General features: G+C 54.1%; 2 protein-coding genes and 1 pseudogene across 2 annotated transcripts; 1 reads left to right on the forward strand and 2 right to left on the reverse strand.

The window, feature by feature from the left end:
- Positions 1-22,807: 22,807 nt before the first annotated feature.
- LOC136117903 (deoxyuridine 5'-triphosphate nucleotidohydrolase pseudogene) lies at positions 22,808-38,845 on the reverse strand (annotated as a pseudogene).
- Positions 38,844-53,198, forward strand: TMEM179 (transmembrane protein 179). The gene is made up of 4 exons (XM_065872864.1): positions 38,844-39,148; positions 49,673-49,810; positions 51,538-51,616; positions 53,019-53,198. The coding sequence occupies exons 1-4, from the start codon at positions 38,844-38,846 to the stop codon at positions 53,196-53,198; spliced, it is 702 nt and encodes a 233-aa protein (XP_065728936.1).
- Positions 53,199-56,911: 3,713 nt separating this feature from the next.
- On the reverse strand, positions 56,912-60,999 carry C2H14orf180 (chromosome 2 C14orf180 homolog). Its single transcript, XM_065872911.1, has 4 exons — positions 60,889-60,999; positions 59,201-59,327; positions 57,568-57,603; positions 56,912-57,117 (listed from the first exon to the last, which is right to left on the reverse strand). Exons 1-4 carry the CDS (start codon positions 60,997-60,999, stop codon positions 56,912-56,914), a joined length of 480 nt encoding a protein of 159 aa, XP_065728983.1.
- Positions 61,000-69,535: the final 8,536 nt, after the last annotated feature.

Here is a 69,535-nt window from a genome sequence, read left to right on the forward strand (position 1 = left end):
GCATTTAAGCCCTGTCTGGTGTCTTGCTGTGGTCACCTGAGCTAAGACATTACCCTTCATCTGGTTCCCGGGGGCCCTCCATCCTCCTCTCTCCACCCACCCCCTCACCATGTTGGATTGGCCTCCAGGGAACAGTTACCTCTGTCGCATGGAGGACAGGCCACGAACCCCCACACCTCTGCTGGGCATCTGCTGTTCCTCTGACTGAGGCCCCAGTTTCTCCCCCAGGACACAGCCCCCCACCCCGCCTGGGGACCCTGCTCTCCCCCAGGGCACAGCCCTCACCGTCCAGCCTGGGGACCCTGGTCTCCCCCAGGGCACAGCCCTCACCACCCCGCCTGGGGACCCCGTTCTCCCCTAGGGCACAGCATTCACCCCCCCCGCCTGGGGACCCTGTTCTCCCCCAGGGCACAGCCCTCACCCCCCAGCCTGGGGACCCCGGTCTCCCCCAGGGCACAGCCCTCACCCCCCAGCCTGGGAACCTCGGTCTCCCCCAGGGCACAGCCCTCACCCCCCAGCCTGGGGACCCCGGTCTCCCCCAGGGCACAGCCCTCACCCCCCAGCCTGGGAACCTCGGTCTCCCCCAGGGCACAGCCCTCACCCCCCAGCCTGGGGACCCCGTTCTCCCCCAGGGCACAGCCCTCACCCCCCCGCCTGGGGACCCGTTCTCCCCCAGGGCACAGCCCTCACCCCCGAGCCTGGGGACCCTGGTCTCCCCCAGGACACAGCCCTCAACCCCCAGCCTGGGGACCCTGGTCTCCCCCAGGGCACAGTCCTCCCCCCCACTGGGGGGCCCACTCTCCCCCAGTGCACAGCCGTCACCCGGCCCCCCTCCTTCCTAGGCTGTGTGCAGTGTGGGCTCTGGGCTCTGAGGCCCGGGAGCCTCCCGCAGGCTGCCATCAGCTTTCTACCTGCAAAGTCGTCAAGTCTCACCTGCAAAGCAGGGAAATACTAGAGCCTGTGTCCAGGCTGGGAGGGGAGGGAACGTGGAAAGCCCTGGAAAAGCTGCCCCTCCTGTGAGTCCTTGTTGGGTCCGGGACGGTGAGGGAGCCCTGTGCATCGCAGGCCTGGCACCCGGGGCCCTGAGCCCCACCAGCAGGATGGCAGGAAGTGCCTGGTGGAAGCACAGGCGTGCAGAGCGGCTGGCCGCCCTGAGCTGGACCACTGGTGTCTGGGGCTGCCTGGGTGTCCCTGAGCTCTGCCAGGGGCCCAGCACATGGTGGGCGTCAGGGGCAGCTGGGTACCGGAACAGGAACGGGGGAGCGAGGGGTGGGGGAGGGAGGGGAGGGTGGCGGCACTCCACTGGGCCTCTCAGTGTCCTTGCCTCTCTGGACAGGCCCTCTGCCACTGCCTCCTCTTTTCTCAGGAGGCTGTCGCCCGTGGACCCTCTCCAGTGCTGCTTCTCTGAGCGAGAGGGAGGGGCGTCCTACGTGGCAGCTGGCTGTGCGCGCAAGGAGGCGGAATCCCCTGGAACACTAGGCTGGTCGGTTCCCAGGCCCCCGGGCCCAGCAGAGCTGCTGCCCATTGCCGGGGTGGGCGTGAGGACAGGCCACACGGCTAGCCGTGGGTGACGCTGCCCACTGGCTGCTCTCGGGGGGCTCTTCTGGCCAGAGCTGACCCGTAGCTCCACCCCCTCCCTCCAGGGTTTGCTGAAAATCAGGGTTGGGGCCAGCCTGGTTCATTATTCACTGATTTAAATGAGATAGCAAAGGCTTTTTATTGATTTGCATATAAAAGTTACGAAGCCCAATTTATCCCGGACGCGAGCAGATTAGTGGGCCATAAAACCACCGGCGGCCGGCGATCTTCCCGGAGCTTGAGGCCGGCAGCCGGGCTGGGAATAAAGGTCAAAGGGAAAGACGGATGGACGCGGCTGCAGATGCATTGCTCCGAAGGACGGGCGCTTTCCCGCTCCTCGCGGGCATCTGAAACGCGCTCGTGTGTAGATCGCGTTAATTTGGTCGTAAATTAAAGGCAGTAGCTCAGAGAGGAGCCCGTGTGAACCATTAAATTCAAAGCACCGTGTGAAATATCTGCGTCTAGGCCGTCGGGTGGGCGGGGGAGACACTGGGGCGGGGCCTCCCCAAGGGCGTGAGTGTCGGGCGTGGGTTCAGCTCTCCTCCCACCCAGACCATCTGGACCTGGGACCTGCTGCCTCGGCCGTAGGTGCCCCTGGGGGAGAAGCCCCGCCCGCACGCGTCCGGCACCCCTCCTCTCCATCCCTGTGCTACTCCCGCTTGCCCTCCCCGCTGACTTCGGGCTAGAATCCCGGGCTGCTGCAGACGGTGTGCCGGGCTCCCTTGGGAGCAAGCTGGCCCGGGTGGGTCTGCTCACCTGGTGGGAAGTGCCTCGTCCTGCTTTCCGGCCAGCGGGTGCTGGGTGGCCGAGTGCCACCTCCAGGGCCAGGCTGGCGCCACACAGAGGCACTGGGAGACAGGCTGCTGGGACTGAACTGTGTCCCCCCAAGTTCCTATTGGAAGCCTAACCCCCAGTGTGGCTTATTTTTGAAAAATACTTATTTATTTATTTTGGCTGCGCCTGGTCTTAGTTGCGGCATGTGGGATCTAGTTCCCTGACCAGGGATCGGCTCCAAGCCCCCTGCGTGGGGAGCGCAGAGTCTTACCCACTGCGCCACCAGGGAAGTCCCCAGGGTGGCTGTATTTGGAGGCAAAATAATTAAGGTTAAGTGAGGTCCTAAGGATGCTGCCTTGGCCCACTGATGCCTCCTTGGTCCACGGTCAGCGGCTCAGTCAAGGTCTGGGCGGGGCTCGAGAGAACCCAGGGTCCTGGCCAGGGCCGGCGGGATTGTGTGGGACAGAGATGAAGGGAGGGTCCTGCCGCCTGCAGGGCCCAGCTGCTCTCATCCACGTGGCCCTGGGTGGACGTGGCCCCGGTCCTCGCTGCGTGGTCTCTTAGCTGGCCCTGCTCACCTGTCTCCACCGCCTGGCCTGCTGTGGAGACCTCGGGCTGCGGGCGGCCTGGGGCTTGGGGTCTTGGCCAGCAGTCGGACAGCTGGGTCTGCAGCCACCCTGCCGCCCACAGAGCCCAACGGGACAACCAACAGCAGTGATTTTTCATCGGACGGCACATGGGTGTTCTCTGATACAGGTGTTTAATCAATGCCGCTGGGAGGGAAAATGGATTGGGCTGAATTTGTTAAAAACCAGGTGGAGGACTTCAGTGATGGGAGAGTGACAGCAGGTGCACGGCTGGCCACGCCGACGGGGTGAGAGCCAAGGCTGGGGTTCCAGTAAAGTCGGTGTCCGCTGTCCAAGCAGGAGGCCATGTGTAGGAATAAAAGTTGCCAGAGTCCCAGTGCCCCCCCTTGACCATATCCTCGGCTCCCTTTTTCAACTGGGTTATACGTCTTTTTCCTTTTCAAGTCAGTGTTTATAGGAGTTGTTTATACCTTCTGGGGTCTAGTAATTCATTACTCACATGCGTGGCAACAGTTTTCTCCAAGTCTGTCTTTGCTTTTCACTCTGTTTGTGGAATGCTTTTGGCATTCAGAGTTTCACATTCAAGCTGGACAAACTTATTATTGTGTTCTTTATTGTCTGTTCATGTTCTGCCTTGTGTGAGAGATCATTTGCTTCACCAGTATCCTAAGCGTACTCTCTCTGTTTTCCTCTAAAAGTTTTATGATTTGCCTTTTCACATCTCGGTCGGATTTTAATCCCCCTGGAATTCAGTGTGTACATAGTGTAAGACAGACACTGAATTGTACCCTTTCTGTGTGGAAAGTCAATGTTCCTGGTGCCATTTATTTTATTTTTATTTTTTGGCTGTGCCACACGGCATGGGGGATCTTAGCTCCCCGACTAGGGATCGAACCCGTGCCCCCTGCAATGGAAGCGCAGACCCCTAACCACTGGACGGTCAGGGAAGTCCCCCCGTGCCATTTGTGAAGCAAGCCTACCTTTGTGCCAGCACTACCGTGAGGTAGCCCAGTGCCGCACGTACTATTTACATTTAAACTAATTGTCATTAAATAAAATTTAAAATTCAGTTTCTCAGACCCGTTGGTGATATTTCAAATGCTCGATAGTCACACGAACTGACAATTATAAAAATGCATAAGGATAGGAAAGATGTAAAAACACAATTCCGTAGTGTCATCGCATGAACGTACGTGGGCAACTGCACTAATAAGAGGTCATTCTTCTTAAGGATGGAAGATTTACAAAAACTGGCCACATTTCAAAAATACCAACAAGTGGGGCCTGCCGGCCACATTCTCTGCTCAAACAGTAGTGAACTTAGAAATCAGTAGCAAAGGGTATTAGTAAAACCCGCAGTTTCGAAATGAAAAAACACTTCCAAATAATCCGGCTTCAATGAAGAGCTCATAAGGGAAATGGGAACGTGTTTAGATCTCAATGGTAATTACTCGTCAAAACTTGTGGGGCAAAGTGGGGGAGAGGCCATCTGTTTTGTGCATCTTTGGGTAAATCCAGTGTTTAGTTTGTTGTTTCTCTTTACTGATTCTTTGTTCTCTGTTCTATTGATTTCTCTTCCTGCTTTTGTGGTTTCCTTTCTTCTACTTTCTTCAGTTTATTCTATTATTTTTCTACCTCTTGGATTGGATTCTTAACTCATGAACTTGTGTTATTTATTCTATAATAATATTTGTAATCTTAGGTTACAAATTTTCCCTTAATTACTGCTTTGGCTGCACCCCATTAGATTATGCTGCTTAATTGTGCTTGTCACTTCTTTCCTATTCTTACTCGTTTCTATTATTTTTAGTTACTGAGGAGTTATATTAAAATCTCCTACTCTAATTGCCAATTTTCCATTGTACAACTGCAAATTTTTGATTTATACATATTTGAGTCTATGTTCACCATTCTATAGTAATTTTTAAAATCATTACTGATGATTTTTTCCTTAAAATCCGTTTTGTCTGATATTAATGTAGCTCTATAAACTTTAAGGATATAAAGTAGTATTTGCTAAATTTATTTGTTTCTTCCTTTTTGCAATGAAAACTTTCTGTGTTCTTATATTTTATGAGTTTCTCTTAAGACAGTATCGAGCTAGACTTGATTTTTGTCACATCTCCAATTTAACTTGCAAATTCAGTTCATTTATATTTATTTTCATATTTGGATTTATTTCTATAATTTTATTTTGTGATTTCCATTTATCTGTGAATTTTCTTTGTCCTTTCCCTCTCCTTTTCTGCTTTCTACTGGATTAATTTTTCTTTATTATTTTTTCTTCCCTGACATGGTGTGGACTTTTTAGATTCTATTTAGATTCTATTTATAAAAACATGTACACTTGGCTTAACAAAGTCTAAATTCAATCCAAATCTCTACAATCCACTAGAACATTAAAGGGACCTTAGGATGTTTCAATTCCTATTATATGATTCTGTTTTACATGTTATTCTGAACTGGTTTAGTTTCATCTTATTTTTATATCAGAAAATCTTCCATTGTTATTATTTAATAATAATTAATCTTGTTTGGATTTATTTACATATTTTATCTTTTCCCCCCATCATTGTTTCTTAAATCTCACTCCTTCTTCTGGTTTTATTATTTTTTTTCTCTTTGAAGAATATCGTTTAGTAGTTTTTTCAGTGAGGGAATGCAAATGTTAAATTTTTGTTTGCTGAAAGGTTTATCTCTATGGTTCCCAATCCTGACTGGTAATCTAGCTGGGTATAAAATTCTAAGTTGACAGATGTCTTCTTTCAGCATTGTCAAGACATTTTCTGGCTTTCTTCTGGCTGCTGTTGAGAAATAACGTTGTCAGTTTAATTATGGCTTTGTTGTAGGTTATCTGTTGTTAGGAACTGAGTTATGTCCACCCCCGCCGCCCCCCCACCGTCATTCATGTATTGAAGCCCCAATCCTCAGGACCTCAGATTGTAACTGTATTTGGAGATAAGGTCTTTAAAGAGGTGACAAAGTTAAAATGAGCCCATTAGGGTGGGGCCCTAATCCAACATGCCTGGCATCCTTAAAAGAAAAGGAAGAGATACCAGGCATGTGTGTGTGTGTGTGTGTGTGTGCACACATGTGGGGACACAGCAAGAAGGCAGTCACCTTCAAGCCAAGGACAGAGGCCTCAGGAAAAACCATACCTGAGACACCTTGTTCTGGGACTTCCAGCCTCCAGGATTGTGAGAAAATTAATTTCTGTTTTTTAAACATCTTTATTGGAGTATAATTGTTTTACAATGGTGTGTTCGTTTCTGCTTTATAACAAAGTGAATCAGCTATACGTATACATATATCCCCATATCTCCTCCCTCTGGCATCTCCCTCCCACCCTCCCTATCCCACCCCTCTAAGTTTCTGTTTTTTTAAGCTACCTAGTTTGTGATATTTTTTTTTATGACAGCCCTAGCAAACTATAATACCTCTCCTTTCCTCTCTGTTTGCTTTTAATATATTTTCTTTATCATGATGTTTTGCAGTTATACTGTGATACAATTAGGTGTAAAATTAATTTAAAAATTCGGCCTAGAACTTTTGAGTCATGGATCTGAGAATCCATCTTTTATCAATTCTGGAAACTTCTCAGCCACTATCTGTGCAGAAAAGAGTTCACACAGAGGGGCTGAGACTGCTCTCCTTAGAAAGTCCTGCTTGCAAGAAAGACCCTTGGCTGACCTCTGGGAACTTGGATTTCGGGAGGGTTCCCGCCACTTCTAGAAAACATTGGTTGTGCAAACAGTATGGCTTATGCTGAACCACAGATGGGTAGAGGCTGCCCACATGAGCAGCTCCCAATAAAACCCCAGGCCCCGGGGCTCTGATGAGCTTCCCTGGCAGTCATTTCATACATGTCACGATTAGTTGCTGTAAGAATTAAGTGTGTCCTGTGCGACTCCACTGGGAGCGGACTCTTGGGAGCTTGGTCTCCTCAGACGTCACCCTGTGTGCCTCTTCCCTTTGATGCTTTTGCTCTGTGTTCTCTGACTGGAGGACATCGCGGCCGTGAGCACCGTTCCTTTTGAAACTGCCCAGCCCTTCACTGTGTGAGTGCATCATGGTTTAGTCAGCAGCTCTTCTGTGCCTGCAGGTGGGTATTGAGGTTGCTTCTGACATTTTGCAACTACAAACAAGGCTGCAGTAGATAACCTTGTGCCCTTGATTTGCAGGGTGCATCCCTAAAAGTGGACGGCTGCGTCACAAGGTAAGAGCATGTATCGTTTTGTAAGACACTGCCTAATCCTCTCCAAAACGTTTGTTCCAGTTTGCATTCTCATCAGCATGTATCAGGGGGCCTCTTTCTCCACAGCCTCACTGGCAGAATGAGTTGTCTGGTTTCATCAGTGTGAAATTGTATCCCAGTGTAGGTTTTTTCTTATTGTGGTAAAATAAACATTTACAATTGTGACCACTTTTAAGCGTATGGTTCTGTGGCATTGACTACACTCACATCGTTGTGCAACCATCCCCACCATCATCTCCAGAACTTTTCAACTCCCCAGACAGAAACTCCGTCCCCATTAAACACTCCCTCTGCATCCCTTCCCCCAGCCCCTGGCACCCACCATCCTACTTTCTGTCCCTGAATCTGACTATCTAGGGACCTCCTATGAGTGGAATCATACAGATTTGTCCTTTGGTGACTGGTTCATCTCACTCAGTACGACATCCTCAAGGTTCACCCATGTTGTAGCCTGTGTCAGAATTTCATTCATTTTTGAGGCTTGGGGGTCTTAATTTGCATTCTTTAGTTACGTGTGAGGTTGAATATCGTTTCACATGTTTAAGGGCCATTTTTACATCTTATGGGGGAATTTTCTGTTCATGTTTTTTCTCCATTTGTGTCTAGTGGGTTTTTGTTTTTCCCTCCCCCTTCAATATTTAAGAACTTTTTTTAAAAAAAAGTTTATTTTATTTTTGGCTGTTTGTTGCTGTGCGTGGGCTTTCTCTAGCTGTGGCGAGCAGGGGCTACTCTTTGTTGTGGTGCACAGGCTTCTCACTGCAGTGGCTTCTCTTGTTGCAGAGCACGGGATCTAGGTGCGTGGGCTTCAGTAGTTGTGGCACGTGGGCTCAGCAGTTGTGGCTTGCTGGCTCTAGAGCGCAGGCTCAGTAGTTGTGGCGCATGGGCTTAGTTGCTCCGTGGCATGTGGGATCTTCCCGGACCAGGGCTCGAACCCGTGTCCCCTGCATTGGCAGGCGGATTCTTAACCACTGCACCACCAGGGAAGTCCAAGAACTTTTCATATATTAGGAACATTAACCCTTTATCTATGATATGTGCTGTAAATACTTTTTCCTAGTTTGTCAGTTATCCTTTGACTTTGCTTACAACGCTTTCTCTATGCAAAATTTTTGTTTAGTCAAATTCTCCAGTCTTTTCTTTTATTGCCTTTGGACGTTGAGTCATAGTCAGAAGTTGTTTCCCTCTGTCAAAGTTAATGGCATTCACCCTTAGTTCCTTTGGCACTGGTATGGTTGGAGTTTAATGTTGTGTATGGTGTGAGGCATGGATCTAATTTATCTTTTTCCAAGTGGCTACCCTGCTGTCCCAGCACCGTTTGTAAAAAAATAGTTTCTTTTAAAAGAAACTACTAAACGTCCAGAGCGCCTGTACTGTTTTATATTCCCATCAGCAACGTCTGTATGAGTGATCCAGTTTTGCTGTAACATCAGCAGCATTTGGTGTTATCAGGTTTTTTATTTTAGTCGTTTCGATAGGTATGTTTTTTTTTGACATCTTTATTGGAGTATAATTGCTTTACAATGGCGTGTTAGTTTCTGCTTTATAACAAAGTGAATCAGTTATACATACACACATGTTCCCATATCTCTTCCCTCTTGCGTCTCCATCCCTCCCACCCTCCCTATCCCACCCCTCTAGGTGGTCACAAAGCACCGAGCTGATCTCCCTGTGCTATGAGGCTGCTTCCCACTAGCGATCTGTTTTACGTTTGGTAGTGTATATATGTCCATGCCACTCTCTCACTTTGTCACAGCTTACCCTTCCCCCTCCCCATATCCTCCTCAAGTCCATTCTCTAGTAGGTCTGTGTCTTTATTCACGTCTTACCCCTAGGTTCTTCATGACGTTTTTCTTTTCTTAGATTCCATATATATGTGTTGGCATACGGTATTTGTCTTTCTCTTTCTGACTTACTTCACTCTGTATGACAGACTCTAGGTCCATCCACCTCACTACAAATAACTCAATTTTGTTTCTTTTTATGGCTGGGTAATATTCCATTGTACATATTACCACATCTTCTTTATCCATTCATCCGATGATGGACACTTAGGTTGCTTCCATCTCCGGGCTATTGTAAATAGCGCTGCAATGAACATTTTGGTACATGACTCTTTTTGAATTATGGTTTTCTCAGGGTATATGCCCAGTAGTGGGATTGCTGTGTCATATGGTAGTTCTCTTTGTAGTTTTTTAAGGAACCTCCATACTGTTCTCCATAGTGGCTGTACCAATTCACATTCCCACCAGCAGTGCAAAAGTGTTCCCTTTTCTCCACACCCTCTCCAGCATCTATTGTTTCTAGATTTTTTTTTTTTTTTTTGCGGTACGCGGTCCTCTCACTGTTGTGGCCTCTCCCGTTACGGAGCACAGGCTCCGGACGCGCAGGCTCAGCGGCCATGGCTCACGGGCCCAGCCACTCTGTGACATGTGGGATCCTCCCGGACTGGGGCACGAACCCGTGTCCCCTGCATCGGCAGGCGGACTCCCAACCACTGCGCCACCAGGGAAGCCCCTTAGGTAGGTTTATTCCTAGATATTTTATTCTTTTTGTTGCAATGGTAAATGGGAGTGTTTTCTTAATTTCACTTTCAGATTTTTCATCTTTAGTGTATAGGAATGCCAGAGATTTCTGTGCATTAATTTTGTATCCTGCTACTTTACCAAATTCATTGATTAGCTCTAGTAGTTTTCTGGTGGCATCTTTAGGATTCTCTATGTATAGTGTCATGTCATCTGCAGACAGTGACAGCTTTACTTCTTCTTTTCTGATTTGGATTCCTTTTATTTCCTTTTCTTCTCTGATTGCTGTGGCTAAAACTTCCAAAACTATGTTGAATAAGAGTGGTGAGAGTGGGCAACCTTGTCTTGTTCCTGATCTTAGTGAAAATGGTTTCAGTTTTTCACCATTGAGGACGATGCTGGCTGTGGGTTTGTCATATATGGCCTTTATTATGTTGAGGAAAGTTCCCTCTATGCCTACCTTCTGCAGGGTTTTTATCATAAATGTGTGTTGAATTTTGTCGAAAGCTTTCTCTGCATCTGTTGAGATGATCATATGGTTTTTATCCTTCAATTTGTTAATATGGTGTATCACGTTGATTGATTTGCATATATTGAAGAATCCTTGCATTCCTGGAGTAAACCCCACTTAATCATGGTGTACGATCCTTTTAATGTGCTGTTGGATTCTGTTTGCTAGTATTTTGTTGAGGAGTTTTGCATCTCTGTTCATCAGTGATATTGGCCTGTAGTTTTCTTTCTTTGTGACATCCTTCTCTGGTTTTGGTATCAGGGTGATGGTGGCCTCGTAGAATGAGTTTGGGAGTGCTCCTCCCTCTGCTATATTTTGGAAGTTTGAGAAGGAAGTTTGAGTTTGAGAAGGATAGGTGTTAGCTCTTTTCTAAATGTTTGATGGAATTTGCCTGTGAAGCCATCTGGTCCTGGGCTTTTGTTTGTTGGAAGATTTTTAATCACAGTTTCAATTTCAGTGCTTGTGATTGGTCTGTTCATATTTTCTATTTCTTCCTGATTCAGTCTTGGCAGGTTGTGCATTTCTAAGAGCTTGTCCATTTCTTCCAGGTTGTCCATTTTATTGGCATAGAGTTGCTTGTAGTAATCTCTCATGATCTTTTATATTTCTGCAGTGTCAGTTGTTACTTCTCCTTTTTCATTTCTAATTCTATTGATTTGAGTCTTCTCCCTTTTTTTCTTGATGAGTCTGGCTAATGGTTTATCAATTTTGTTTATCTTCTCAAAGAACCAGCTTTTAGTTTTATTGACCTTTGCTATCGTTTCCTTCATTTCTTTTTCATTTATTTCTGACCTGATTTTTATGATTTCTTTCCTTCTGCTAACTTTGAGGTTTTTCTGTTCTTCTTTCTCTAATTTCTTTAGGTGCAAGGTTAGGTTGTTTTCTTGAGATGTTTCCTGTTTCTTTTTTTTTTTTTTTACGGTATGCGGGCCTCTCACTGTTGTGGCCTCTCTCGTTGCAGAGCACAGGCTCCGGACGGCAGGCTCAGCAGCCATGGCTCACGCGCCCAGCCGCTCCGCGGCATGTGGGATCTTCCCGGACCGGGGCACGAACCCGTATCCCCTGCATCGGCAGGCGGACTCCCAACCACTGCGCCATCAGGGAAGCCCTCCTGTTTCTTAAGTAGGATTGTATTGCTGTAAACTTCCCTCTTAGAACTGCTTTGGCTGCATCCCATAGGTCTTGGGTCGTCGTGTCTCCTTTGTCATTTGTTTCTAGGTATTTTTTGATTTCCTCTTTGATTTCTTCAGTGATCACTTCGTTATTAAGTAGTGTATTGTTTAGCCTCCACGTGTTTGTAATTTTTACAGATCTTTTCCTGTAATTGATATCTAGTCTCATAGCGTTGTGGTCGGAAAGGATACTTGATACAATTTCAATTTTCTTAAATTTACCAAGGCTTGATTTGTGACCCAAGATATGATCTATCCTGGAGAATGTTCCATGAGCACTTGAGAAAAATGTGTATTCTGTTGTTTTTGGATGGAATGTCCTATAAATATCAATTAAGTCCATCTTGTCTAATGTGTGATTTAAAGCTTGTGTTTCCTTATTTATTTTCATTTTGGATGATCTGTCCATTGGTGAAAGTGGGGTGTTCAAGTCCCCTACTATGAATGTGTTACTGTCGATTTCCCTTTTTATGACTGTTAGTATTTGCCTTATGTATTGAGGTGCTCCTATGTTGGGTGCATAAATATTTACAATTGTTATATCTTCTTCTTGGATCGATCCCTTGATCATTATGTAGTGTCCTTCTTTGTGTCTTGTAATAGTCTTTATTTTAAAGTCTATTTTGTTTGATATGAGAATTGCTACTCCAGCTTTCTTTTGATTTCCATTTGCATGGAATATCTTTTTCCATCCCCTCACTTTTCAGTCAGGCTTCTCTTATTGTGGAGCATGGGTTCTAGGTGTGCGGGCTTCAGTAGTTGTGGCTCGCAGGCTCAGTAGTTGTGCTTGTAGGCTTTAGAGCACTGGCTCAGTAGTTGTGGCGCATGGGCTTAGTTGCTCCACGGCACGTGAGATCTTCCTGGACCAGGGCTCAAACCCGTGTCCCCTGCATTGGCAGGTGGTTTCCACCACCAGGGAAGCCCTGTGAGTTGATTGTTGATTGCAATATTTCTACTTTATGAAACTTACTGATTTTTTGTGACCTCATCTATCACCAATTTTTGTGACTGTGCCATGAGTTCCTGAGAAGGTGCGTTTGGGGTTCTCCACAGGCTTACTCTATGTGTGTGTGTGTGTGTGTGTGTGTGTGTGTGTGTGTGTGTGTGTGTGTGAATGTAAGATCTATGAGGCCATCTGTAACCTGTGGCCGCATGGAGGTGTGTCCCTCAGGCGTTCCCGCCAGAAAGAACCTGTGGGGAGAGCAGCTGGCAGGCGGCCTCTGGCTCAGACTCGGGGATGGCTGTGTGTCTGAGCCACAGCCACTTCCTGCCCCCGACCCCCTGGGTGTCCCGACAACAGCGGTGCCAAGTGGCGCCCTGGGACCTGCCAGCGCTGCCCCACGTGGGCTCCACTAATATGCAGACTCGGCTTCCAAGTGGCTCAGGGATTGGTGGAATCTCCCAGGTGTGTCTCCCAGTCTGAGTCTCTTCCTGTCTGATTCTGTGGACCACCCCCCTTCATCTTTTCCAAACGCTACCCCTTGACAAGCCTCCTGCGTTCCTGCCTCCCCTCCCGCCTGCTTCCTGGAGGACCTGCGCTGACATCCCTCCTTCTTTCCCTGTCCCCCGGGTCTGTCTTATCCTGAGGGGACGTGGTGAACCCCCAGCTCTTGTGTCTCTACGACTCCTTGAATTCCTGAGCTTTTCCTTCACACAGGTGGCTGCTGTGTTATTTGCTGCATAATTGTTCTGATTTTGTTGGGAATTGTGTCTTTTTGCATTAAAAGTCCTTCTTTGTCATGTTGAATGCTTTCTGTCATGACGTCCACTTTGTCCACCTATTTCCTTACAGCATCTGCGTGCCTACCGCACCTTTTCACGTGTGTCCCTCCTGTAGGGTGTATAGTAGGCTGTAGCTTGTGAGCTAGATTGAATATTTTTCTTTTAATAGCGTGTCAAGTCCATTAACGTTTATTAATATGACTCACAGGTTTGGTGTCAGCTGTTATATTTTATAATTATATGTGCGTTATAATGTTTGCTATGTGATGTGTGTTCTTTGCTCTTTTTGTTGTTGTTTTTGTAAGGGTTTGTATCTTTTTCTCATGATTACCTCTGTACTTGTACTTTTAAAGTGCCCTTTAAGTTTCCTGTTTTCTTATTTACACTCTTGCTGTTGGTTTGTCAGGTTTTTTTTTTTTTGCGGTATGCGGGCCTCTCACTGCTGTGGCCTCTCCCGTGGCGGAGCACAGGCTCCGGACGCGCAGGCTCAGCGGCCATGGCTCACGGGCCCAGCTGCTCCGCGGCATGTGGGATCTTCCCGGACCGGGGCACGAACCCGCGTCCCCTGCATCGGCAGGAGGACTCTTAACCGCTGCGCCACCAGGAAAGCTCCGGTTTGTCAGTTTTTGATGGTAACTCATTTCCCCTTACTGTCCGTGCAACGCTGATGAGTGCATTCTCTCCTCCTCTTTTTCTCTCTCTCCTCCTACTCCGCAAAGGGGCATTATTCCTATTGTGACACAACACACAATATTAGTGAATTAGTTTTCCATCCTCCTCACGCCCCCAACATTAGTCCTTTTGCTGAAGTTTTCTGAGTCATCCTTTGGGTTGGATGAAGTTAATCATCTAGAAGATTCCTCAAGAAGGGCTCCTGGTTCAGAACTTCACAAGTTCTTGTATGTTTAAAACTGTTTTCTATGGCCTTGATACTCGAAGAACACCTTGACTGGATATTGATACAGTTTTGTATCTAAACTCATTTATTTCATCCTGAACGTAGGTAAGCACGAGATCTCTAGGTTAGAGGAAGACCAAGGGTTTGCTTACAGAATATCTCTGCTTCGGTTCCCTGTGAACGGTCCCCACTCCAGGCAGCAGGTGAGAGCAGGATGGACCCTGCTTGTGCAAGAGCTAGTTTTTCCCACTGGAGAGGGACCCAAAATTATGATGAATCTTGCAGCTTGTATAGGAACTGCTATACAGATTACCCCCTCCTCAGCCCAGCACCCACCTCCCTAGGAGCCAGAGAAATGAATCTTCTCTTTCTAACACAGAGAACAGAAGGGAAGGTCCCTAGTTTACTACCCTTTGGGATGTAATGGAATGGCTCTCGGTTTTATCCCATTTTGAAATCTAAAGACACAGCAAAGGGAGATAGACCTGGAATCCTCTCTCCTGGGTATGTCACCATCTGAAACTTCAAGGCTGATCTGCCTTCCAGGCACCCTTTAACCCAAGTTACCAGTACTTCTGGCTCAGAAAGCCACAGCATGTGGAAACGCAAAAATATTTTCTCGCAGATACGAACTCCTCGGTTCAGACTTTCGTTGGTATTTTGGGAAGGTTGGCCCATTGCTGCTTTGCTTCGCTGTTAGCTCTGAAGCCAAGGCAGTTCTTTTGCTCCTGTGAGTTATTTTTGCTTTTTCTTAGAAGCGTAACAGTTCCTCTAGGAAATGTCTCAGAGTTGTTCATTTCCGGTTAATTATCCCAGATATCCACGGAGGTGGGCTTTCACGGTGAGGATTCCAGTCTTCTGTTTCTGGACCATTTTCTTGGGTTGCGGTTGTAAATATTATTCCCACCCACTGTCTCGTTTTCCTCCTTAGGGGCAGCAATTATGCATTAGAGTTCCTTCTTTGCGTCTTTTCCTCATTCATCTCTTTCTCCCCGGTCCCTTTGCACTTCTCTCATTATCTCATTTTCAGGCTGCTGGTTGCCTTCTTCTTTTCCTCTGATGCCTTTGTAAATTCAAATCTATTCTTTCTCGGGCATCTTGAATTTAGTCTTTACTTCGTGGAAGATTTTGCCTCTTCCTTCCTTTTCTTTTCTGATTTCCACCAACCTTTTCATTTCTTCTCGCTTTTGTCCATTTGTGTTCTTAGAGTTTGAATTTCCGACTCAAGGTGAGTTTCCGTATCCCCGAATGCTTTTGCAAGTATATTTAATTCAGTTGGGAGTGTTGCCTCACAGTATTTTAATGCTTCATTTGTTTTTTCCCAGGAAGGGTTTTTTTTTTTGTTATCAGCTGAAGTGTGTCAACGTTCATGCTCTGATTTTTGTAGTAACTTAGAATAGAGGTAATTTTCATCTGTTCGTTTTGTGGATTTTGGTGGTTGACAAGATTCCTGGTTCAATGGCCCCTCTTGCATCCGTGCAGCAAGGAGCGAAGTCCAGGTTCCTTAATGGATTTGTATTTGGTGGTGGTGGGAGTGGGACAAGTTGTGTTTCCTCCAAGGTTTTGTGCGGTCTTTCTAACAGGACCCGAAGTCTCCTTCTTTCACTCCTGTCTGCTTTTGCCACGTGACGCCTAAAGGGCATGTCTCCCTTCTGCTTTGCTTTTTGCTTCTCCTGACACCTTGCCTTTCAAAGGTTTCACTTTAAACGGATGTGCTTTTAAGTCCCGTCTCTGCAGTCAGTGCTCTGGCGTGTCGGATGCGTGCTCAGTGTGTGTACACGTGGGGCCACCTGTGCAGACTGCGGGACCAGCCTCACCTTCACCCCCCCCCCCCGCCAGTCATCCTGGGGGGCCCTCACTCACTGCAAAGGGTGGGAAACTGCCTGCTGGCATCTCTGGTTCTTTCTTCTTCTCTTTTTGCATTTACAGTTGTTTTGGAGTCGGGGCGTCCCTGTCTTCTGGATACGCTGAGGGCGCGGCTTCCGTGTAGATTTATCTGTTCTTGTTCTGCACTGAGTCTGGAGGCTCTACAGGGTAATGCAGACCCAGGCAGCACCTGTGCTCCTTGGTTGCCGCAAGTGCTCTTAGGGTAGCTTTAGTGTACATTTCTTTTTTCGTTTCTTTTTTAAATTTATTTATTAATTTTTGGCTGCGTTGGGTCTTCGTTGCTGCACGCAGCTTTCTCTAGTTGCGGCGAGCGGGGGCTACTCTTCGTTGTGGTGCGCGGGCTTCTCATTGCGGTGGCTTCTCTTGTGGCAGAGCGCAGGCTCTAGGCGTGCGGGCTTCAGTAGTTGTGGCATGCAGGCTCAATAGTTGTGGCACACGGGATTAGTTGCCCCGCAGCATGTGGGATCTTCCCAGACCAGGGCTCGAACCCATGTCCCCTGCATTGGCAGGCAGGTTCCTGACCACTGTGCCACCAGGGAAGCCCTAGTGTACATTTCTTTATGAGAATGATTTAAAGATCCCTCTCATGTGTTTAAGACTCAGTTGATTTTATTTTCTGTAATGATTCCTCTTGCTTGAAAATTTCTTTCTACGGACTTGTGGGCCCTTCTCTTATTGATTTTTAGAAAGTCTTTACGTGTTAGGAAAATTGTGACATGTCTTGCAAAAACTTTTCCCAGGTTCCTAGATTTTCTGCTACTTTTGCTGACGGAGCGATGTTGTCAGCTCCGAGTGCAGGGTGAGCCGTTAGGCCTTTATGTTCACTTGGGGACAGGAGATCTGAGAGCAGGACCTGTATGTGTGGAAGGCAGGATTCAGGGATGGGGAGCCTGGGGCAGAGGCGCTGGGAGGGGGGAAGGAGGCGGCAGAGAGGGGCCCCAGGAGTGCAGAGGAAGAGAGCAGGAGGGTGTGTGGTGGGGGTCCTGCAGCTCCGTGAGAGGAGGGGCGGGTGGTGACAAACAGACATGAGTGCATTAGAGGCACAGCTGCACAGAGTGGGGCACCATTTGCTCAGATCCTGTTTGCAAAAAGCAATTAGTGGCTCATTTACATGCAGCGAAGTAGCAATTTGCACTTTTTTTCAGGAACAATGTCTTTGCCTCTGTGTGCAAATTCAGTGTGTTGCCATCGGCCTCCGATAGTAGGCCATGGCAGTTTTTATTTTTGGTTCTTCTCTTGGTTTCCTGCGCTACAAAAATTTTCTTTTAAAAAAGGAAGTGCCAAATTAAGGGTGGAAGTTCTCCAAACTTGCCCTCCCTGCACTGGTCCCTTTACCCCCTTTCCCCCCCACTGCCCCGCCCCAGCCAGTTTTTCTCCAACTGGAGACTGTTTCCACATTCTGTCTGTGGCCACAGACTTGTAACAATAGCGAGTGGGGACATCTGGCCCGTGGGTGGGAGACCCACCCCACCCCAGGGATCAAACAGGGTCTGCTCCGTGCACGGAAAGGTCCCTCTGTTCCCTGAAGGCTTCCCTCCACCCTGTACAAACCGCTTTCTAGACCTCTTAAAAAAATCGATGTCTGTATGTAAATGCAGCCTTCTCACCTGGGCAGTGATTGACCACACTTGCACCCCCGTCTCCCCACCTTGGGTCAGGCTCAGTGACCAAGGGTCTGCCTAAACCAGGGTCAATGGCTGTGGGATCTTGGTTCAAAGAGACAGGGCATGTCCTGGGGTCCAGTGACCCTGGGAGGGCTGTGGCGCACCCGTGCCCAGTCTGCACCCAATAACCCCAATCAGACATGGCCCGCCCGCCCCACTCTTACTGGAGATTGAAGTTAAGTCTCAGCCAAAGCTTCAGCCTTCTCTTTGTAGAAGAAAAAAAATTGCACTGGACACTTAAAAAAATCACAAGGGAGACTTTATTCAAGACTGTTGCAACAGGAGAGAGACACCGGGCTCAACTCTGAATACACAGGGACAGGTGGGCAGGGTGAGGGAATGGAAAATTACCAAGAGGGACGCAGGAGGTATCAAGGGTGGGGCAAGAGGAGATTGGCTGGGTGTCAGGGATGGGGGATTCTTTTTTTTTTTTTTAAATAAATTTATTTATTTATTTTTATTTTGGGCTGTGTTGGGTTTTCGTTGCTGTGCGGGGGCTTTCTCTAGTTGTGGCGAGCAGGGGCTACTCTTCATCGTGGTGCGCGGCCTTCTCATTGCGGTGGCTTCTCTTGTTGCGGAGCATGGGCTCTAGGCACGCGGGCTTCAGTAGTTGTGGCTCGCGGCCTCTAGAGCGCAGGCTCAGTAGTTGTGGCGCATGGGCTTAGTTGCTCCGCGGTACGTGTGCTCTTCCCAGACCAGGGATCCAACCTGTGTCCCCTGCATTGGCAGGTGGATTCTTAACAACTGTGCCACCAGGGAAGTCCCAGTGGTGAGGGGCTCTTGATCAACTGGACTCAGTAGGCCAAGGACGAGGCTTATTTGCAAAGAGGGTTCAGAGGAGACTGAAGTTTGGTCACGAGGGGCCCTTGTCACCCCCAAGGGTTGTGGCAAACAGTGCAGCAGGTGCATCACGGGGAGGCACCACTGCTAAGGTGAACTCACCATCGGGCATCACCCAGTTTCTGAGAGATGTGAACCTCCACGAGGACAGAGGGCAGCAGAGTTAATGGAGCCAGCAGGGCAGGCCTGAAGCAAGTAGGATTGGGATCCTGAGAAATGAGACAGGCAGGTATTTCAGAGAACATGAGAGCCCTGGGACTTAAAAAGTCATTAGGAGGACGTCCTTGGTGGCGCCGTGGTTAAGAATCCGCCAGCCAATGCAGGAGACACGGGTTCGAGCCCTGGTCCGGGAAGATCCCACATGCCGCGGAGCAACTAAGCTCGCGAGCCACAACTACTGAGCCCGCGCTCTAGTGCCCGTGAGCCACAGCTACTGAGCCCACATGCCACAACTACTGAAGCCTACGCACCTAGAGCCTGTGCTCTGCAAAAAGAGAAGCCACCGCAATGAGAAGCCCACACACTGCAACAAAGAGTAGCCCCCGCTCGCCGCAACTAGAGAAAGCCCGCACGCAGCAGCGAAGACCCAATGCAGCCAATAAATAAATAATTAAATAAAGTCAGTAGGGACAAACCACAGATGTGTCTGTGGGTGAGCTGAGTGGAGACTGGAGGTGCTGTGGCAGAGGCAGTGGGCTGGGAGTGGGGCCGAGGGTTCTGCTAGAATGCGGGCAAAGGGACAGAGTCAGGACACAATCGGACGCACAGGATAAGCTGAGACGTGGAGGGCAGGTCTGGAAGCCCCTGTAGCCATCTGCAAGGATTCCAGGAGACAGTCAGGGGAAGGTGGGGGTGGGCACTTTTCCAGAGGTAAACGGACCTCACCGAAAGAGACCACCAGGTGCTAAGCGGGACAGATACAAACAGAAACCCCCAAACTGGCTTCTGGACACATCAAAGTGCAATGTGGATCGTTGATGAGACAGAGTGAAAATCCTGAAGGCTTCTAGGTTGGGGGTGTGTGTGGAGGAGGAGGTAGGGGACTTTACTGAAAAAGAACAGGGACCAGATTGACACCTGTCTTCTCACTGCTGGAAACAAGACAGCAAAATCTTCCCAGTTCTGAGGCAACCCCCTGGATAATTCATTATTTATGTGTGAATAAAAAAGACATTTAGGGCTTCCCTGGTGGCGCAGTGGTTGGGAGTCTGCCTGCCGATGCAGGGGACACGGGTTCGTGCCCCAGTCCGGGAAGATCCCACATGCCGCGGAGCGGCTGGGCCCGTGAGCCATGGCCGCTGAGTCTGCGCATCCGGAGCCTGTGCTCTGCAACGGGAGCGGCCACAGCAGTGAGAGGCCCGCGTACTGCAAACAAACAAACAAAACAAAACAAAACAAAACAAAAGACATTTAGGGACTTCGCTGGCTGTCCAGTGCTTACAACACTACGCTTCCAATGCAGGGGGTACGGGTTCAATCCCTGGTCGAGGAACCAAGATCCCGCATGCTGTGTGGTACGGCCAAAAAAAACCCATCTAGCTCCCACAGTCCACCACTCTCTGAAAGAATTGCTAGAAGACGTGTTTTAGCAAGAAGGGGACCCAGGTGCTGCTGGCGATGGTTGTTATCGTTAGCTCTCTGCCAAGTGCTGCACGCGGATTACCTAATTTAGTCCTCACAGCAATGCTATGGGTCAGGTGCTACCAGTCACATTTCACAGGTGAGGATGGAGGTGCAAAATGCTAGCACACTGTGAGCTTCAAATAGGTATTGACTGTATAAAAGATGTTAGCTATCTGAAACTAAAAGTCCATGTGGGATCAACAGGGAAGGTTGGGGGTGATGTGAGCCATGGAGAGAAGTAAAATTATGCTATGGGCCTTGTCTTGGTTTGAGGTATCTAGGCTTGGACCACTGCCAGAAAAATGTAAGCCAACATCTATAGGCAATCAAGAGAGGATTGGAAATAGAATGTAAACATTTCAAAGCCAGTTGAGGGAAACATGGAATGAGAGAAGACTTTCCTCTAAAATAAGGTAAGACAGGGGAAAAACAAATAAAATAGAAAATATAAAGTAAGATTTTATTTTACCACAAATCACAAAAAATGTCAATGGGTTAAACAAACGTGTTAAAAGATAGAGACTCTCAGATGGAATAGAAACAAATAAAAAAGGCTGAAAGAAAAACTATCAAAAGTGCCAACAAAAGGTAAGTAATCCTAGCAATACTTACATCATACAAATAAAATGCAGGGCAGAGTACTTAAAAGGTGTGTAGGAGGGCATTTCTAATCGGCAAATAGAAGAACTCATAAAGAACACATGAGCGCCATCAACTGCAACATGATGAAACATAGGCAAAGCAAAAAGGGATTTATAAATCCAGAATCCTGGTGGAAGATCTTGCCCTTCCAGCTCTGTGTCCTCCAGATGTGGTGGTGGTGTCTGATGGGGGTGTGCCTTCCAGAGTCTTCCATTTACAATTCTCCCACTTTAAAGAGCTCTCAGGTGTGCCTTGACCCTGTATGAATTTCTTGACTCTCCCACCCGGGCCCCACCCAGCTCTCCTGGATCTTTCTGGACCCCAGTCAGATCAACGGCTTCCTCTGGCCCAGCATGAACTATGGCTTGGGCACCTATAGTACCTACGCCTCATTTAGTTAGAAGTCTGTTCCCCCCATCCTCTGGGGGCCCTGGAGGGGGGATCAGTGCTTGGCTCAGGGCCGTAATGGAGCAGGTGTGCAGGAATGGTCCACGTAGGGGGAGGGAGGGACCCCTAAGTCAATGTCATCCTGACAACAGCTCTGGGTAGTGGCCCTGCCCCTGCACACACCTGGCCTGGAGTGGGGAGATATTGCCCCAGTTTGCAGATGAAGACGCAAAGGCTGCGGGCCCGGGATGAGGCTGGAGGGAGGCTGGGCTTGCCTTCTCCACGCCACTCTCCTGACCAGAGGCAGTGCATGGGCTCTGCCCTGAGGACGCTGGTGGGAGCTGGCCCCTGTTGTCAGGCCCTGAACGAAGCCACTGCATTTAACCTGGGGTGACTGCCTTGAACTCCCACAGTGTTCCTTTAGTTGCCAGTAGCATGAGATACCTGTGGGCCAAAGCGGGACAGATGGATGTGAACGTGGGCAGCCGGCCGTCTGTGTCCTCCCTGAGGGACGGTGGGTTGGCCAGCAGCCTCTCCCTCTGGGTGCACACATCTCACACATGTATCCAACACATAGCCAGACTTTTTAGGTACAAAAATGCATAAAACTGTACACATTACTTTGCAACTGGTGTTTTTTGTTGTTTTTTTAAAAAAAATTATTATTAAAAACATTATTTATTTTTGGATGCGTTGGGTCTTTGTTGCTGCGTGCAGGCTTTCTCTAGCTGCGGCGAGTGGGGGCTACCCTTCGTTGCGGTGCGTGGGCTTCTCATTGTGGTGGCTTCTCTTGCTGTGGAGCATGGGCTCTAGGCACGCAGGCTTCGGCAGTTGTGGCACGTGGGCTCAGTAGTTGTGGCTCACGGGCTCTAGAGCTCAGGCTCAGTAGTTGTGGCACACGGGCTTAGTTGCTCTGCGGCATGTGAGATCTTCCCAGACCAGGGCTTGAACCCATGTCCCCTGCATTGGCAGGCAGATTCTTAACCACTGCGCCACCAGGGAAGCCCCCTGCAATTGGCTTTTTTTTTTTTTGCAATTTTTAAAAACAATTAACTCTGTGACAGTTAATCCTTCAAGCCGAAGCCCACAGCCCTGACTCCTTCTGTCTCATGGCGTGTCGTTTCCCATCACAGGGAGGCACTGGAATGTGTCCTGCCTCTCCCTGGTTTGCAAACATTCTGCTTGTTTCCGTGTTTGGCCGGCACAGAGCGTTGTAATAAACATTCATGTACATATGTCCTCATAAGAGGAAGAGCCGGGGGCTGGGGCGGGGTGGTGAGAAGACCGCTCAGATGGTGGCTTCTCAGCTTTGCCCCTGGAGACCAGCATCCGCTTCCAGGCTCGGATACGCCAGCATCGCGCACCGCCCCCCCTACCCCCCCCCCCCCCCCCCCCCCCCGCCCAAACCAACGCGACTGACCTTTTACTGCTTTGGTATTTGATTGTTTTTTTCACTTTAAGCAAAGTCTTTATTTTTAAGGAAAAACTACATTTTCTCATTATCTGCCCTTGGCATAAATTTTTTCTTTCTTTTTTTTTTTTTGCGGTACGCGGGCCTCTCACTGTTGTGGCCTCTCCCGTTGCGGAGCACAGGCTCCAGACTGCAGGCCCAGCAGCCATGGCCCACGGGCCCAGCCGCTCCGCGGCATGCGGGACCCTCCGGGACCGGGACACGAACCCGCGTCCCCTGCATCGGCAGGCGGACTCTCAACCACTGCGCCACCAGGGAAGCCCTGGCATAAATTTTAATTATTTCCAGTGGAACCAAAACTTTTCGGTGTCATCTAAAACTTGAACTTTCTCTATTTCTGGGTAAAAAATCCATTCACAAATGAGCTGTGCAATCGGTCCCCCTTTTTGACTCCAGACTCCTCCTTGCCAGAATTATGCTGGTGTGCAACATTTCCTCTATCATCTTCAGCTACGACAGCAGCTCCTACGTCGATGAAGTGTTTTGCGGCCCAACCAGAACGCGGAGCTACCCTCGCACAGCGTCCAGAAGCAAGAGCTATCTGGATGTCGGTTTTCACAGGGGCTTTCTCCATAGGTGGTGCTGGGTAATCACAAGCGCTGTACAGGTCCTATAGCCCGCGGCGCGCGGACCCCGTGGTCGGCAACGTGGCGCGCTCCAAGCGCTGGGCAAAGCGGGGTCGCACGCCGCCCTCCTCCGCAGGCCGGGCCGCTTGCCGGCGGAGATGACTTGTGCCTCTTGAGAGCAGGGCGTGGCAGGGCAGAGCACAGGAGGGGGCGGGGGGAAAAGAGTGGTGTTTGATTTTTGTTTTGATTTGCATCTCCTCACTATTAGAGAGCGCGGGCATCTTTTTGTATCCACGCTTACGTTTCCACTTCTGTGAACCCTCTGCTTATGCCTCATCTCTTCGGTTTGTGGGAGGTCTTGGAACAGGTGCGGAATCAAACCGCCTGTTTACATGGGCGGCACGTGTTTTCTTTTTTTTTTTTTTTTTTTTTAACATCTTTATTGGGGTATAATTGCTTTACAATAGTGTGTTAGTTTCTGATTTATAACAAAGTGAATCAGCTATACATATACATGTGCTCCCATGTGTCTTCCCTCTTGCGTCTCCCAACCACCCACTCTCCCCCTCCCACCCCTCCAGGCTGTCACAAAGCCCCGAACTAATATCCCTGTGCCTTGCGGCTGCTTCCCCCTAGCTATCTACCTTACTACGTTTGTTAGTGTGTATATGTCCATGACTCTTTCTCGCCCTGTCAAAACTCACCCTTCCCCCTCCCCATATCCTCAAGTCCGTTCTCCAGTAGGTCTGCGCCTCTATTCCTGTCTTATCCCTAGGTTCTTCATGACATTTTTTCCCCTTAAATTCCATATATATGTGTTAGCATACGGTATTTGTCTTTGTCTTTCTGACTTACTTCACTCTGTATGACAGACTCTAGGTCTATCCATCTCATTACAAATAACTCAATTTCATTTCTTTTTAAGGCTGAGTAATATTCCATTGTGTATATGTGCCACATCTTCTTTATCCATTCGTCCGATGATGGGCGCTTAGGTTCTTTCCATCTCCGGGCTATTGTAAATAGAGCTGCAATGAACATTTTGGTACATGACTCTTTTTGAATTTTGGTTTTCTCAGGGTATATGCCCAGTAGTGGGATTGCTGGGTCATATGGTAATTCTATTTGTAGTTTTTTAAGGAACCTCCATACTGTTCTCCATAGTGGCTGAACCAATTCACATTCCCACCAGCAGTGCAAGAGTGTCCCCTTTTCTCCACACCCTCTCCAGCATTTATTGTTTCTAGATTTTTTGATGATGGCCATTCTGACTGGTGTGAGATGATATCTCATTGTAGTTTTGATTTGCATTTCTCTAATGATTAATGATGTTGAGCATTCTTTCATGTGTTTGTTGGCATTCTGTATATCTTCTTTGGAGAAATGTCTGTTTAGGTCTTCTGCCCATTTTTGAATTGGGTTGTTTGTTTTTTTGCACGTGTTTTCTGTTGCAATCGGAAAGACAGCTCTGAAAGCTACAGGTCCTGGCGTTTGTCTTTTGACTCAATACTATATATTTAAAATATACGAATGTAATATTTTTCTATTTAATATGTATAGAAAATAGAAAAATATGAAATAGAAATATTAAATATTAAGTAGAAAAATATTTTTAAAATACTAATATGTTTTATTTTGCCATAGAGGATTTAAAATTTCTATATGGTTGAATCTTTCTGTCTTCTCTTTTCTTGTTGTTGGACGTACCTGTCTTGCTTGGAAGTGTCACCCTCACCTGAAATTATGCAAATAGAGGCTTACATTTTTTTTCCTTTCTTTCTTTCTTTCTTTTTTTTTTTTTTTTTTTGGCCATGCGCTATGGCATGTGGGATCTTAGTTTCCCCACCAGGGATTGAGCCGGCGCTCCCTGCATTGGAAGCAGGGAGTCTTAACCACCGGACCACCAGGGAAGTCCCCCGTTTGTTTTCCTACTAGATGTTTCTTCTTTGTTTGCATTTTGGCCCTTTAAAGCATTCTGCGTTTGTTTTCGTATCCGTGTGAGGGAAGGGTTAAGTGCGTTCTCCTTCCTGTGTCTGGTCGGCTGTGACAACATTATTGTGAAGTGAGCCCTCCCCTCTCCCAACCCCAAAGGGACAGAGGCCGCTTTTTCCTCTACCAGGTTCCCATGTACTTGAATTGGTTTCTGGTCCCTCTTGTCCGTTTCCCTGGTTATGTCCTACACAGCACCTGTTTGTCTATAGGCTAGCACAGCTTCATGCAAACCGTAACTCGCTGCAGAAAGTTCTGGCAATCACTGCATATTCATTCTTTATAATTAAACTTCAAAGTAAAAAATAGGAGTTGGGTGGGAGTGACGGTATCTCTGCATGCTTGTCTGGGAAGGACTGGCCTTCAGTTGTGGAAAGACAGCTCATCCAGAAGCTTGGTGTTTCCCTCCGAGCCTCCAGCCTTGTTTTCTGTCCTTTAATGACGTGGATGGCCCTTCCTCTAGACCACGTGCCCCTCTGGTCCAGTCTTCTCTAGGTCAGGGCTTTCGCAACTGGTGTCAGCTGGTCAGTGGTTCCCGGGATGCTGGGATGAGCCACATGGAGGCCCCACAGGACCGGGGTGCCTGCTCCCCCACCAGCTGCCGCCCCCTCGGCCAGTCTGAGGGAAATTGAAGACGGAGGCCACCTCCTCCGAGGTTTCAACGCCTCCTGGGAGGGGCCCATGTCCAGTGACTGGCTGATTTGGGCGTCCAAAGGCCCAGCCCCTGGCCCTGATTTGGGCCACGTCTGGAGGGCCACCGCCGTGGGGCCGGCTAGTTCTCTGTTGCGTCTGTGTCGCCGAGCAACTTCTCCAGGCCCAGTCCTGCTGCACTTGGTCACTCACAGGTGTTTTCCCAGGAGGCCCCTCCCCGGTCCCCCACATCCTCCTGCCTACAGACTGGGCGGCTTGGACATCAGACGTTTATTCTCCCGCAGTTCTGCAGGCTGGGAGTCCGAGGTCAAGGCGCGGGCAGGGCTGGTCCTCCTCAGGCCGTGCGGGAGAATTCACTCCGTGTCTCTCTCCTAGGCCTGGGGTTGCTGCTGTCGCTGGCCTTTAGGGCTTGTAGGAGCGTCCCTCTGACCTCGGCCTCTGTCTTCACAGGTCTCTCCCTGTGTGCGTGTCTGGCTCCAAATGTCCCCTTTTAATAAGGACACAGTCATAGTGGATGAGGGCCACCCTGGTGACCTCATTTTAACTTGATCACCTCTGTAAAGGTCCCATCTCTAAGTAAGGTCGCATTCCGAGGCCCCGGGGGGAGGGTTAGGACCCTGACATGTCTTTCTGGGGCTCAATCTCCAACACTTGGCTTGATGATGCACCAGTGTCTGCCTTGCAAGAGAACCCACGGCCGTCTCTGGAGGGGTCTGCCTTGGCCCCACCCCACCCCCCGCGCTGCCCATGGGACAGTGACATGTTAAGTCACGGTGTTAGCTGCTGCTGGGGGAAGCGAGCCTGCTCCAGAGGACCCGCGGGACCTAAGAACATGCCTCGCGCAAGGCAGGGAGCATGTGCGGGGCTGCGCCAGGTGCTGAGCGAGGCGGGGGGAGCAGAGTGTGAAGCTGCGGACGAAGGAGTTTACAGAAAAGGGAGGACGCTCCTGGAAAACAGGATTTAGCTCTGGGCGGGGCCCCTGGGAGGGTGCTAACTAGTTCCTCGAAGGTGTCCGTGCCCAGTCCCTGCATCCTGTGAACGGGCGCCCTTCCATGGAAGGACCTGGAGATGGGGACATGATCCCGGGTTATCCAGGTGGCCCCGTGCCATCACGGAGAAACTTTCCCGGCTGCAGAGCACCAGAGAGACGGCAGTGTGGGAAGGACTTGACCGCCTTTGCTGGCTTTGAGGATGGAGCTGGGAGGCTGCGGACCAAGGACTGTGGGGAGCCTCCAGAACCCCAGAAAGGCAAGGAAAGGGCTTGAGTGGAAATGCTCCCTGAGGCGGCAATGCCCACCAGAGGCCCGTGTTCTAAGGACTCGGCCGCACTGGACCCTCCAGCTGCCAGAGCAGCAGGGCCAGGCTGGGAAGGGGGCCCAGCATTGCTGAGAAGTTCAGGGGGGCCTCCGCTGTAGGCCCAGGATGGCAGTGGCAGCTGCTGTCACGGGACCATCTCCCTGATGGCGGTGGGGCTGATGGGGTCCCCAAGTAAGACAGACCAGGTGGCAGCACCCGCTCGCCAGAGGCAAGGTTGGCTCAGGTACGTAACCAGCAGCAAAGTCACAGTGGGAGCCGGGCACCCTGACGGCAGAGAGCAAGGGAGGTGGGTGAGCCCCTCAACGTCCCCGGGGGACCGACTATGTCATTCACTCTACACTCCAGACCATCGTAAAGAGTGAATAGGGGACGTTCCTGAGAGCAGCCCCTCCGCACATGAGATGCCATGACCCCCCGCCCGGTTTCCAGACCTGAGCTGGGTTTCAGCGCCAGCAGCCCCAGCTGGAGGATGGGCAGGGGGCAGAGGGGAGGACCGACCGCGCCGAGACTCGCGTTTGATGTGCTGCCCCGCCCTTCCCGGGGGGTCTCAGCCAGTTATTCAGGTAACCTCAGCGGTAAGGGAGGCAGCCCTACATCTCCAGGCACAGGGTCTGAGCTGAGATTAATCTGCAGGGTTGGGGAGACACATTCGTCTTGGCCTTCTTGTTAGAGCAGAGGCCCAGCTAACAAGTGGTGTTTGGGGCTCACAATGAGATCTCAAATGTGTAAAAGGTTGGAAATGGATAAACATTGTTGGGAGAATCTACTCTTTGGTCCCTTGGAGGGAAAGGCAATTCGGAACCTCTGGAAGTGACCCCCACCCCGCAAGACAATCTCAGATCCCGGGAGGAACAGCAGAGATGAGAACCACCCTTGAAGACCTGAAGGATGCGGGCTGGGGTCCCCAGCTTCCCCATGGAAATCCCCCTGAATAAGCCGATGGGTTCTGGAGGATGACAGCGAACTTCCACCAATGAAACCACGTGGAAATGTGAACCACAGCCCCATCTGGATGTGGCGTCTCTGGCAGAGTAGAGTAAGGTGCCCCCCGGTACGGGGCATCCGGCTGCTGATCTGGTGAATATATTCCTTTCCATCCCCACCAGAGACGGTTTGCAGTCACGTGGGAGGAAGAGCAGTGTTCATTACAGTCCTGCCCAGAGCTGCGTGAACTCTCCTGGCTTCTGTCATCACGTAGCTGAAGGGCCTGAACCATCTGGACAGACGGCACATTCTCGCGAGGTCTCTGTGTGGGAAGGAGCAGGCAGTGGCACACGTGTGCTGGAGGCCTCGGGAGGACGCCCGAGCTGTGCAGGACTCAGGGGCCCGCCCCAGCCGTGTCCTTCTAGGGTTTCAGTGGCCTCCTGCATGCTGGAGCATCCCCTGTGAAGCAAAGGACAGAGCACCGCCTCCGGCACCCGCCACCACTGAGGAGGAGGGACAGTGCTCAGAGGCCTCTTTGGGTCTGAAGCTCACACATCCCACACTTGGGGCCCTGCACTGACTCAGTTACTGAGTCACGTGGAAGACCACCACCTCTGATTGGGTCCTGGAGCAGGAAAGACCCTGTAGAACTTCTAAGCTGGACAAAAGTGGCCCCTGTGCTTGGGCCGTACAAATGGGCAGGTCTCATGCCTCTAGTATTAGCGGTATTTATGGGGGGAAAGGATGCTATGTGGTTTATAAGCCCCCGTAAGTTCATCAATGTAGACGCTAAGGTTCTGGAGCAAGGGCCCGCCATCCCCACGGGAGAATTGAATACCATTTATGCAACAGCTCCTGACTTGCCACTGGCCCTGGTGGAGACAGAGGGCCTAACCGTGGGGCGTCAGCTGACCACACAGCCAGGACTGACTAGCGTGAGCTGGATCCTGTCTGACCCACTACATCACAAGGTCACGCCCGCCCAGCGGCAGTCCACCGGAACGTGGAAACTGGTATATTTCAATCAGCAGCATCACGGTGAAAGTCACAGGTGAGATGCACCGGCGGGACTCTGTTCCCAACTACCTGGGAACTCACAAGAGGGAGGTTTGTGGGACAAACTATAGCTCCACCTCTGAGTCTGGCCCTGAAGGAGAGGTGAGGGGAAACCTTCAGGTGAGCAGAGCTTTAGAGAAGCTCGGGATCTATACACAGCACGTAGGGCTGGGCTGCTCAAGGTGTCGACTGCGGTGAATGCTGTGGTCAGGGGCTCACACCCACTTCAGGACAGATGGACCTGCTAATGGACCACAACTGTGACTCTCTCTAGAAATTGCTCTCTGCCATGGGAAGCTGCCTCACCCAGGACAATTCATCCCTGCCAGGGCCGCATCCCTTGACTTGGTCTCCATGGCTCAGCTTGGGACACGTCTGCCAGCGCTCAGAGCTTCCTGTGGGATTGGCCGAGGCCTCCGTTACGGCTGCATCACAGGCCGACGTCCCCCTTCGCCCAGTTCTGCTCCCTTGTTTCTTCACGCCATGTGTTGCTGCATGTAGATTTCGGAGTCTCAGAGTCTGTTTCCCAGGGAACTGACCTCAGATACTAGTTTAGAGAACAGCTACTGAATTTTGTATGTTTATCTTGGGTCCAATTATCTTACAAAATTCTCTTGTAAATTCTAGTAATTTTTAAAAGAGTATCTTGAGTGTTCTGGGTATATAATCATATTATCCTCCAATAAATATAATTTTGTCTCTTTGTTTCCATAGATATACTGCTTATTTTATTCTCTTGACTTGTTTCCTTAGGTAGAATTGCCAAACAAATCGTCACAATAGTTGTGACAATGAGAATTCCCATCTTGTTTCTGATTTGAGTGGGTGCAGAGTTTCAATGTTTATAGGCAGTTTTAAAAAATCATATTCAGGTACATTTCTTCTTGTTTTACAAAGACTTAAAAAAAATGGATATTTAATTGTGTGAATGACTTTTAGGTATCTCTTGACAAAAAACTTTGTGGTTTTCTCCTTTATTTGTTGGTGTAATAAACTATTGATAAATTTCCTAAAGCTAAGCTGTTCTTACATTTTAAATAAATTCTGCTTGTTCATATTTTCTTGTTTTCTTAATACATTGGGTTGTATTCAAAACACCAATATTTTCTTTGAAAAATTTTACATCAATATTTGTAAATGAAATTCCTTGTTACTTTCTTTCCTTCACTATTCTAATAGGATTTTAGCATTGGTGTAATGCTGACTTTTACAACATGAATTTTGGAGTTTTCCAGATTTTCTATAGATTGAAATTATTTTAAGGACAAGGGACTTCCATGACTTTTGAAGGGTAAGTAGAACTCACCTCTAAAACTGCTGGTGTCTTTTAAAACGGTAGATATTTAGGGGGGCGGAGTCAGGATGGCTGTGTGGGCAGACGCAGAGTTAGCGTCTCCCCACCGCTAGGGCACCTGCCGGCAGCTGCTGGGGGACTCTGACCCCCAAGGAGACGGGAGGAACCCCAGAGTGAACCGGTAGGACGGACGTAGGGGGACCGAGGCGGGAGCAGAAGTGGAGGCCAGACAGGCTCGGCGCCCCTGAGGCGGGGGAGATCAGGAGAGGCAGGCGGGAGGGGCCATCCAGGAGGAGGGGGAGAGGAGAGGAGGGCGATTGCCCCGCCCACTCGGGCCCAGGAAGCCTGCTGGGCTCCCAGGCGAGGTCCCTGCCCTCTGAGACCAGGGGTCGGGGGCACACTGGGGCCCCTTCTGTTCCTTGAGCCTAAGCCCCACTTCCCATAGCCCCTAGGGCCTTTTCCAGCCCTGTGGGTCCTGAGCATTGGCCCCGCCCACCACTCAAACCTCACCCCTGCTTAGGCCCCGCCCTCCACAGCCAAGGCCTTCCCCCCCAGCTCTATTTTTTTTTTGGTCTTTTCCCTCCTCCTCTTGTTTACTATTGTGGTACTGATGTACCTTCCAGTTGTTGATTCATCTATATTTTTCTTTTTACATTCTTTCTAACATATCTGTTACTTTCCTAGTCTAATTTTACTTTGTTATTGTTCTCTCTCTCTATTTTTCTTTGCCACTCCACACGGCTTGCGGGATCTTGATTCGGGAGCCTGGGGTCAGGCGGAAGCTCCTGTGGTGGGAGCTCCAAGTCCGAACCACCGGACTAACAGAGAACCTCTGACCCCAGGGAATATTCATCAGAGTGAGGTCTCACGGAGTTCCTCATCTCAGCACCAAGACCCAGCTCTACCCAACAGCCCACAAACTCCAGTGTTGGAAGCCTCAGGCCAAACAAACAGTAAAACAGGAACAGAATCCCACTAAAAAAAAAAAAAAAATGAGAGGGCAAAAAATATGTCACAGATGAAGGAGCAAGGTAACAACCTACAAGACCAAATAAATGAAGAGGAAATAGGCAGTCTACCTGAAAAAGAATTCAGAGTAGTGACAGTAAAGATGATCCAGAATCTCAGAAATAGAATGGAAGCACGGATTGAGAAAATACAAAATAACAAAGATCTAGAAGAACTAAAGAACAAGCAGAGATGAGCAACACAATAACTGAAATGAAAAATACACTAGAAGGAATCAATAATAGAATAATGGAGGCAGAAGAACGAATAAGTGAGCTGGAAGACAAAATGGTGGAAAGAACTGCCAAGGAGCAGAATAAAGAAAAAAGAATGAAAAGAATCGAAGACAATCTTAGAGACCTCTGGGAAAACACTAAACACACCAACATTCGAATTATAGGGGTCCCAGAAGGAGAAGAGAAAAAGAAAGGGTCTGAGAAAATATTTGAAGAGATTATAGTTGAAAACTTCCCTAACATGGGGAAGGAAATAATCATCCAAGTCCAGGAAGCACAGAGAATCCCATACAGGATAAACCCTAGGAAAAACACACCAAGACACATATTAATCAAACTAACAAAAATTAAATTCAAAGAAAAAATATTAAAAGCAGTAAGGGAAAAACAAAAAATAATGTACAAATGAATCCCCATAAGGTTATCAGCTGATTTTTCAGTGGAAACTCTGCAGGCCAGAAGGGAGTGGCAGGATATACTTAAAGTGATGAAAGAGAAAAACCTACAACCAAGATTACTCTACCCAGCAAGGATCTCATTCAGATTCGATGGAGAAATCAAAAGTTTTACAGACAAGCAAAAGCTAAGAGAATTCAGCACCACCAAACCAGCTTTACAACAAATGCTAAAGGAACTTCTCTAAGCGGGTGAAGAAAAAGGCCCACAAAGACAAACCCAAAACAATTAAGAAAATGGTAATAGGAACATATATATCGATAATAACCTTGAATGTAAATGGATTAAATGCCTCAACCAAAACACACAGACTGGCTGAATGGATACAGAAACCAGACCCATATATATGCTGTCTACAAGAGACCCACTTCAGACCTAGGGAAACTTACAGACTGAAAGTGAAAGGATGGAAAAGGATATTTCGTGCAAATCGAAATCAAAAGAAAGCTGGAGTAGCGATACTCGTATCAGATAAAATAGACTTTAAAATAAAGACTGTTACAAGAGATAAGGAGGGACACTACATAATGATCAAAGGATCAATCCAAGAAAAAGATATAAAATTGTAAATGTTTATGCACCCAATAGAGGAGCACCTCAATATATAAGGCAAATGCTAACAACCATGAAAGGAGAAACTGACAGTAACACAATAATAGTAGGGGACTTTAACACCCCACTTACACCAATGGACAGATCATCCAAACAGAAAATAAGGAAACACAAGCTTTAAGTGACACAATAGACCAGATAGATCTAATGGACATTTATAGAACATTCCACCCAAAAGTGGCAGAATACACTTTCTTCTCAAGTGCACATGGAACATTCTCCAGGATAGACCACATCCTGGGTCACAAATCAAGCCTCAGAAAATTGAAATCATATCAAGCATCTTTTCTGATCACAAAGCTATGAGATTGGAAATCAATTACAGGAAAAAAAACTGTAAAAAGCACAAATATATGGAGGCTAAACAGTGCACTTCTAAACAACCAAGAGGTCATTGAAGAAATCAAAGAAGAAATAAAAACATACATAGAAACAAATGACAATGAAAACACGACGACCCAAAACCTATGGGACACAGCAAAAGCAGTTCTAAGAGGGAAGTTTACAGCAGTTCATCTCACCTCAAGAAACAAGAAAAAACTCAAATAAACAATCTAACCGTACACTTAAAACAACTAGAGAAAGAAGAACAAAGAAAACCCAAAATCAGTAGAAGGAAAGAAATCATAAAGATCAGAGCAGAAATAAATGAAATAGAAACAAAGAAAACAACAGCAAAGGTCAATAAAACTAAAAGCTGGTTCTTTGAGAAGATAAACAAAGTTGATAAACCATTAGCCAGACTCATCAAGAAAAAGACAGGGTTTCCGTGGTGGTGCAGTGGTTGAGGGTCCGCCTGCTGATGCAGGGGACACGGGTTCGTGCCCTGGTCCGGGAAGATCCCACATGCCGCGGAGTGGCTAGGCCCATGAGCCATGGCCGCTGAGCCTGCGCGTCTGGAGCCTGTGCTCTGCAATGGGAGAGCCCACAACAGTGAGAGGCCCACATACCGCAAAAAAAAAAAAAATAAATAAATAAAAGCTGGTTCTTTGAGAAGATAAACAAAATTGATAAACCCTTAGCCAGACTCATCAAGAAAAAAAGGGAAAGGATGCAAATCAATAAAATTAGACATGAAAAAGGAGAAATCACAACTGACACTGCAGAAATACAAAGGATAATAAGAGACTACTACAAACAACTATATGCCAATAAAATGGACAACCACGAAGAAATGGACAAATTCTTGGAAAGCTACAATTTTCCAAGACTGAACCAGGAAGAATTAGAAAATATAAACAGACTTATCACAAGTGATGAAATTGAAACCGTAATCAAAAATCTTCCAACAAACAAAAGTCAAGGACCAGATGGCTTCACAGGTGAATTCCATCAAACATTTAGAGAAGGGCTAACACTGATATTTCTCAAACTCTTCCAAAAAATTGTAGAGGGAGAAACACTCTCGAATTCATTCTACGAAGCCACCATCACCCTGATACTAAAACCAGAAAAAGATATCACAAAAAAAGAAAATTATAGACCAATATCACTGATTAACATAGATGCAAAAATCTTGAACAAAATACTAGCAAACAGAATCCAATAGCACTTAAAAGGATCATACGCCATGATCAAGTGGGATTTATCCCAGGGATGCAAGGATCCTTCAATATACGCAAATCAATCAATGTGATACACCATATTAAGAAATTGAAGAATAAAAACCATATGATCATCTCAATCGATGCACAAAAAGCTTTTGACAAAATTCAACACCCATTTATGATAAAAAGTCTCCAGAAAGTGGGCATAGAGGGAACCTACCTCAACATAATAAAGGCCATATATGACAAACCCACAGCAAACATCATTCTCAACGGTGAAAAACTGAAAGCATTTCCTCTAAGATCAGGAACAAGACAAGGATGTCCACTCTTATCACTATTATTCAACATAGTTTTGGAAGTCCTAGCCACGGCAATCAGAGAAGTAAAAGAAATACAAATTGGAAAAGAAGTAAAACTGTCACTATTTGCAGATGACATGATACTATACATAGAAAATGCCACCAGAAAACTACTAGAGCTAATCAATGAATTTGGTAAGGTTGCAGGATACAAAATTAATGCACAGAAATCTCTGGCATTCCTATACACCAACAATTAAAAATCAGAAAGAGAAATTAAGGAAATACTCCCATTTACCATCACAACAAAAAGAATAAAATACCTAGGAATAAAGCTGCCTAAGGAGGCAAAAGACCTGTACTCAGAAAACTATAAGACACTGATGAAAGAAATCAAAGATGACATAAACAGATGGAGAGATATACCATGATCTTGGATTGGAAGGATCAATATTGTGAAAATGATTATACTACCCAAAGCAATCTACAGATTCAATGCAATCCCTATCAAACTACCAATGGCATTCTTCACAGAATTAGAACAAAAAATCTTACAATTCGTATGGAAACATGGAAGACCCCAAATAGCCAAAGCAATCTTGAGAAAGAAAAACAGAGTTGGAGGAATCAGGTCCCCCAACTTCAAACTATACCACGAAGCTACAGTAATCAAGACAGTATGGTACTGGCACAGAAACAGAAATATAGGTAAATGGTACAGGATAGAAAGCCCAGAGATAAACCCATGCACATTTGGGCACCTAATTTATGACAAAGGAGGCAAGAACATACAATGGAGAAAAGACAGCCTCTTCAATAAATGGTGCTGGAAAAACTGGACAGGTACATGTAAAAGAATGAAATTAGAACACTGCCTAACACCATACAGAAAAATAAACTCCAAATGGATTAAAGATTTAAATGTAAGACCAGACAGTATAAAACTTTTAGAGGAAAACATAGGAAAAACACTCTTTGACATAAACCACAGCAAGATCTTTTCTGACCTACCTTCTAGAGTAACAGAAATAAAAACAAAAATAAACAAATGGGACTTAAATAAACTTAAAAGTTTTTGCACAGCGGAGGAAACCATAAACAAGACAAAAAGGCAACTCTAAGAATGGGAGAAAATATTTGCAAATGAGACAACAGACAGATTAATCTCCAAAATATACAAACAGCTCATGGAGCTCAATATCAGAAAAACAAACAATCCAATTAAAAAATGGATGGAAGACCTAAATAGACATTTCACCAAGGAAGACATACAGATGGCCAAGAGGCACATGAAAAGATGCTCAACATCACTAATTATTAGAGAACTACAATGAGGTATCACCTCACGCCAGTCAGAATGGCCATTATCAAAAAAGCTAGAAACAATAAATGCTGGAAATGGTGTAGTGAAAAGGGAACCCTCCAGCACTGTTGGTGGGAAAGTAAATTGGTACAACCACTATGGAAAATAGTATGAATGTTCCTTAAAAAACTAAAAATAGAATTACCATACGACCCAGCAATCCCACTACTGGGCATATACTCTGAGAAAACCATAATTCAAAAAGAGACATGCACCACAATGTTCATTGCAGCTCTATTTACAATAGCCAGGACATGGACCCAACCTAAATGTCCATCGACAGATGAATGGTAAAGAAGATGTGGCTGCCACGGAGCGGCTGCGCCCGTGAGCCATGGCCGCTGAGCCTGTGCGTCCGGAGCCTGTGCTCTGCAACAGGAGAGGCCACGGCAGTGAGAGGCCCGCGTACCGCAAAGAAAAAAAAAAAAAAGAAGATGCGGCACATGTATACAATGGAATATTACTCAGTCATAATAAGAAACAAAATTGAGTTATTTGTAGTGAGGTGGTTGGACATAGAGTCCGTCATACAGAGTGAAGTAAGTCAGAAAGAGAAAAACAAATACCATATGCTAACACATATATGGAATCTAAAAAAAAAAAAAAATACTGATGAACCTAGTTGCAGGGCAGGACTAAAGATGTAGACATAGAGAATGGACATGAGGACATGGGGTGGGAGGGTGAAGCTGGGGCGAAGTGAGAGTAGCATTGACATATATACGCTACCGAATGTAAAATAGTTGGCTGGTGGGAAGCAGCCGCATAGCACAGGGAGATGGGCTCGGTGCTCTGCGATGACCTAGACGGGTGGGATAGGGAGGATGGGAGGGAGGCTCAAGAGGGAGGGGATATGGGGACGTGTGTGCACATGGCTGATTCGCTCTGGTGTACAACAGAAACGAACACAGTGTTGTGAAGCAATTATACGCCCATAAAGATCTCTTAAAAATGGTAGATATTTAATAATCTTTCCAGTTTATTCTGTAGTTCTCCCTTTGGGCCACTTGCCTCTCAATTGTCATGGTCTCTTGTTTTGGCCTAACCCTTAAAGTGTAAGACCCCCAGATGTGTTCAAATTAGTCCACTGGATAATGATTGGATGGGATTTCAACTCTTGTCCAAGTTGGCGGGGGGGGGGGCGGCACCGAATTTCCTGAGCAGGCTCCCTTTGGTCGAATCGGGGAACTCAACGGTAGCAGAAACCCCATGTGTATTCTCCAAGGGAAGGGTTGCTGTCTCAGACCCACGACTGGTCTTCGACGTGTGCTTTAAAGTGCACAGAAGACAAATTACACATGGTACCAGCACAGGAAAAGATGCTCACCCTCACGATGACAAGGGAAACCCAAGGTCACACATCAACGAAGACTGATAGAATTTAAATGCAACCGATTTTCTCAGTTTTGGAGAGGGTGTCTGCAGCATGGATGAGAAGGTAAGTTGGTGCAACATTTTAAGAGACCAGTTCGGTAATTTCTGTCAACTCTTAAAGGTGCACACCCCATGACCCAGCAGTTCCTCTCCTAAGAACTTCTCTCTCAGGAAGTACCTGTACAAGTGCACAATCGTGTGTACAAGGAAGCTCACTCAACAGTATTTGAACCAGCAACAGTGGAAGACATTAACCAGCGACCCAGAGAGGGACAGTTACGCAAATTGTGGAGTCTTCACGATTGTGGACTTTTACACGGTTATTAAGAAGAACGAAGTAGATCTCTGTGTGGGCAGGGAATACGGTCCAAGGCACACTGCCGAGTGAGGGCATCAACCTGCAGAATGGTGTGCACAGTATGGAGCACTCGCGCAACCTGTGTGTGTTCATGTGCTTAGCAAAATGTCTAGAGAAGTAGAAGTCAGACTGTGAGGGGTGGCCACCCCAGTCACGTGGCCGGATCGGGGTGGGGAGGGCAAGAAGGAGACGTTGTGCTTTTATTTCATACATAACATCTATGTGGCTTGACTCTTAAAATGCGCATATATTACTCTGGCAATAAAACAAAAAGGTTTTTTCAGCGCTTGCAACAAAAAAGCCGACGTAATTTTAAACCGGTTGGCAGTGTCTCTTGGAAGGAGGCTTCCTCACTCTGGGAGTTGGACTAAATGTGACTTAGTCTCAGGGGAGCTAGAAAAGGCATTACTTCCATTAATTAATGCAGCAGCAGATTCCATCTCGGGAAAGGCTGTCTGAGTGAGGTGCCCGGGGCATCCATTATTTATCTACAAATACCAACTCAGGGCTCTGCTTGTGCCAGGCAGTGAGAGATATCCCTTCTGAGGGTGCTGTGCCGGCGAAGCACAGACAGCTAACAGAGCCACTCTGTCCTCTCGGCACCCATCTCTCCGTGGACGACCCCTGTGCCACTTCCTCGACCCCAGATCCTCCCCTCTCCGGCCCATTTCCCGTGTACTTGGTGCACTCCAGGATCCCCGAAAAAGAGTCATTCCAGTCCGGACTGAAAACCTCACTCCCACCCCTCATTATGGGCATCTTGAATCAGTCCCTGTGAATCTCTCTCTCCTAGCCTCCTTTCCTTAACGCCAGTGGGGCAACTGGGGACCGGGGAACCATCGTATGTGAGGCCCGCACAGGTAGAGTCGGGTCTCGGTAAGCCGACATAGCAATCTTCCCATTCCCTCTCCTGGTTTCCATTCCGCTTCTGCATCGGTACACCCGTTCTCCAGCGTGGCCCACACCCACCCATTGTCCCCTTTGCCCCCTTTCCGCGCCGCGAGCCCGCCGGTAGCGGTCCGTGGTGCTGACCGCAGGCGCGGCCCGCGCTCGGCCGCTGCGCACGCGTCCCGGGCGGGGCGCGCAGGACCCCGCCGGCGCCGCCACTGCGCAGCCTCCCGCGCGGATCCGGCCCGGCCTGCGCGCGGCGCCGGGAGACTCCCGCGGCCTCGTCTCCCGGCCTGCGCCCCTCGTCCCGCGTCGCCAGCCAGCCCCGCGGCCTCCTCCGGCCGCTTCCTCGGCCCGCCTGGCCCCGCCATGGCGCTCAACAATTTCCTCTTCGCGCAGTGCGTCTGCTACTTCCTGGCCTTTCTGTTCAGCTTCGTGGTGGTGGTGCCGCTGTCCGAGAATGGCCACGACTTCCGCGGCCGCTGCCTGCTCTTCACCGAGGGCATGTGGCTGAGCGCCAACCTGACGGCGCAGGAGGGCGAGCGCTTCACCGTGCAGGAGTGGGGCCCGCCGGCCGCCTGCCGCTTCAGCCTGCTGGCCAGCCTCCTCTCGCTGTTGCTCGCCGCGGCGCACGCCTGGCGCACGCTCTTCTTCCTCTGCAAGGGACACGAGGGGTAAGTGGGGGCCTCGCAGCTGCCCTGCACCGACAGACGCAGCCCTTACCCCTGGCACGGCCCCCCTTCCGTGCCCACAGCGTCCCAGGCTCTCCCTGACAAGGAGGAGGGTGAGTCCCTGCGTCTCCCCACGGTCTCAGAGGCCCGAAAATATCAACCATCGGCCCTCACCACTTCCACGGAAACTGCCCTTTGTCTACACGCAGAACCGAGGGGCCATGGCGTTCTCCGTACCGGGACAGTGCTTCCCTCTCCAAGCGCGCATCACCACCCACACCCCGGGGTGCAAGTGTTGCCTCGTCATCTCGGAGCCATTTGGGCCTCCGTCTCTGGCCCAGCGGGGCCCACGCCCGTCAGCACCGCGGACAGCTCCCAGCCGGGTTTGGCCTGCTCCCAGCTCCGGGTGGAGGGGGAGGGACCAGGCAGGCAGGGGGCCGACCCGGCTAACAGGGGATCCTCCCCCGTTCCCAGCCTCCTGGGAAGGAAAGCCGGAGGGAAGCCCTCGAGGCCCACCGCTATGGCACACACCTTGGCTGGGGGACGGGGGAGAGGGAGCAGCAGGTGTGTGGGGCCCCGCTAGCCTCCGCCCCCCTCCCCCCCACCCCGCCACCATTTTTCTCTTCACCTTGTCCTGTCCTGGCTCTGTTTTGTGAGAGAGTGGGATGTGGGTCCCTGGGCTGGGGTTCTCAGCCAGTAACACTCCCTGGGCCTCTACCCCTGTGGGACCCTGTGTGGCCCGCCCCACCCACGCCCAGGCTGTGGATCCCTGCGCCCTGGAGCGGCCAGGTCTCCTGCAGAGGTCCCGGGAGGCCGCTCTTGCCTGTTGCCTGCCCTCACATCTACGTGGGAAGTCCACGCCTTCTCCCAAACTCTGCCCCCACCCTCACCCCCATCCATCATCTGCTGGTAGTTTTTAGTGGCTTTTCACTTCTTCCGGGGAGCGGGGCTCTGAGGCTGTGAGTGGGCAGGGACTCCTGAGAGCTCTTAGCTTGGCTCTGGCATGGAGAGAGGGGCTGGAGAGAGGAAGGGGGGCTGCAGGTTGAGGAGGAAAGGGACAGCTGAGGCGGGGGGAGAGGGGTGAAATCCAAGCAACCCATGTGTATGAGTTTCCAGGGGCTGCTGTAACAGAGCACCACAAACTGGGGCTTAAGACAATTTATTCTCTTACAGTTCTGGAGGCCAGAAGCCCCCAATTAAGGTGTTGTCAGGGTTGGTTCCCTCTGGGGGGTTAATATTTTCCAGGCCTCTTCCTAGCTCCTGGCGGCGGCTGCAACCCCTGATGTCCCTTGGCTTAGGCCTTTGTCGCTCCAATCTCTGTCTCCCTCTCCACGTGGCCTCTTCTCTCTTTCCTTCTTCTCATAAGGATGCTAGTCATTGGATTTGGGGCCCACCCTGAATCCAGGATGACCTCATCCTGAGATCTTAAGCTTGATGACACCCACAAAGACCCTATTTCCAAATAAGGTCGCATTCACAGGTACTGGGGGTGCAGATGTGGGCATACGTTGTCAGGGGATGCAATTCAACCCAGTGCACGAAAGTTCTGCATTCGGGGTCTGCAGAAGCCATGTGTCAGCCCAGGGCGTCCTCCGGGTGCTGTGTGTGGGGTGGGAGCTCTTCCCAGGGTGAGCCCGGGCCAGTCCCGGGGGGGCGCCTGCCCTGCTTCTCCTTCCCTCCACCCGCACGATGGCTGGTGTCCCGAGGAGGCTTTGAGACACATCTGCACCTGCGGTGCCAAGCCCACGTGGTGCCCGGTCGGAGTCTCCAGTGCAGGTTGGGGCTGGAGAAGCATCTCTGATTACGAGACAGGGTCTGAGGCAGAGGAGGGGCGGTCAGCAGGCGGGGTAGGTTGAGGTCCCTTCAGTCTGGGAAGCTGAGGGCAGTGGGCACAGGCCAGGTGGGGGCCACGGCTTGGTCATCAGCTGACGCCCATGGTTCCAGCTTGTCCCTACAAGACAGGTGACCTCAAGGCATTCAGGGTCTACCTGGTGAGGACGTGTAGGCAGCTCTGTAGGTGGGGCCCAGCCCCCCGTGGCTCTGAGTGGTGGGAGATTTCAGAGGCACCACCAGAGGCTGGGAGCTAAGAGCCCAGAACCTGCAAGGAAGGAATCCTGGTCACGCAGGACCGCCTGTTTCACACAAGTTGGGCAGCAAACCTAGGAACCTAGGGACAGCTTCTGTCCTTTGTCATCTCATAGAAGGTGTCCATCAGCTCTGTGAAACCATCCCCATCCCCATCTTAAAGACAGAAAACTGAGGCTTGGGAGTGTACATGCCTCCCTGTGCTCTTTCACTGTGCCCGTCCTCTGAGGACAGAGGGAACCTGTGCTCCCATGGAGGTGGCCTGGTTGGAGGAACACTTAGGGTCCTCTGTCCCTTTGCATCAGTCCTAGGGGCTCATCTGTCCTGCCACCAACGGCCTCGACCATGGCAGCCAAGGCTGGGCCACGCTTCTCTTCTCCAGGGACATCTGTTGCAGAATGTCCTTCCCAGCCATCAGGAATTCCGGCCCAAGGCCACAGGGTTGTCCCGCTGCCTGTTCCCACCCTGTCCACCACGCAAGCCAGTTGGCAGTTGGTCAGCTGTGATGACATCTGTCACAAGTGTCATCCTTTCTTCTTAGTTTGGGTTGTAGGAGCAGGTCACAGCTCTTGTGGATGTCCAGGCCATGGCTGTGCACCTGAGGGGACCCTGGGCTGGCTGAACCCAAGGCGCACACATACCTTGTTCACCTCTGTGTGCTCAGGGCTGAGCACGGGGCATGGTGCCCAGGAGTCACCAAATTAGTGATTGTTGAGTGAATGACAGCGAGATTCCTGCCCCTTGAGGTTTGCTGCTTCGCAGCCACTCACGGGCCCTGATGCCTTTGCAGACTCACAGTCTGACCGAGGGTTCAGCCCTCTGGGCTCGCTGTGTCAGCCAGGTCTGGACCTGTGGGAAGGCTGGGTCTGCCTCATCCAGCCACGGGCAGGACGGTCAGCCGAGGGCAGCCGATTCCGGCACAGTTGTTGGTCAAGCTGCATAGACCAGGCGAGCAGGTGCTGGGTGGGTAAAGGGACTCGGGAGGGCCAGGAGGCCGGGAAGGGCAGGTAGAGACAGCAGTGTGATGGACGATGGCTCTCACGGGTGTTGATGGCCACCGGACATCCGGCCCATGAAGGACACCACTGCCCTCCTTAGACTTGGGTTCTTTTCTTTGTTTGTTTTTTTGCGGTACGCGGGCCTCTCACTGTCGTGGCCTCTCCCGTTGCGGAGTACAGGCTCCGGACGCGCAGGCTCAGCGGCCATGGCTCACGGGCCCAGCCGCTCCGCGGCATGTGGGATCTTCCCGGACCGGGGCACAAACCCGCGTCCCCTGCATTGGCAGGCGGACTCCCAACCACTGCGCCACCAGGGAAGCCCTAGACTTGGGTTTTTATTTTTTTTATTTATTTATTTTTTCCCTAGGTATTGTCTTTATTTTATTTATTTATTTATTTTTAACATCTTTATTGGGGTATAATTGCTTTACAATGGTGTGTTAGTTTCTGCTTTATAACAAAGTGAATCAGTTATACATATACATATGTTCCCATATGTCTTCCCTCTTGCGTCTCCCGCCCTCCCACTCTCCCCATCCCACCCCTCCAGGCTGTCACAAAGCACCGAGCTAATATCCCTGTGCCTTGCGGCTGCTTCCCCCTAGCTATCTACCTTACTACGTTTGTTAGTGTGTATATGTCCATGACTCTCTCTCACCCTGTCAAAGCTCACCCTTCCCCCTCCCCATATCCTCAAGTCCGTTCTCCAGTAGGTCTGCGCCTCTATTCCTGTCTTATCCCTAGGTTCTTCATGACATTTTTTTCCCCCTTAAATTCCATATATATGTGTTAGCATACGGTATTTGTCTTTTTCTTTCTGACTTACTTCACTCTGAATGACAGACTCTAGGTCTATCCATCTCATTACAAATAGCTCAATTTCATTTCTTTTTAAGGCTGAGTAATATTCCATTGTATATATGTGCCACATCTTCTTTATCCATTCATCCGATGATGGGCGCTTAGGTTGTTTCCATCTCCGGGCTATTGTAAATAGAGCTGCAATGAACATTTTGGTACATGACTCTTTTTGAATTTTGGTTTTCTCAGGGTATATGCCCAGTAGTGGGATTGCTGGGTCATATGGTAGTTCTATTTGTAGTTTTTTAAGGAACCTCCATACTGTTCTCCATAGTGGCTGAACCAATTCACATTCCCACCAGCAGTGCAAGAGTGTTCCCTTTACTCCACACTCTCTCCAGCATTTATTGTTTCTAGATTTTTTGATGATGGCCATTCTGACTGGTGTGAGATGATATCTCATTGTAGTTTTGATTTGCATTTCTCTAATGATTAATGATGTTGAGCATTCTTTCATGTGTTTGTTGGCAATCTGTATGTCTTCTTTGGAGAAATGTCTATTTAGGTCTTCTGCCCATTTTTGGATGGGGTTGTTTGTTTTTTTGTTATTGAGCTGCATGAGCTGCTTGTAAATTTGGGAAATTAATCCTTTGTCTGTTGCTTCATCTGCAAATGTTTTCTCCCATTCTGAGGGTTGTCTTTTGGTCTTGATTATGGTTTCCTTTGCTGTGCAAAAGCTTTGAAGTTTCATTAGGTCCCATTTGTTTATTTTTGTTTTTATTTCCATTACTCTAGCATGGTGGGTCAGAAAGGATCTTGCTGTGATTTATGTCATAGAGTGTTCTGCCTATGTTTTCCTCTAAGAGTTTGATAGTTTCTGGCCTTACATTTAGGTCTTTAATCCATTTTGAGCTTATTTTTGTGTATGGTGTTAGGGAGTGATCTAACCTCATACTTTTTTTTTTTTTTTTTGGCGGTATGTGGGCCTCTCACTGTTGTGGCCTCTCCCGTTGCGGAGCACAGGCTCCGGACGCGCAGGCTCAGCGGCCATGGCTCACGGGCCCAGCCGCTCCGCGGCATGTGGGATCTTCCCGGACCGGGGCACGAACCCGTGTCCCCTGCATCGGCAGGCGGACTCTCAACCACTGCGCCACCAGGGAAGCCCTAACCTCATACTTTTACATGTACCTGTCCAGTTTTCCCAGCACCATTTATTGAAGAGGCTGTCCTTTCTCCACTGTACATTCCTGCCACCTTTATCAAAGATAAGGTGTCCATATGTGTGTGGGTTTATCTCTGGGCTTTCTATCCTGTTCCATTGATCTATCTTTCTGTTTTTGTGCCAGTACCATACTGTCTTGATTACTGTAGCTTTGTAGTATAGTCTGAAGTCAGGGAGCCTGATTCCTCCAGCTCCTTTTTTCGTTCTCAAGATTGCTTTGGCTATTTGGGGTCTTTTGTGTTTCCATACAAATTGCGAAATTTTTTGTTCTAGTTCTGTGAAAAATGCCAGTGGTAGTTTGATAGGGATTGCATTGAATCCGTAGATTGCTTTGGGTAGTAGAGTCATTTTCACAATGTTGATTCTTCCCATCCAAGAACATGGTATATCTCTCCATTTATTTGTATCATCTTTAATTTCTTTCATCAGTGTCTTATAATTTTCTGCATACAGGTCTTTAGTCTCCTTAGGTAGGTTTATTCCTAGATATTTTATTCTTTTTGTTGCAATGGTAAATGGGAGTGTTTTCTTGATTTCACTTTCAGATTTTTCATCATTAGTATATAGGAATGCCAGAGATTTCTGTGCATTAATTTTGTATCCTGCTATTTTACCAAATTCATTGATTAGCTCTAGTAGTTTTCTGGTGGCATCTTTAGGATTCTCTATGTATAGTATCATGTCATCTGCAAACAGTGACAGCTTTACTTCTTCTTTTCCGATTTGGATTCCTTTTATTTCCTTTTCTTCTCTGATTGCTGTGGCTAAAACTTCCAAAACTATGTTGAATAAGAGTGGTGAGAGTGGGCAACCTTGTCTTGTTCCTGATCTTAGTGGAAATGCTTTCAGTTTTTCACCATTGAGGATAATGTTTGCTGTGGGCTTGTCATATATGGCCTTTATTAGGTTGAGGAAAGTTCCCTCTATGCCTACTTTCTGCAGAGTTTTTATCATAAATGGGTGTTGAATTTTGTCGAAAGCTTTCTCTGCATCTATTGAGATGATCATATGGTTTTTCTCCTTCAATTTGTTAATATGGTGTATCACATTGATAGATTTGTGTATATTGAAGAATCCTTGCATTCCTGGAATAAACCCCACTTGATCATGTTGTATGATCCTTTTCATGTGCTGTTGGATTCTGTTTGCTAGTATTTTGTTGAGGATTTTTGCATCTATGTTCATCAGTGATATTGGCCTGTAGTTTTCTTTCTTTGTAACATCCTTGTCTGGTTTTGGTATCAAGGTGATGGTGGCCTCGTAGAAGGAATTTGGGAGTGTTCCTCCCTCTGCTATATTTTGGAAGAGTTCGAGAAGGATAGGTGTTAGCTCTTCTCTAAATAGACTTGGGTTTTTAGAGGGCCCTCCCTGTTTAGGGTTTAGTGTGTACCCTAATTCTCCTGAGTCCAACCTCAGACCGAGACCCAGGGTGGAACCCTACACTTTGATCTGTGTGAGGGGCTCACGGCTGGGTCTCGAGCTCGTGGTCAGACGCGGTGTCCGTGGTGCCAGCTCCCTCCTCATGCAGTGTGTCTCTGTGCAAATTGGGGACCCCTGATGGCTTGTGCCCGGGGGTGTGGAGGGTAAGGTGTCGGGGCAGCTCTTTGTACAGGGGCTGTCATCCCGGTTGCTGGCTGGGGGAAGGAGTGAGTGGATCAGTGGCACCTGTGGCTTCCGGGGTCATTGCTGTTTCGGGCCCCTGGCTGAGCTGAGGGTGAGTCTTGGGCCTGGGGGCCGGGCAGCTTTGCCGGTCCAGGTTGCAGTGGTTTGTGACTGACGGCTGGGGAGCGCTGGGTTAAAACAGCCCATCTGCCTGCCCACACGTGTCCCTCAGCCTGCAGATCGCTCCCAGGGCTTCCCAGGATAGCTGTCGCCATGGAGATGGCACATCCAGGCGGGGCACCCTGAGAGGCAGCGGGAGAAAGATGAAGTTAACCCTGTGAGTGCTGGGCTCCCGTTCCTGACCGCTGCCCCGGCCTGTCGTTGGGAGGAGGGGGTGGGAGTCGTGTTGTGAGCGCTGGGGGGCCGGGGCCAAGGGAGGCTCTCACACACCCGATTCTTTAGAAATCTGTAAAGCCAGAGCACATGCCAAGGAAATGACCAGAAGCCGACGGGAAGGGCAAGAGGAGGCTGCTGGCTGGCAGGACCCCAGCACGGGCCCTTCCCTGTCTCGTGGGATGGAGACCCCAAAACTGTGCCCATTTAATAGGGATGCGGCCGGAGTGTCGGTGGTTTCTGGCTCTCAGAGACTGTGCTGTAAATCGCCCTCAGAGGTGGGAAGGGGCAGCTCTCCGACGGGTCGGCTGTGTCTCAGGCCCGCTGTGCCAGGGGTCCCACGAGGGCACTGCTGTGCACGCGGGGTGAGGGGCCCTCCTGGGCCTCTAGAATTCGGTGCAGGATGGGCTTGGGGCCCCCCCCAGCGAGAAGGAGCAGGGTTTGACGCCGGCTGGTCCCCCGCTGGCCTGCCCTCTGCACCCTGGCCGTCCCTCCTCCCACAAGCCCCGCTGCGGACAGGCTTCCTGGGGGGACGGCAGAGGGCTGTCAGCGGGCGGAGGGCACCTAGGGAACCGGCCGTCCCAGGGGGCTGGACTTCTGTGCCGAGAGCGGCCTGCTCCTTTGCTCTGCCTGTGGAAGCTCGTCCCTGGCCTCCCTGGGACCGCCATGTTCTCCTTGGCTGGAGCCCAGTGTCCATCCAAGATGGAGATGCCAGGGGCGTAGGCTGTGCGTAACCTCTGCTTTCCTCGGAGCACCAGCTCCCGGGAAGGGGGGCTCCAGTGGGCTGGGCCTTCCCCAACCCCCCAGCCGCACCCAGCCCCACGCTGCCCCACGAGGGGCACAGCTGGCCATGAACCCGTCTCCAAATCTGGTTTCCAAGGGTCACTCAGCAGCTTCTCCATCCCTGCTTCCCGCACCCCATCTTCTGTGGCAACACAGGCCCCAGCCCGAGGGCTCCGGGTGTGCCCCTGGCTTGGGGGTCAGAGGGCAGTGAGCCCGACCCGGCCTGGATGATGGGCTGAGGTCTGTCCTGGGGGGATGAGAGCTCATGAGTCGCCCCGCAGCTACGTGCCCTTCACCCACATAAGCTCCCTCAGTTCCCACCATAATCTGATGTTACAGAGCAGAAATTGAGGCCCCCAGAGTGCCTTGCAGAGTGAAGGTCGCACAGCTGGCAAAGGGCAGACGGGGCTTGACACTGCCTCTGCTCGGTGACAGCTTCGGTGGGGGATGGGCCATAACGTACCTCTCTTCATAACTATAGGCCCCTGGCCCCTAATTCGAGCTCTCAGGGCCAGATGGATTTTGCAGTTCAGAACTGTGTCCATCAGGGTCCCAGGTGGAGATTGATGACCGCCCAGGTGAGGAAAACCTGAGGACTAAGGTGTGGGCCAGGTGTGGGACCCTGTCACCACGCCCGGCCGAGGGGCTAGGCAGGGTTACGTGGATGACGCCGCCCAGAGGGACAGCCTTTGGTGGAGGGACACCGCCAGCCTGAGGCTGACCCCAGGAGGGACCTGGTGATGAACACCCCCCATCCCCACTGTCACGTCCCCCCGGGACCCCATTAGCTGGATGCAACCAGGAGCCAGGGAGAGGGCGGCCCCCTCCGTTCGGCGCCCCAGGCGGAGAATGGACGGGACGTGATCTGAAGAGCAGCTGCCCACGATGGTCCAGTTCGGGCAGGGATTATGGTGCCACCCTCACAGGGTGAGACACAGCAGGGCGTGGGCAGCTTGAGACTCAAGCACAGTAAACACACAACCGTGACACTGAGCTGGGCAAGGACCACGGATGCCCGGTGGGTGCAGGGCCAGCCTTTGGAGAATTGCGGATGGGGGGCCGTGGCAGGCGTGGAGCTTCCTGCGCACGGCTCTCGCCTTCGTCCCCGTGGCCCAGATCCTGGGTGTGGAGGCCCCACGTGTATGCGGGAGTGCGAGTGCAAACACGGGGCCAGACCCACTGTCCCGGCCCTTTCAGGTGTGATTGTCGGGGTTTTAGGAACATGCTTGCCCCCCCTCTGACGCCCTTGTCGGGGTGGCTCAAGCCCTCCCAGCCTTGGTACTCAGCAGGGCTGCCCTGGATCGGGCCTGTCAATAGCAGCCCTGAGGGATCTTTCCCTGGGGATGCGGACGGTCCCGGCTGTGACAGAGCAGCCCGGTCATTCGTGCTGTGAGTCGGGCACTGGTGACCTCGGTTTACCATCTGCCCGTTTTTCTGAGGCAGCTCCTGGGCCGGGACTGCGGCATCCATGCTGCGCTGTCCTTGGGGCCCAGCACAGGGTGGGTGGAGGCCCAGAAAGCGTCGGACGGGTGGATAAATGAAAGAAACAACAGACGCAGGAGCGGTGCGTCCATCGCTGCTCGGCCTCGGCCGCGTCACCGCGTCCGGTGACGACAACTTTGATGTTTTCTTGGCTGAAACCCCAGCTGACACCTCGTTTAGTGAATGTTCCCCGTGAAGCCAGATTTGCTCAGTCATTTCCCTCAGATTCAATGTACTGCAAGCACTGATGTCCACATCAGACCTGCAGCAGGTTAGATGTAGGTCTAGGCTGCTGTCCCACGTGGGGGCGTTCCCTCTGCCCACCCCACCCCTGCCGTGGGGCAGCCCTGCGCCCCCTGCCCCCTGCGGCATCAGCTCGGCCGACTGCTCTCCTGCAGGACTCTGGATCTCCAAGGGGGTGTTTTGGAGATGGTGGGACGGTGGATGCTTGTGGGCCGGCAGGAGAGTCTAGTGGGCGGGTGTTCCCACCACGTCCCTTCCCCCACCCGCCGTGCCATCGGAGGGCAAACGTCGGCGCCCTCTGAAAGCACCCCAGTGGGAGCCGTGCTCCCATGGACCCTGGACAGGCCCTGACCCCATGGGGCATTGCAGCCTGGCCCTGAGCGAGCTCTGCCCTCTCGGCCCTGCCTCCCGGGTCCCCCAGGTGCCCGCTCTGGTCACCCCTTGGCCTTTCAGGTTTCAGTGGAGAAATCAGAGCAGGGTGACAGACCCCCAGGCAGGTGCAGGCCAGCCGCATTGATGACTGTGTGGGTAAATGGCCTTGGTGGGTGCCCGCGAGGGTGATCCACCTTGAAATGCTGTCTGACCTTTTCAGCATGGGTGCTGGTTCTGATGCTTCGGAACCAGGCGGCCTTGGGTTTGAATGGTGGCCGTGACTCTGCAATAAGACGGTCCCCAGTCCCGGGCTTTGGGAGGATGGGCTGGGCAGCTCTGGCCGGCGCGTGGGCCTGTGGGGTGAGGAACGCTGCCGGAGGGGAAGCAACCTCTGGTGGCCCCGCTTGGCCCCACCCCGTCATCTGGGGCCCACTCCCCAGCTGGGAACCCGCGGGTCGGGGGCTGCCTCCCTGCTGCCGCCTGGCCCGCAGGGGTGCTGTGGAGACGGGGGTGGCACGGTGACCGCCCCTCCCACCCTCGCTGCAGCTCCTTCCTCCACGCCTTCCTGAACCTGCTGGTCAGCGCCTTCGTGGTCTGCCTGGTCTTCATCGCCAGCACCATCGTGAGCGTGGGCTTCAGCGTGTGGTGTGACGCTGTCACTGAGAAGGGCACCGTGCCCCACAGGTGCGCCCTGGGCCCCGCCCGCCTTTCCTGGGATGATGGCTTCCTGCACGAACCCCACCCTGAGCCCGCAGCTTTGCCCATCCCGCCTGATCCCCGTCCTGTGCACACCTGGCCACCCCTGCCCTGGGGCCCATACCCCCTCCCCAGTTCAGGGAGCCCACGGCAGCTTCACACAATAGCAGGGCCCCACAAACCCTGGGGGTGGATTGGGGTGGGGGGGGGTTGGAGGCCCAGGAGGTCGGAGGTTCCGGCTTCCCCGTCATTGCTGGCACGCGGTTGGGTGACGGGACCCCCCAGGGTGGGCTCCAGGTCCCGGAAGGCCCTGGAGAGCCGGCCCTGTGCTGCTGTTGCGGGCAGAGGCCTGGGCCCAGGTGTGGTAATGAGGAGGGTGTGGAATGTAAGCGTGGAGGGGGTGGGGACGGTGAGGGGCGGGAGTGGAAGTTTCTGGTCGGAGGGCGTCGGGGACAGAGGCCTTCGGGGCTGGGACGGATGCTCTGGGCCCTGAGCCAGGGGCCATCTCTGGCTTGGGGGCGGCCCACGGTGGAGCATGGTGACTGCCTGACCCCCAGCAAAGGGCTGCCCACTGCCCAGCCCTAAGGGGCATCATCTGGTGCCCCAGACCGTTCCCCTGGGAAGGCAGGGACCCTGGGGTTACCTGTTCCAGAGACTCCAGATTCTTTCTTTAAGAAAAATCAGATCTGGAACCTTAAAGTATGGAATGGACAGAAGAGCCGAAGTGGGCGGGGGCAGGGCGCACCCCCCTGCTTATTCTGCACCTTCACCTCGGGGGTCCCCAGGGTGCCTCTGTAGCAGCTTGGGGCACACAGCAGAGGAAAGTTCAAGCGCCCTGGGTGGGTGACTCCTTTGCGGTCCACACCAGGGCAGCCCCTCTGTGGGCTGGGGTCTTGCCCATGCTGAGCTGTGCCCTGCCTGATGGGCCCCCGGCCACCTGCGTTCTCACCCCACCCCCCCTCGACCCCCCAGAGCCCTCAGAGCATGGACAGGCTGCTGGGTATGGCCTCGGGCTTCTCTAGAAAGAGTTTCTTTACCCTCACAAACTCCATTTCCAGCCCTTAAAGCCCATCCTCCAGGCCCTTCCAGGGCCTGCCTGGATCTCTGGGCCTCCCTCTTCCAGGCCTCACGCTCCCGTTAACGTGTCCTGCCACCTCGGGATGCTACGGGCCCCTGAGCCCAGGCCTCATTCACTCCAGGCTTCTGAGGCTGGCCTGGCCCAGCCTGTCTACAGACAAGGAGCTTGTACAGGTCACCAGCACGTTGTAGTTTGCCCTGCTATTCCCCGCTGGTTACATTGGCCCGTGCCGCCAGCCCCAGGAGGTGAAGAGTGAGCGGGTCAGGTGGGTGGGGCTGCCCCCATGGATGCCCGTGGCGCTTCAGCCGGGCTACTGTGTAGCTCAGTCCGGGGACCAAGGGGCTAGAAGCAGCAGCTCTGCGCCCCTGCTTCTGAGGCCCCTGGCTCTGCAGTGCTGTGGAGCTGCGGGGGCCAAGGCTGGAGTCTCCAGGAGAGTGACAGGCAGCGCTGGTGGCCCCCACTGTCCAGCGCCAGATGGGGGCCGGGTCTGCAGGTTCCCTGCCCCACAGGTGGGGCCCCACCCCACCTGTCTGCCCCACCTTGGGGGCAGCCCCTCGCCGTTCGGGGGTGATGCTCTGCTCCCCCCCATGCTTGGTCCCCCAGCAGTCCCCATCCACCCTGCGTCTTGGCATTTTAGCTGCGAAGAGCTCCAGGACGTCGATTTGGAACTGAACGTGGACAACTCCGCCTTCTACGATCAGTTCGCGATGGCCCAGGTGGGTGGAGCTGCCCAGGCAGAAGGGAGGCGTGCATTGTCGGGCAGGGGGCCATTCACTGCTGAACATTCACCGAGGGCACAGCCCATCCCCTCACCCCAGCCGGGGCAGGAAACACACTCGTAGCTAAGGACGGTGCCAGGCAGAGGAGATAGAGCCGGGTGAGCACCGGGCTGGGGGAGCAGTCGGGGAGGCTTCCCGGCGGACGGCTGGATCTTGGAGACTGAGAGGATGTTTGCAGGGGGTGGGGAGGGGTGGGCTGTGGGGCGTCCTAGGAGGAGGGAACAGCTAGCTTCTGAGCTAACTGCAGAAGCGGGGAGGCCTGGGGAGTGAGGGGGTGGCCCTGTGCTGGGTGGTGCTGGGAAGGAAGCCGGGCGTCATCCTGGGTCTGCAGTGCTGGGCCCGGGAGTCTGGATTCTGGTCCTGGCACCAAGTGGGCCCTCAGATAGACGCTTGAGGGCTCACAGTGGGTCCCCAGAGAGGGATGCCGAGGCAGTGTCTGAGGAAGGGGGTCCCGGGAGGGGGTCCGCCCCTGCGTTTGGAGGAGCCCCCCAGCCACTGTCGGGGAGACCCTTCTCCTCCAGCCCTGCCCTGGTATCAGCTTCGTCCCCTACCCTCCAGGAGACCACAGGGCAACTCTGGGGACCCTGTCTGCTGGAACACAGGCATGTTGGGACATGTGGCCAGAGAGGGCCTGTCCCTCAAAATCTGCTTCTGACCCTGACGATGACCCTGACGGCAGGGATGACGGGGCCCCCCGGGCAGGGGGTGGGTCCTTTCAGCACGGGGCAGGGCTCACCAGCCTGCAGGTCCACCTCTGGACCCGCCTTGGCCAGTGGCTGGTCTGAGGACTCTTTCTATGGTAAGGAGCCCTGTGGACATCGTGTGGGTCCAGCTGAGATGAGCTGAGCCTGCCAGAGACACCTTCACACACATTTAGCGGGAAACGTTCCAGCCTGAATTTGTGGAATTTATGCCGATCAGCTCAAGGAAGGTATAGGCTAAGTCTGATGACAAACGCCCGCAACTGAGTCCGTTTAGTTGCAGCTCGAGGCTGGTTCTGATTAAACTGTTTCCCCTTCAACTGTTTGGAAGCAGCAGATAAAGGTCAATTTCTTCCGGCGACTGGAAGAGGCTCCATTACGGATGAAACGAGCTCCCTTGGAGCCGAGCGGCCCCAGCTCCTCGCGGGCCCTGTCGGGGTGCGAGCGTGGGCAGTTCCCAAAGCGTTTGCACAGCTTGGGGGCCGGGAGGGCCGCCAGATGCCGGGGCTGACGTCCCCGTCCTGTCCTGTCCCCGCAGCACCTCGTTCCTTCCCCAGCGGGTCCGTCCTTTTCCCGGGGGGTGGGTGGTGGCCACTGGGTCTGGCTGGCCCCCTCACCCTGCCCTCTGTCCCCCACAGTTCGGCCTCTGGGCCTCGTGGCTGGCCTGGTTGGCCATCACCATCCTGGCCTTCCTGAAAGTCTACCACAACTACCGCCAGGAGGACCTGCTGGACAAGCTGGTCCACGAGAAGGAGCTGCTGCTGGCCAGGCCGGCCCCCCACGCCTCCTTCCAGGGCGAGAAGAGCGCCGTCATCTAGGCCTGGCCCCGGACACCCCGTCCAGGGCACATGGCCTGCCCTGGGGCCGCGGCCGGGGCTCTGCCCGGCCCCCCGCGACTTGCATGCCTCCCCTCGGCACTGCGTGTACTGAGCGACCCCCTCACCAGGCGCCCCGTTCCCAGCCTGAGCCGCGTGTGGACAAGAATCCCACCACCTGCGAGACAGAGGCGAGTGCGGGACGGAGCCGCCCTCTGGCCCCGGGTGGTCCCCACCCGGGGCTGAGCGCACTCCACTGCGGCTCCTGAGCCCCGGGGTCCAGACTCGTCTCGGCTCAAGAAGCACAGGGACGGGGGGCTGGGCCTGGGGTCAGGTGGTGGCTTCGCGGGCGTCCTGGACTTGCCTGGGGAGGCCGGGGGGGCCCCTGTGTGGGCTGGGCCTGGGCTTGGGGTCGGAGACATGGGTTCCAGATGTGGAGGTGCCATTTCGCAGGGGAGCGGGGCCAGGTGCCACTGTGGTGTGCATGTGAGGCACGTGGGCCTGCATGGCGAGGTGTGAGCGCGCAGGTGGGCGCCCACGCACAGGTGTGTGGGAGTGTGCAAGTATGGGTGGAGACCAGAGCGGGCAGCTGTCTGCAACCCCGTCCCCGGGTGCCCCCAGGGCCCCTTGCACCCCAGAGGAGGGGGCTGCCTTCCCAACTCAGGAGGCCTCGAGGGCACGGTCCTGCCCCCTCGGCAGCAGGTGGAGGAGCTGGGAGGGGAACTGGGACCCTGGGGCTCGGTGACAAGCCATCAGGGGTCTGCTTGGCTGTGGCCCCCCCCTCCTCTCGGGGCTCCCCGGCTTCCGCATCCTGTCCTCCGTGTCCTGTCCGGGATTGGGGTGCCCAAAATGTAAGCCCCTCCCCTGAGCTTAGTAAATAGTTTCCTGGTGTGGCCCACATGCTAGTTTGCCCCCCACCCTCCAGGGGAAGGTGAGCCCCCAGCTCCCCATGTCCATGGCTCTCACCACCAGTGGATGGTTCAGTCTCCCAAAAAGCGGGGCAACGGGGCGTCCAGAGGCCACGGATCTGGGCCTGGGTCAAGGTGCCAGGTGTGGCGGGCAGCCCGGGCCCGGGAGGCGAGGCTGCAGGTCACTCGTCATGACGCTGCTCGGCTGGCACCTTTTGGGAGTGGGGGCTTGGGACCAGGGCGACTGAGGTTCCTGGCATCTCAGATGCTCTGGCCCCGGGCCTGGCTGAGAGTTTTGGGAAGAGCAGCAGGGTCCTTGGGGAGGTGTTTTGACAGAACCTGAGGCCCCCGAGGGGATGCGCCCGCCCTAGTCCACTGGCCGTGGGGACCCCGTCTGGCCCTGGACAGTTTCTGGTCTCCAGCAGAAGGTGGGGTGGCTCTGCCTTGTCCCCCATCAGGTAGCAGCTGTCTGGGCCCTGGAGGGAGGAGCAGGGCCAGGATGTGGGCTTCTGGAGCCTGAGGGTCTGCTGTGGATTTGACACTTGTGGGTGGCCTGGAGCTGGCCTGAGCAGCGCCTTGGTCAGGCTAGCAGACACCTGCGTGCACTTACAGAGCGGGCCTCTCGCTGACACCCTGGTTGGTTGCACTGGCGCCCCCAGACCTCCCCACCCCGGGGGCTTCTGGGAAAGGTACAGCTGGCCCCGGGGAGGGGGTACTGGGACAGGAGCCAGGCGCCCTTGCAGTGGGCAGGGGACGGACCCTCCGGGGCTGGACAGGAGGGGTGGCCGTGCCTCTGAGGCTCCTGAGGTGGGTCCACCCGATCGCTTCCATGATGCCTTGCTTCTCCCCGCTGCTGTTTGATAATGGACATCGTGTTTTACTTCCACTTCTGGCTTAATTGAAAGTAAAGATTCTTAAACTTAAATGTATCCATCTATTTCTCAAGTCAAAATAGAAACAAAAATACCTGAGCCTCTAAAGTGGACAAGCAGGAATCTCTTTGCCCGTCTTTTCTCCGCCTCCGGTTTGCCTTTTCTCCATCGTTCTATCTGCTTTCGATTTAAGACTTAAAGCACTGCACTCCGTGTTTGCTCCTGGAGTTCCCGAAACTTACTAGGAACTGGGAGTTGGTCCCCCTCCCCCACAGTGGCTGTACCCTCACATCCGCACATTTTCTCATGGGTTCCGTTCTCACTGCTTCCCGTCGAGACTTCACGGGTGTGAGGATGGATTTCAAATTTTGGAATTCTTGGGGTTGTCGGGTACACCTTGAGCAATATTTTTCCGAAAACAATGGGGGTCATGGTCTCTGGGACCCTCCAGGGCTGAGCATGTCTTTGCAATGAACGAACAGCCCTTAGCTGAGTGCAGCGGCCATGAGGAGGGGAATGCCCTGGGCGGCGCCCCGCTCCACCCCGCCCCCCAGTACCTGCCCCAGGGCTGTGGCACTTGGCTTAACCTGCTTATCCTCCTCAGGGGGCAGGGTGAGATGAGGCTTGGGGTGGGGTGGGCTGGGGGGGGTGTGATGCTGGAGGGTCCCAGAGGGCCAGGGCCCGGAGCCCCGCCGTGGTCCCCCTAGGCCACCGCTCCTGGAGGTGGACCCCTCTCGGCTGGGCTCCCCACTTGGGGCTCCCGAAGTCCTGAAGCCCGAAGGGACCCCGGAGCTACCGCCCCGGTCCCTGAGGCCAGAGGGGACGGCTTGCCCACTTCTGCTTCAGCCACTGGAGTGACTCCCACCGCAAATCAGTCCCCATTTCCCTCCTTTGGGTAGAAGTCCCCAGACTGAAAGAGGTGGCAGTGTGTTTTAATAGAGAATCAGTGTCTCCCCACGTAAGCCGTGGGAACAGATGCTTAGAGAAGGCCCGCGGGAGGCACAGCCCGGCACCCGCGGCTGCGTAGACACTCTTCTGAAGGTTACGGGGGTGCAGCTTCTCCCCTAGCGGTGCCTCCTGGTGTCTGACCCCGGGCCTCCCTGCTTTGTTCAGGGCCCCGTTCCATGCAGCGTCTGAGGGGACCCTGGGGTCTGTCATCACGTAGCCTCCTTGGCCTGGCAACGGGGTTGAAGGCTCGGCGTCTACACAGTCATGGGACTCCCAGGCCGCAGGGCGCTGGCTGGGACCCTGGCGCAGACGGCTGTGTCCTGAGGGTGGTGGGGTCCTCTCGGCCCCCCGATGTCCTCTCTGTGCCGGCCACACCCCCAGGCCGACGGCTAGGCAAGAGGGGATTCCCAGGCCTTGGGCCCGGTGCAGGTGTCAGACAAGCTGGGGGCTCCGGGGCCATGCCCTGCACGTGGCTGCAGGAGGGAGTACCCGCCGCCCCGCAGCCAGTGCCTCTCCCACAGGGGTTTCGGGGTCTGGGCTGCAGTCCCCAAGCAACAAAAGCCCGGGTTTACCTCCTCCCAGGACTCCCACAGACACAGGGAGGGTGTCCCCGTCCTCGAGGGGCTACACACGGCCACATCCGGGCCGGGCCCAAAGTCACCAAGAGTTCCCGCTGGGGCGAGGGAGGGGCCCAAGGGGTAGCCTGGGGGCTGGAACCTGTGGGTCCCTGAGTTTCAGTGGTGGAATTCTTGCTCTCCTAAAACCTCACAGGGCACGCTAACGTGAAATAGGAGGGGCTGCCTGCCGTATCCAAGGCCGCAGCACCCCACGTCTGATCTCAAGCCGTGGGGCCCGCTTTCCCAGTCACCCTGCCTGCAGCAGTCCCGCTGAGTCCAGGGCTCAGGGCTGTCTGGACGCCCCCAGCCCCGACCTGGGGCTCTCCCTCTGCAGTGCTGCCCCTGGGCCCGGGGGAGGTGAGCGCCGGCCATCAGAGCTGCAGGAGGTGGCGCCAGCAGGCCAGGGCCGCGAGCTGCAGACGCACACGGAGGGCCAGGAGCCGGGCCCGGAGGTCCTCCAGGGCCAGTGCCACGGGCTCGGCCCGGCTGCAGCACAGCCCCAGCGCCAGCACCAGCAGGATGCACGCCGTCAGCCGCAGGATCAGGGCGCTGTCGCGGGGCCTGCGCCGGCCGGGCGCTGGGGCCGAGGGGGACTTGTGAGCCCGGCCCGCGGGCCTGAGCCCCGGCCCCAGTGAGGACCCTTGGGCGCCCGCCTCCCCGCAGAGCTGGTGGGGAGGCTGCGGTGGGCGGGCACGGCTCACCCGGAGGCTGGCACCTCGGTGCTGCCTGTCGGGTGGGCCCCTGCGGCGAGGGTCTCCCCGTCCCTATCTGGGCCTGCGATCTCCTTGCAACAGGGCCTCCCGTAGGTTCTGCCCTTGCACCCTCCCTGGGGAAGGAGTGAGGGGGGCAGACGGTACCCCAGGGGTGCTGCTGCCGACCCGTGACCGTCAGGGACCCATGGCCCTGCCGGGGTGGGGAGCCTGGCTGGAGCAGTGGGGGGTCTGGTCGTGTCCTGGAGCTGGGGCTATGCTGGGCAAGCGTGTGGGCTGGGGCTTTGAGGGATGAGGGCCGAGGGCTCAGAACTTACCCCTGGCCATGGCGGAGGGCTCCCTGCAGGCGATGTCTGGGGAGGAGAGTGAGGGTGGGTTCGGGCGGAGCGGGGGGTCACCCCGCTCGGAAGGCTCGCTGCCTCCACCAGCCAGAGCCCCCGGGGCCCCTCATCTCACCCGCCTACCCTAAGGACCCCAAGACAGGCTGGGTCAGCTAGAGCTTCCCCGCTTTACGGATGGAGACTCAGGTCCCTGTAGGTCCTGACCCGGCCGGCTGTCCATATCCCCCGGCCGGCCAGGCTGCCCGGCACCACCCAGGGTTCTGCCCCAGCCTCACTGATTCAGATTCTAGCTTCCAGGTGCTGGCGCTGCTCTCAGAGCCTTCCGGGGGCCCTGCGGGAGTGTGGGGTGTCCCCTGCAGCAGCCTGGGAGGAGGAGGCTGCAGGGGTCCTGGGGGGCAGCAGGGCCTGGCACCTTGGAGAGGCAGGCAGGACCCCCCACCTCCTGTCCATTCCACTTAGCTCACTGGGGGACCCCAGACCAGCCCCAGACCGTCTGGGCCCTGACTCCCCACCTGAGAGTCTCTGCTTCTGGGGCTGCTGGGAAGCTCTGGAGGCGGGTGCTGAGCTGTGCTCTGGGGGTTGGGGGCTGGACCGGGGAGGGAAGGGTGGGTGAGGACCCCTGTGGGAGGCCCGGACCCGACGTTTACGATGGGCCTTCAAGGGAGACACTGACACACGTCGGGGGAGTGAGTTTTATCCGCAACTTGGTGGGACTCAGGGAGCACCTCCCTTGGGGGGCTGTGGAAGCAGAATCTAAGATGCTCCCACGATCCCCCCAGGTCCTCACCTTTGTGTGGTCCCCTCTGCTTAGTGTGGGGGGCTTGTGACTTGCTTCTACCAACAGAACATGGCAAAGGGGCAGGGGTTCTGCAGCTGTGATGGAAATCCCCACAGCGGACTGAGTCAATCAAAGGGAGATTGTCTTGGGTGGGCCTGACCTAATCAGGCGAGCTCTTTATAAAAGAGGGTCATCTAAAACAGCTGCAAGGACGCGAATTCTGCAAATAACCCTGTGAGTTTGGAATAGGGTCCCGAGCCCCAGGCGAGGCCCAGCCTTGGCTGACACCCTGATGCCTGCCTTGTGCCACCCTGAGCAGAGGACCAGCTTTGCTGTGCCCAGAACCCTGACCCACGGGGCCACTGAGATAATCAGCGTGGGTTGCTTGAAGCTGCTATGTTTGTGCTGATTTGTTACGAGGCATAGCTAGCTGATACAAGGGCACTGTCCCATGGGAAGGGCTGGAGAAGGAGTGAGGTAGACTGGGGTGGAGAGGGGGCTCTGGGAGCAGTACCAGGACCCTAGGGCCAGGGGGTGGGGAGAATTTGGGAGGTGGGCAGTGAAGGCTGAGGGGGTGAGAGGAGCTGAGGGAAGGAAGAGCGGGTGGGCTCTGGGAACGCCTACCCACTGGCCTTTCTTCAGGAAGACAGTAACGACTTGGGAAGCTCTGGTTCTATTTTTCCTGCCAGTTGCTGTTTCTTTGACCAGCACTCGTTCAGACCGACCCCGTGGGCCTGGGTTTTATTGGGGTTATACCTGTGAGGGCAGGGCAGCCCTCGGTGAGATCCTGGGTGATGTCCCCCCACCCCGCCTGGCCCGCTCGCCTCTTACAGTGGACGGCCACCTCCAGGGGCTCGCGGAACCGCACGTGCCTCGTGGTCCTCCGTGGCTCGGCCCCATGGCTGTGGCGCTCCTGCGGGCTTCGTCTCAGGATAGAGGGGGGGCCCTTCCTGTCGTCCTCCTGGGGGGTGGGAAGCAGAGGGAGGCAGGCAGGAGTGAGCCGCTCCCGCCCAGCCCCCCCGAGGCTGGAGACAGGCAGCCCCTGCGGCGTCCCTGCCGTCTCCTCTGGCTTTATGCAGCAGGGACCAGACAGGGGCGTGGAGACCCTCTGCGGACCTGCCCCAGCCCCAGCCTGGCCGTCTGACCCCCTAGGGCTGCTGCCAAGTGGTCAGGGCTGGGACAAAGCCACCGGGACTGGTCACGACTGGATGGCCGTGTTAGCGGGGATGGGTGCGGTCCGTGATCACGCAGGCCTGTGTCTCCCGCCCTGGCTCTGCCCCCACCCATCCCGACGGGGTCCGCATCACTTCTCCATGTCAGTAACAGTGACAGCGGTTGTGGCTGGCATCCCCCGAGGACTGACTGCCTTCACGTCTGAGCTGTACACACGGAACCTCCCTGCGCCCCGGGGGGCTCTGCCTGGTGGCCTCCTCTGTCCAGGGGAGGCCCTGCCCGAGCTCAGCGCCCTGTGACTGCCCAGCAGTACCACCCGGAGCCCGCCGTGGGACAGCTCTCGCCACACACTGGGCTGCGGTCGCTTACCTGTGAACGAGGGGAGGTATCTGAGCAGGAGACCGCTGGCCCAGGGCGGGGGGAAGAGCCTGGACACAGCCCACCCAGGGGCCGCCCTCCCACCCACTGTGTGTTTGGAAGGTGGAGCCAGGAGTCAGCAGCCCGCTCCGACCTCCGTGTTCCCATCTGTCAAATGGGGACAGCAGGCTGTTCTGCACGGACACCCTGTGAGTCGGGGCTGTCTGTGAGACGGCCTCCTGCTGGGGGGGCCACTGGCTGAGTGAGCCTGCTACTGGCCTTCGCGGCTGAGGCGGTCCTGCAGGGGCGGGAGACCCACCTGGCCCGGGGTTTGGCCTAGCTCATGGCTGTCCTGTTCCCGCGGCTGGGACACCTATGTTTGTGGCCTGCCCTGGCCAGCAACGAGCTCAGAGGCTAGATCAGGACTCAGGGCCTGAAGTCGGGGCCCCACTTGCTCCTTGGGGAGACCCCCTTACACTCCCTCCCTCTCCTGCTGCTGCCAACTCTCCCTCGTCCTGGACCCGGTCCTGACAGGCTGCGTCCTGTCACCTCGCTGTCCTGCTGTCTCCACCCACCCCCACTCCAACACCCGCCTCCCTGCGCCACCAGAAGAAGCACCAGACCTGCTGCTGCCCTGCTCCCGAGCCCTCCATGGCTCCCACCTCCTCTGCCTCTGCCGCCCTTCCCAGCCCCTGGGACTCTCTGCTCTGACCCATCCTCCAGGCCCCTTGTATACTCTACCCCCACCTTCAGCCCTGGCCAGATGCTGTGCACTCCTGGTCATTCTGTGCCCCAGCCTGGGGGCCTCTAACCCTCTCTGCCAGCCCCCCTCCAGCCCCCCAACCCAGCCATTTCCCTCCCGGGGGTCCTGGGGCTGCGGACAGCTCGGGGAAAGGGCAGGGACCACATTTCCCTCTTCTGCTCTCCCTCCCTGCCTCCAGCCGAGGCCCCCTCCGCCAGCCCAGCGCCCACCCAGGGCCCTGCCGCACCCTCCCCGCCCCGAGCACGGGTGAGCCTGGAGCCGCCGCCTCATTCTTTCTGGTCTGATGCCGCGTCTCTGGCAGGGAGTCGGGGCTCAGGGCGTGTGCCGCCGTCTTCATTTACTGGAACATGGTCCTGAGATAAGCAAAGACATTTATTGCACAAGGAACACTCCTCATAGGACTGAAATAAAAGGAGGAGAGGTTCTTCCCAGGAAGCTGGGCTGGCTTCCCTCTTCCCATCAGCCTGGCCCACAAGCAGACACTGCTTTCCTTGGAGGTTCTCCAGGTGCAGAGGAATCCTGCCTGCCCGAAACCGAGACGGTCGGCAGCTTCGCCTGCTGCCAATCTTCCCAGTTATCAGCTTTAATGGCTGCGTAATATTCCACAGGGCTGATCCCGTAATCTACAACCACCCTCCTCTGGAGGTCTGCATTCTGTTATTGTCACTTGCAGTTTCTTTAGGTCACTTGCAATTTTCTGAGGCCATAGATAAGACTGCAATAAACATCATCGCTGCCCTGCTTCTCGGGCTGCTCCAGGCGTGAATGGTGGGGTCCAGGGCTGGGCTTTGTCAGGGCTTCATGGGGGCTAGGAAAGCCTTCTCCAGGGGTTTGTGGGGGCTGCAGCTGGTGGGCCCGCCCCTCAGTCCTGCCCAACCTCTCTCTGTCTCTCCCTCCCCCCTCTCTCCCGGATTTCGGATTGCTCACGTACTAGGTGTAAGGTGGTACCTGCCCTCTCTCATCAGTGAGCCTCTGATTGCAGCGTTTCCCATCTCTCCTCACTAACTGAAGCCCTTCTGGTGTGAGTTTTCTTTCACATCCTTTGAAGGTCCTTGACTTTTGAGACGTCCCCCTGTCCTGCTCCCACGGGGCCTGAGCAGGGGAAGCCCGGCAGGCATTTGGCCTCAGTCCTTTGAGGGCCCTGTGGGGTGATGGCCCCCCCCACCCCCGCCTCCTTGTACATGCGGGGCAACGTGGACACCAGGGGCTGGTGCCAGGTCCTCTCTGCCCGCCTCCCCCTGGACCATGAGATGGGGTGGGGTGGCATGGGAGCCATCTCCCCTCCTATCCCCAGCCCCAGGCTCTGCCAGGGGTCTCTGGTCTGGGTCCTTGGTGGCCATCACTGCTCCCTTCCCGTGCGGTCAGATGTTTGCACTTTATGAGGGGTGTTCTGGCTTCCATCCACCCTCCAAGGACCCTGCCCCCGGGGGCTGAGATGGAGCTGAGTACGGGGCACCTCAGATGAGCTCCTTCGGGGCCTCCCAAAGGGGAGCTGCCAGGTGGGGGAGGGCTGCAAGGGGGACCAGTCTGGGGGAGGGCTTTCTCCGCCTGAGAGATGACAGGCCGGCCATTCAGTTATTTTAAAAAGGAGCAATTTTCTCCTATCTGAGCATCAGGCTTTTTACTGCAAATAGGGTCGTGGGGGAGCCGGCCAGCCTGGGGAGGAGGGGCGGGGAGGGAGGCCTTATCTGAAGGAGCAGGTCTCACAAGGGGCGGCCTGGGGGCCCAGCTTCAGCCCCGGGGGGAGGGGCCGGGGGTGGTGGGACGATGTGTGTGTGCGCACAGCTGTGTGAGCACTTGTGTGTTTGTGAGTGTGTGTGGATGTGCCTGTACGCATGTGTGTGTACATGCGTGTGTGCAGTGCGGTGTGTGTCCCTGGCAGCGGCTCCATCCTGTGCCTCCTGTGACCTTGTGTGACCTCGGCAAGTCGCTTAACCTCCCGGTGCCTCAGTCCGCTTGGCTGAAAACGGAAACGGCAGGAGCAGCTTCCCCCGTGGCCCCGGTGGGGGTGAGTGAGGCAGCTCACGTCAGGGCTCAGAGGCGACCTGGGGACCCGCCTGTGCTCACGGCCATCAGCCGTGGTCATCACTCAGGGAGAGGGCGCGACCACCTGGCACGGAGCCTGAATACACGGTGAGAGCCTCCTGTGGGACGTGCCCTCTCCCGCGCCTCTCAGGAGCCCTGGGCCCTCTCTGGCCTGGGCCTTTGCCTGGGCCTTGCTCTGCTCCCAGGTGCTCCCTGAGCCCCCCGAGGCCCCCGTCCTCACCCCGCCCGGCAGCCTTGCTCGGGCTCCAGCTTCCCCCCTGCCTAGAGGAAGTGGGGCCTCTGCAGACCCCCAGGACTGGCCTGAGTCCTGGGTTCTGCCCTTTTGTCTCAGGAGCCTCGGTCAAGCGGAGGGCCTGCCCCAGACCTCGGTTTCCCCACCAGGAAAACGGAGGAGGGGTGTGCAGCTCTGGTTGGCTCAGCAGGCAAAGGCTGCTCCGGGTACCACCTCTCGCCCGCCTCCCGGGCCTCCTCCGGCGCCAGCAGGGCCCCCTCCACCCCGGCTGGATGGCGAGGACGGGGCCCCAGGCTGGAGCGAGAGGCCTTGGGCTCTGGCGGGGACAGCGTGTCAGACGTGTAATACGAGCGCCCTGGCTCTCGGGCTGCCTCGTGACAGATGGGTGATAAAGGGTGGAAAACAGCTCTGGGCCTGGGCCCCGCTCTGCCGCGCCTCTGCCTGGGGAGGGCACGCCCCCGAGGGTGGGGCTTCTCAGAACAAGGCCTGGAGAGGAGGGGGCACTGCCCTCCCTGGGGTGGGACCTGCCCTGGGCTCCCCCAGAGCTTCTGTGACAGTCCTGCAGGCCCTGCAGGGTGCCGAGCGGGGGTCCTCAGTCTTCCGCCCGCGTTCCAGGAGAAGGGGGTCTGGCCAGGACTACACACCCACAAGACCCCCACCCCTGACGGTCGGTGGAGCACCCTCCCTCCCGCCCCACCTTGATGCTACGCCTTTGGGAGACAGCGATCACACCCACAGGGGGCCCTGCAGCCCAGCTCTCCACCCCTGTCCCCCCACCCCGCCCACTCCCCCGGCCTCCAGGGGGTTGCTGGCTGGGCGGGGCCCGCTCCACCTGGTTCACCGCCTCAAGCAATGCTGAGTCCTGGGTCCCGGCCACCTGTCCTGCTGCCTGCATCTGTCCCACCACTTGTGACGCCGCTCACTGGCCCGCCTCCTGTGGGCCAGGCTGTCGGGGCCCCGGGTCCATCCCCCGCTCCCTCCTCCGTCCCCCGCTCCCTCCCCCGCGGCCTGCTGGCACATCTCTGTCCTCCCTGAGGGACCTCTGAGACCCCCGGCGCGGTGCCGGCCCTGCACAGGGAGGGCCCTTCCTTGGCTCTGACCCCACGCCTGGCACCCGGCTCAGCACCCACACCTGCTCCATCACCCCTCGAACCCTCCCTGTGCCTGTGCGCCCGTGGGGACCCCAGGGCTCAGGGGACAGACAAGCTTGCCGAGTCTTGCAGCCCCCAGGAGCCCCGGGCTTGGGTCAGCAGCGCCACGGCCGGGCCCCTCCCGCTGTCCTGCGGCAGCAGACACCTGCTCCGGGGCTGGCGGAGAGCCCACCAGGACCTTGCCGGGGAGGCCGAGCTCCTGCACTGCAACTCACACACCACATACACATGCCACACGCGTACACATACACACAGCCACACACACTCATCCACACACACACACACACACAGCCCGCATGTACACATATCACATACAAACACACACTCATACACATGTGCACATACTGCACCCCCCACACGTTTCTCACACACACACACGCACACGCACACGCAGCGGCCCACCTGGGTTCCTGCAGCTGCCGCAACCCTGCGTGAGCTCGCGCACCTGACGGCCTATAAACCGCTGGTGATTAGAGCCTCCAGCACAGTGGGAACCGGAGCTGCGGCGGCTCGCAGGCCAGCCGAGAAGTTTCCATTACAGCCACGGGGCAGTGGCCTCAGCGGTCCTCTGGGCTGTCCTGCCCTGAGGCGTTCTGGTGGCAGTTTGACCCCCTGCCCAGAGCAGCTTGGCTGAATTAAGGGGCCTGAGACCACGAGCTGCGCGTTTCCTCAGCTGGGGAACGGGACGGAGGCTGTGGACACCCCCATGCTGGCCTTCCCTCTGGAGGGCGGGGAGCAGAGTGAGGGCGGCTGGCTCCCAGCTGCTCCCAGCCCAGAGCTCACGGCCTGGCAGCTTCCCAGATCACACCATGTCTGAGTTAAGCCAGGGGAGGCCCCGGGGGGCTGGCCTTGCTCCCTAGGCCTGCCCGGCGCGGGGATCCAGAGAGTGGGAACTGGCCTGGTGGCCCCGAGGCCCCTTCCACGCTGAGATGCGAGGCCCACACCTTTCTAGGGCGCATTCAGGACGTGGGGTGGCAGCAGGACCGGGTGATGGCTGTGTGCCTGCTGGGTGTGTGGGGACAGCCAACCTCGGCCTCGGGAGCCCCAGGTGATAGGGCAGGTGGACCCCCACCCAGAGACTGGCCACATCAGCCCAAGTTCCAGCCCCCAGGTTCTGCCCACTGTCCAGAGTGCCGTCGAGATGGAGAGCTAAGCCTCCCAGGGTACCTGCACACAGCAAGTCCCAAATAAATGCTGCGCCCTGAGCCCCACGTGCACGGTGGGCCAGGATACGGATTCCCTCTGATTGAGTCAGCTTGGGAAAAGAGCTGTGTCTCTGGGGCTGCCCAAAAGCCACGGCCTGGGCTCAAGTGACCCCAGTAACGCATCTGTTCCCTCTGGGTTTGGCCCACAGCAGGGTCCCCGAGGACCTCTGGGAAGGCTTGCTGGTGTCAGTGCCCGACCCTGCAGCTTGTGCCGTGGCCCGTGCAAGGTACCCAGATCCCAAGAACCCTGGCTCCCGTGCCTCGGAAGGCTTGGGTCCTCGCGTGGTGGATCGTGGAGGGACCCACAGTCCAGCTTCGCCTGCACGTGGCCTCAGGCAGGAACGTGGATGAAGGGCCGGTGGGGCCCTCATGTCAGGCCTGGCCGCGGGGGAGGGGCTCAGAGCACCAGTGGCCTGGGACATGGCTGAGTGCGCCGACCACCCACCCTGTACACACCAGACACGAGGTTCAGAGGGGCCGGGGCTCCTGACGTCACCCACCGCCTGGTTTGCCTGGGACTGTACTCGAATGAGCGCTGAAAGCGCACAGCCCGGGTGGGTGGGATGGGCGGCCCCCCAGCCCCCGTCCAGGGCCACAGTGCGCGCTGCCCGGCCTCAGTCCACTGCCCGCGCCCGCCTGCAGCGGGGTCTCCGCCCGCGTCCATTTTGGGGAATCTCTCTGCTCCGGCAGCCTCATTCCCAGATGGGGAGTGAGCGTCACCTGTGCCCCTGAGTGGCTCTCACCTGGCTCCCTCCTGGGTCTGTGAGGGGTGGTGCCAGCTGGGCTCTGTGGCGCCCCGCAGTGGGCACCATGCAGCATAGCCCTGGCCTGGTCTCACTGGCGGTGCCCTTCCTGTGCCCTGGAGGGGCGGGTGCTGGGCTGCTCAGGTGAACGGGGCTGCGACTGCCCAGCCTCCTGCTGCCCTGGTGGGAGCTGCTGCCTGCCTGCCTGTGGAGCCAATCTGTGGCCAGCCTGTGTCCCCGCCCCAGGCCCCTCTGCCAGGTTGCAGAGCCCGGCCAGCTGGCAGAGGCTGAGCTATAATTACCTCTCCTCTTTGGCAGAAATAGCAGCGACCCCAAGGACAAGCCACTGGCCCCAGAGCGGGAGAGGAGGTGGCCGTTTCCCAGGCCCTGAGAACACAGGCCAGGCCTGCAGAAAAGACGAGGGGGCAGTGCCCCCTCCCTGCCCTCCAGACCCACATGTGTCTTCCCAGGCCGGTTCTGGAGATGTGCACCTCTTGGAAAACCCAAGGGGGGGCAGAGGCAGGGGCAACCCATCAGAGGCAGAGTGTTGGGTGGGTGGGGGAGGCAGAGGGTGGGGTGATGTGGGGGCCTGGCGGGGTGCAGGCTGTCGGAGGGTGGGGTGATAACAGAGTCCAGCCCCCGACTGACCCTGCCCCAGGGTGGAGCCCCGAAAAAGAGAGGGGCCGGCCCTGACCCCCGCTCCTGCACCCTCATGCGTCCTGCCTTGGGGTCCCAGGAGGAAAAGGCAAAGCACAGATCCCAGGCTGCCGATTAAGGGCACAACGGCTGAGTCCCGACATTGCCTCAGAGCTAGTCAATTACCCGAGCAAACTGCTACGCGGGCAGCGGGACGGGGCATCCTCAGCGACAGCTGGCGCCGGCCGTTCCCTCCCCTCAGGTCAGCAAGAGGGGACGTAAACGTCTGCCCTGGAGCCCCAGCCTGAGCAGTGCAGCACCTCCTGCGGTGGGACAGGCCCCAGCCCCCTGTGGACAGGAAGCCGACAGAGGTTGCCTTGTGGCAAGGGCTCAGTGGGAGGGGGTCTCGTGTGACTCTAGGACCCCCTCCGTCCAGCCCGCCTCCAGAAAACAGCTCAGAAACGCCATCCCTCGGCCGCCCTGCCCACCCCCAGTTTTTGTAAATAAAAGTGAGTAGGGCTTTGCTGGAACACAGCCATGCAACCTTGGTTTCTGTCCACGGCTGCCTTCGCCCTACGAGGGCAAAGTTGAGCACGGCCACGGAGCCTAAAGCATCTACCGTCTGGCCCGTTACTAGGAGAGTTTGCTGCCCGGCCCTAGCGTGGACACGGCGGCGGGGGGAGCGCCAGCCCCAGAGCCCCTCTCCAGCTTCTGCACAGAACATGCACAACCGGTGGGGTCCAGGCCACTGTGGCCACGTGCAGCCCTCAGGGGACCCTGGGACACTGAGAGGCAGCCACCCTCTGTCACACTGCCCCTCTCAGCCCCGGTCCACCCCAGGCACACGGCGGAGGGGTTCCTACGGCTGTACCTCCTCCACACCCAGCAGAGAGGCACAGGGGTCCGGGCTCTCTGCACGTCCCTCGGGCAGCCCCCTCGATTGGTGGAAACCGTGCAAACCCATCAGGGATCTGCCCGCACCCCCCGGGCCCGCAGGCACCAGCACCAGCCTCTCTCAGACCTGGTTCCGTCAGGGCTGCCACATGTGTCAGGACACAGGAGCTGGAGGACAAAGGGGGCACCGAGACTGGGCCAGGCCCACCCCTCACGGCTGTGTGACTTCGGGCAAGTTGCCTCCCCTCTCTGAGCTGCTCATCTACAAGTCTGGGCAGCTCGGCACCTGCCAGGCGATAGGACTCAGCAGAGAGCTGAATGCCCCCAGCACCCAGTGCAGGACAGACCCTGGGAAATGCTGGCTCCTCGCCCCTGCTGCCCCCTCTGCCCCGCCTGCTGGGGCAACGTCGGGACTCAGCCATCATGCCCTTAATCGGCAGCCTGGAATCTGTGCTTGCCTGAACGCAGAGAGCCCTGCAGGGTCAGGCGGGAACAGGGGTGGGAGAGCCCAGATGGCGTCCCTCCTGCACCTGCAACAGAACTTCAGGGACGGTGTGAGCTGCTGGGACCAGGTGCCCGGACCACCTCCTTGCCCATCAGGGCCAGCCCTGGGCCCCTGTGGCTGGACGGGGCCGCACCTTCCCGACAGCCCTTAGCGGCGGACGGTCAGCTGCTCCACGCCTTCTGGAAGACGTCGGGGGGCGCTTGGTGGAGGGTCCGCAGGCAGGTGAGGAGTAGCAGGCAGTCAGGCGGGGAGGCTCCTGCAGAGCCCTGTAGCCACCGCAGGGCCTGGGCACCCACGGGATGGGGCAGAGGGTGGGTGTGACCCGAGGGGTTTAACTGGGCCCTTGGTTGCCTTGCCCTGGGGAAGGACTGGGGGGAGGGGGGGAGGGGTGGGTGTGGGACTCACTGAGGGCTCAGGAGTGGGTGTGTGAGGGTCAAGGGTGCTACAAGGCCGCTGGCCTGGGGAAGACGGTGTAGGTGTCGCCAGTGGCCGCTGTCACAAATGACTGCAAACAGTGACTTTACACAATCCAAACGTACTCTCGGCAGTGCTGGAGGCCAGAAGTGGGAAATGCACTGAGCTCGGTGTGGGCAGGACTGGCCCGTCTGGAGGCTCCAGGGACCCCCGTTTCCTTGGCTTTCCCTGCCTCTGGAGGCCCCACATTCCCCAGCCCGTGGTCCCTGCCTCGGGCTTCAGAGCCAGCGCTGTCTCGTCCAGTCACCTCACCTCACATCACTCCAACCTCCTCCCCCCGACCTTCAACCAATAAGGACCCTGTGACTACATTGTCCAGCCCCCTCAATCCAGGATCATCTCCCCATTTTAGAGTCATGCAACTTTAATTCTATCTTCAACCTAATTCCCCTTGGCCATGTGACCTAACATAGTCACAGATTCAGGGGCTTTGTATGTGGACATCTGTTGGGGGCATTATTCTGCCCACCACAGATGGCGGGGTGCAGGTTTTGGGGGTACCATGGGGATTAAGTATGAGAGCCAGTTAATTTGAGATGCGTGGGGGGCTTCCGAGTCGGGGGGGGGGGAGTTGGACGTACGTGTCTGGTTCCAGGTGGCTCCAGATGGGAGATGTGAATTTGGGGTCACCCTCTTGCTAGCTTGAAAAATGGTTCCCCAAGACATGTCCACATCACATTTCTGGAACCTGTGGATGTTAACTTACTTGGTACCATCACACGTGTTCCCGTAAGGGGGAGATTTGACACAGAAGAGGAAGCAGTGATGTGACCACAGATGCAGAGCTTGGAAGGATGCGGCCACAAGGCACAGATCACAGGCAGCCATCAGAGGCTGGAGGGAGGCTGGACGGACGCTCTCCTTGAGCCCCTGGAGGCAGCGCCATCCTGCCAACGCCCTGATTTAGGATCCCTCAGAACGCAGAGAGAATAAGTTTCTGTTGTTTTCTGTTGCTTAAGTTACAGGGTTTATGGCTCTTTGTTATGG

This window comes from Phocoena phocoena, chromosome 2 (assembly GCF_963924675.1).
Source record: "Phocoena phocoena chromosome 2, mPhoPho1.1, whole genome shotgun sequence".
Taxonomy (NCBI): Eukaryota; Metazoa; Chordata; class Mammalia; order Artiodactyla; family Phocoenidae; genus Phocoena; species Phocoena phocoena.

Bases quoted from the DNA above. Each gene is read 5' to 3' on its own strand.
- TMEM179 (XM_065872864.1), top strand. From the start codon at position 38,844: ATGGCGCTCAACAATTTCCTCTTCGCGCAGTGCGTCTGCTACTTCCTG. The intron at 39,149-49,672 runs GTAAGTGGGGGC...CCCTCGCTGCAG, and splicing joins CTCTGCAAGGGACACGAGGG to CTCCTTCCTCCACGCCTTCC. The intron at 49,811-51,537 runs GTGCGCCCTGGG...TTGGCATTTTAG, and splicing joins AAGGGCACCGTGCCCCACAG to CTGCGAAGAGCTCCAGGACG.
- C2H14orf180 (XM_065872911.1), bottom strand. From the start codon at position 60,999: ATGAAGACGGCGGCACACGCCCTGAGCCCCGACTCCCTGCCAGAGACG. The intron at 59,328-60,888 runs GTGCGGCAGGGC...ACCCCCCAGGAG, and splicing joins CCGTGCTCGGGGCGGGGAGG to GACGACAGGAAGGGCCCCCC. The intron at 57,604-59,200 runs GTAAGAGGCGAG...TCTCCTCCCCAG, and splicing joins CCTGGAGGTGGCCGTCCACT to ACATCGCCTGCAGGGAGCCC.